Source organism: Desmodus rotundus, chromosome 9 (assembly GCF_022682495.2).
Source record: "Desmodus rotundus isolate HL8 chromosome 9, HLdesRot8A.1, whole genome shotgun sequence".
Lineage (NCBI taxonomy): Eukaryota > Metazoa > Chordata > Mammalia > Chiroptera > Phyllostomidae > Desmodus > Desmodus rotundus.
The window spans coordinates 65,110,268-65,182,356 of record NC_071395.1 but is presented as its reverse complement, the minus strand read 5'-3'; the positions used below and the strand labels follow the sequence as shown (position 1 = coordinate 65,182,356).

At 40.9% G+C, this 72,089-nt stretch overlaps 1 protein-coding gene across 1 annotated transcript; it reads right to left on the bottom strand.

The window, feature by feature from the left end:
- Positions 1–17,256: 17,256 nt before the first annotated feature.
- On the bottom strand, positions 17,257–56,861 carry TEKT3 (tektin 3). Its single transcript, XM_024565169.3, has 8 exons — positions 56,757–56,861; positions 48,081–48,688; positions 45,661–45,744; positions 37,992–38,062; positions 34,303–34,446; positions 29,237–29,459; positions 25,574–25,728; positions 17,257–17,595 (listed from the first exon to the last, which is right to left on the bottom strand). Exons 2-8 carry the CDS (start codon positions 48,657–48,659, stop codon positions 17,379–17,381), a joined length of 1,473 nt encoding a protein of 490 aa, XP_024420937.1. The 5' UTR covers positions 48,660–48,688; positions 56,757–56,861; the 3' UTR covers positions 17,257–17,378.
- Between the last annotated feature and the right edge of the window lie 15,228 nt (positions 56,862–72,089).

Genomic DNA, 72,089 nt, shown 5'->3' with positions numbered 1-72,089 from the left:
GCAGATGGCTGCTCATGGAACTCCTTGGCCACCATAATTATGTGAGACAAATCTTATTATATGTATTCAGTCATACATACTGTATACATATATTGGTTCTGTTTCTCTAGAGGATCCTGACCAACTCATCACGTCAAAGGAAGAGAATTTTGGAGAGTCTCATGCTGGCTGTTAAATACTGAAGCCTAAAGTGACTCACATTTCTTCTACTTGTAACTCATTATATAGAACTAGTCAAGTGGAAGCACTCATCTACAAGCAGCCAGGGAGGTGGAATGCTGAAAATAATTTGATGTACGACACTGATGACTATCACAGTTGTTTCCTAGTGACAATGGTTAAAGAAAGGGCAATACTGTCCTCAATTCTTTTCCTGGGTATAGATTTGCCCCACATGTGCACCAAACCATTATGTGGCTATCACATTTCCACATTTTGCCATCTGGGGTTTATTGCCTCAAACTTTTTAATATTTTACTAATAGCTCTATCTCAGCCTAATTCATGCTAAAGTTCTTTCCTATGAAAACTAGTCATTTGTCTGTCTTTAAAATGCATCTTGCATGGGTAGACTGGAAAACAAATCAAATAGCTATTTCATGTATATCTCAGAAGCATGCCCCAGTGGGTAACTATTCTCCAGTTTTCCCACAAACCAGGGACAAAATTCCTATGATTAATCATGTTATAACTTTGAGACTCTTAAATGGAAAAAATCAAACTATTCTCTCCTATATGTCTAACCATGCCTTCAGTAAATGGTTTCCTTTCCAAGTAATAAGACTGATAATCTTTTTGTCTTTAACAATTGCAGCATTCAAAGCCTTTATACATTTTGAATAAATTTATAATCTTTAATTTTTGAATTGAGCTCTCTTTAAAAACAAGTCCAAATTTCTAACCATAGTCGGTGGGTATAGACTAAACAAGTTTCTCAGCAACATGCCACCTTTGCACAATTCTAGTTGGGATGGTGGGTTTGGCTCCCTCAGTATCGACTCAAACCTTCTGAAGGTCTGACCTGCAGCAGTGGCTAAATCTTCTGAAAAACTACACTTCCCAGACTGTCTTGCAGCTCAGATCTGGATGTGATTTGGGTTCCACTAATCATATTTTAATTGTGTGAGGCCTGATTTTGGGACTCAGTTATCTGGGACGAGAAGAAGGATGTGGTGTGTGGGTTTTGCATCTGCAGGTGACAGAGGTCATGTTGCTGGAGTTGGTCCCTGTGTTTACTGCTTCCTGATATACCAAAAACAACTTTCTGACCCCAAAAGAAATGGCAGAGTTCTGAATCTGGTGACTTTAGTGGTGGCTGTCCACTCAGTGGGAAGTTTCCTCTTCCTGATGAAAGGCATTTTCCTCAGTGGCTTAGTTTAGCAGTGTGGTTTGGGAGTTACTCAGGAAAGTCAGCCAAGAGTCTGTTTCTTCAGCTTTAGCAGTGACCATAGAAACCATTTAATACCCTATGTCCTTTTAGTCTTCATGGACTGACTGATAGAGATGGTCATTATTTCACCACTGGTGGATCTTTTGGTTCATTCCCGAGGCTTTGAGCTTTCCTGATGCAGATCCCGGCCAGCAGGATCCTGTTGTGGCTGTAATAGACAAATACACACGGACTACAGAAATCCTGTGGAGAAAAAGGGATGGCATGGCCATTCTCTAGCTGAGAGAGGGCGAGAGGGCTAGAGAGAGCCCAAGAGAGCGCCGACCCCTGCCTGGACAGGCTTTTATTGCTTTTCTAGGCACATTACATTGAGGATGGTCCTCATTTACTATGCACAGGTTCAGTGTAAGTGATTACCTTTTACAGACAACCAAGGACAGAATACTACTAATTACTTCAAAGAGAAGGATGTTACAGGTCAAGGGGGAAAGTGGTTGAACTGGTTACACTCCATTCTTGGGTGGTTTAGCACAGACTTTAGGAAGTTAAAGATACTCAGTAAACATTTTCTGCCTCAATCCAGGATGAGGGAGTTTTAGCAAAAGCAAGTCTCATAGCAGCCTCGGTACAATGCAGGCCTGATTCCCCACGGGACAACCTGTCTGTGGGTGTGGGTCCTGCCTGCCGAACCTCACTCCCCACTGGCTTTTCCAAGTGGGGGCTGGGCTACATTTCCCATGCATTGAACAGTTCCCTATACTTTCCCCTTCCTGAGAGATAAACATCCTCCCTCTCTTCTTGAAGGTGGAACAATAATCACATCTCGAAACATCTATCCATTATGAAGGTAATTACTCATCTTGAATATCAACCAACCAGAACTCAAATGACTCTTGAAATTCTCACTACATAGTTCTGTGTCTGTAGATTTGGGGTTTTCATTGACTCCTCATCTTTATATTTCTTAATTAGGGTCCTTTGCACATTTCCTAACACCACCACTCCACAATGCTTACTATTCATTTTATTAAGATGTTTGTGTGTATCCTGAGTTCCATGTGAGCAAAGAAACAGGTTGTGAGCTAAGGGTCTTAAAATCCACATGATGAGATGAAGAGACAGTAAACCAATGTAAAAAAAGGAGCAGGAGGAAACTAGTTCTAAATTCTCTTTTCTCTTTAGAGGAAGTTAGCTATTTTTGTAGCTATAACTCCAGCTCAGAAGACAACCTAAAATGCACACATACGGGAAAGAACCTATTCTGGTTAACTAGGGCTAAAATGCTCTTGCAGGTGGTCACTAAACAAAATGCTTCTCACTTGAAAATTAATGCTTTTTAGGAGAAATGTGCTGTCACAGGCCCAAGTACGTGGGGTCCATCAGTGTCAATGGTTACTGCCAGCAGGATGCTAGCGGAGGCTGAGTAAAGAACAATTGTTTGATTTCTGGAGTGGAGTACCATCTCTCAAAAGGTTGGAATTTTTTTCTTCTGACAAAACAGATACACTCAGACATTATCCTTAAATTACACAAGCAAAGATGGAAGCAAAAAAGTTTAGAGCTAGGACTTTGCAACACTATAATGAAATTATTGTGTTGATGAGGTTGATTATTCAAAATATCACAGCTTTATACATATCTGTTGACAAAAATAAGACATTGGTCTTAAAATAATTTTCCTTAAAAAAGAAAACACAACCTTTGCGAGTGTCTAATTCATTCTAAATGGCTTACAAAGAGGCAATAAAAGTTTGGAGCAAACCTGAATTCAGTTTCTGGCTCTTGAGACTTAATAGTGGTTTGACTCTGGATTATTTTACTTTTTTAAACCTCAATTCCCTCATTTTTAATGGAAAGAATGATATGCAAGCACCCTAGAGAATAGCTGTGATGATGAATCAATGTGTTGGAAGTCCCTCTGCTCAGCGAAAGGTAGCTGTCATTATCACTGCAGGCATCAATCTCAGGGTGTGGTCAATGGACTGGAATCTGGGTCCCGCTCAGGCTTTAATTTTATGCAGATATTCTGAAATTAGAAGCTTATCAAATGCTTCTGCCCTCAAATCTAAGTCCAACAATGCAAACATTTTACACATTTTGTTGTTGATGCTGAGAATGGAAACCACTATATAATGCAGTGGTTAAGAGCTCAGATACTAGTGTCAGATGGGGACTGAACACTAAGCCCACTACAATCTGTCTGAGTAACCTCAGACTAGTTGCTTAGCCAGTGTGGGATTATTTAACCACTCTGAGCCTCTGTTTCCCCATTTGCAGAGTGGTTATAATGGCTATTTTATGAGCTTGTCACATTATACGAAGGAAACAGAGTAATAAGCACTCAACAAATATATTAGATTGCCTTCCTCTTTGGGTATTTGATATCTGACATGCTAGTGAAAACTTGTTTTGGTTGCCTATTACTTCATTAAAAAATTATCCCAAAATGTAGTTCTTCAGGTCAACGATTTGTTATTTTGTATGATTCTGTGGTCTGATCAGACAGCTCTGCTTCTCATGGTGTCAGCTGAGGCCCTGGGAGGGTGGGACAGCTCCAAACAGGACCTTTCACACAGCTGTGGCTGCTGCACACCGGTGGCTATTGGCAGAGGACTTGGCTCTTTGCCACATAAGCCTCTGCATGGGGCTGCTTGAGCCTCTTCTCAGCATGGTGATCTCAGTGTAGGCCAAGCTCTCACGTGGCACCTCGCCTTCAAGAGCAGAAAAGCAGAAGCTGCCAGACCTTCCAGGGTGGGAGTGGGAAGTGGATTTTGGAAGGACATGCATATTTGGAGGCATGGTTACTTCTCCTCGAGACCCTGAGAAACATCTATTACACATGCCTTAGGGAACTGGGATTATTGGTTGCCCATCCAGAAGTATCTTAGGTGTCAATGCTTTCTTCTTCCAGCCTGTGGTATGTGTGGTACTCTGGGCTCTTATCTGTGGCTCAGGATTATTTTTCTCTCCCGCTTCCTGGCCTCATCTTTCTTAAGGAGCCGCTGCTGTTGCTGCACACACTGAGAGGACCGATGGGGGTTAGGAGGTGAAACCCACCAGCTTGCTGCAAATAAATGAATATTCCCCAACACATATACAGATTTTTGTTATCAGTAAATACATAGGTTTCCATAAACAGCAGGGTCTCAGGCAAGCAGAACACCATTTGGGGGAAGTAGAATAAGTGTCCTCACATCTGAATGACCGCAAGGCTAAAATATGCAAGATGTGAACTTTGAAACTCAGTCCAATGATGTCACTTCACCTGACAGGAAGAAAAGCAAAGTAACTGTGAAATAAAAGTAATTTGTGTGGTTCCCTCTGCCTTACTCATACACAATAGGGTATCATTTAGAACAGTAGTGAAAGGCTTCCTGTCCCCAGGATGCTCCCTCATCACTCTACCAGAATGCCACCAGAGTTGCTTTTTGGGTCATGATGTGCTCTTTAGAAATTCCTTGCTAAACAGAATAATCTGGCAGCAGAAAGGATTTCCTATTAGCGCCCAACAAAACAGCAAACAGCAAGGACTCCTTGAAGTTGAAAGATAAAGACCTGAGCTGAAGGAGAATTCAGAAATGTGTAGAGCAGTGGTGACCATTTGTGCTGCCACTTCTCCTTCCTGCGCCTGCTGCACACAGAACTATCCTGTGGGACCTCTAGACTCTTACCTGTCTGGGCTCGCACGTGGCCTCGGAATCCTTCTCAACTCAACACTCCAAACGAGCACTGCCACAGTCAAGGGCTGGTCCTCAAGGTGGCAGAGATTTTGCATCCCTGGTGAAGAGATTAAGGCCCTCTGGTTTCTTTTCCCCATGAATATATGTATACTAATATAGGATTCAGGAAACACCATCCGGGCAGCCTGCATAGAAAACTGGCCTTGGCCATCACACCAGTGGTGATTCCCATGCTGCCGGGAATGGTCGAAGGGCCAGAGGTAGAAGAGTGGACACCAGCTGGGTAGATTTGGACACCACAATGAGCAGCAACTTCACTTCCTCCTTTGGGCTTCAGGTCGGCCCTGTGGAAACCATCCCTGTTTTCAGAGCAAAACAAAAATTATAACCTAAAGCCAGACCCCACCTCAGCTATTTACAGTATGAACTCAGGATTCAAAGTGCCAGGTGAGATGTTTATGACAACACTCTACAGAAACATAAATGGAAATTACTAAAATTATAGGTGACTCAGCTATTTAGGGGCAGTTACACACACTTCTAAATCTGAATGATGCTTTGGTAGGTGGCAGCCTTGGAGATTCCAGCAGCCCTTCCTAAAGCCACACAATTTAAAGATAGTTTGGGGTGAATATATACAGCCCGATCACATGTTGGTATTTGCGGTCCTGTGAGTCTGAGACGGGACCACACTCTGTGAGTCTTGGCTGCTCATGGACTTCAATGTTGGAATATTTGCCCTTACCAAGTAGCTACAACATTTTAAACTAGAAACCAAATGTTTACTTGTGGAATTTAGCCTTGCCCACAGTTGACCAAAATAACAAGAGGACTAGCCTTTGTCTATGTTTGAACTGCGTCTTCCTCCCATTACATTCTAGTGATGCTGGGAACATATGTTTAAGTAAAAGGACTCCACCAGCATATATTCCTCAAAAAAGATAACACGATTATAATTCATGGAAAAAGTTCACAAGATTTTCCCTGAAATGTATAACAAAGAGACATGTGGCATTTATGTTTATTCTCACTATTGTCCAAAAATGTGAACCATCAACATGCAATTGGTGTAAATGCTGAGTGTTTCAGTGGCACTTACATATCCTTGTTTCCATTAGAAGCAAAGGGAGAGTGACAAACCTACAATTTTATTTCTAAAATAATATACTGAGACCGCAAAAAGAACCCTAGGAGAAGCTTACCATGTTCACGTCAATTCTACTAGCATTTTGAGAAGTTTTATGAATTTGACTAACCAAGGCCTGAGAAAACTTTTAAGAACCAGAGAGAGAGGGAGAAATTGGGTTTGGGATGAATGGGCAGAAGGCAGAGAGCAAGGAGAACACAGGCATGTTGAGAGATGCTCGTGGCAGGGAGGGGGCATGCAGAAAGTGAGAAATATGAGGAGAAAATGAAACCAACCCTTTCCCTCTGGTATCCTCATCTGCCCATTTCAGAGCTTCTAGACTGAAGGCTTCAAAGCTAACATGCTATCTGCATCATATGGAATTGAATTCCAGTGGGTTAAATGTAAGTTAAGAAATCATTAAAGGAACTAGAAGAAATCATAAGTAAATAATCTTGGGAAGAGAAAAAGTTTTCCTGGTGTAACTCCAAGGGCATGAATTATAAAATAAATGCTTATATATATAGAAGATGGTGGCGAGATAGATGGGAGCAGAGTACACTTTCCCCTGCGCATGGTGAAACCCTTAGCTGAGCTTCGGAGGAACAGCGAGAACAGCCAATGGTATTCTAGCATATATGAAGAATGGAGACCAAACATTGTAGAGGACATTGAAAAATCAGACAGTAAGGAGAGTGCTTAAGGACAATAAGGTCCCTGGGACCAGCACAGGGACCAGAGCAGCTGAAGCCCCAAGCCCAGCACCCGCTGGTGACTGCAGGGTCTGCTGCAAGATTCTTGGGAGAGAGCCAGGCTGGGCTGTGTGAGAGGCCAAGTGCTTGTTTGGACCAGGGGGCTTGAATAGGAGGAATTTCTCAAAAAGAAAAAGAGAAAAAAGAGGCACTCAGCAGCTGTTTGGAGAATTCTCCGAAGCAGCTGCCCGACTCCTTTGTCCCTACTCCCGCAACCCAATCAGTGGCCCGGCTGCCTATGGCACTTACACCTGAAGCACCAGGGACGGAACACCTCCCACCTAGCCCCTGTGCCCAGAGCCCTACAGGGCCAACTGGCTCTCTAGGAGGAAGGCAGAATGCCCAGCAGAGGGGAGCTGCAGGGCTAGGGGAGACCACAGTCCCTGGAAAGACTTGACTCAGTAGGAGCCCTGAAGGGGCACTGAGAGTCCCTAGCATCTAGGACAGCAAAGAGCAAGAAGGTGGTGTGTGAGTTGCCCCTAATTGGTGCACCTCAAGGAAAGCACAACTGGTGGACTAAAGGCCTAGGTGGGGAGCAGAAGGGCACTGAGAAACTGTACAACAGTGAAGAGTGCGGCTCAGGAAGGGAGAAAAGTGAAACTAATCCCTTCCCGGCCTGATTCAACCAGAAAGACCAGCAGAACTGGCTTGACGAATGCAAAGCCAGCAGAAGGCTTTTTTTTTTTTTAATACCTTCTTCCTTTCTGTCTTTCTTTCTTTTTTTTTTTTTTTAAATTCCTTCTTCCTCCCCTTTTTTTCCTTCTTTTGCCACAGGTGAAACAATAAAACCTGAAGCTGTAAAAAGACCAGAGTTAGACCCAAAGAGGGGTTATCCTAACAACAGAGACGGTGAGACAAATTTCACTTTGCTCCTCCACAGAACTTGCCTGGTAGGAGCAGTGAACACCAGTACACTTACTGGAAGAGGAAACCCACCAACAAAGGAACCACCAACAGATAACAATGGAAGAAGGTGAAGGAGGGAGTAGAGGCCACACTAACATCAATCCAGGACCTATCTGGAAATACAACTAAATGGTGGAGAAATTACCCACAACAAACAACTGAACAAGAGTGAGAGAGAAGCCTCAAAACCTTGTACACACAGAAGAATCAGCTTCAACACAACCTGTCCACACCTGCACAACAGAATATAAGACTTGGTGGACAGTGACCCTCAGTTAACCAGCTGGAGGAAAGGACCCACCAAAGAAAGACCCAACAACAATCAAAACCCAAAGACTTCCAGAGAGCCAACATAAATGACAGCCTAAGATCACCAAGCTCGGGAGATTAAAGAGACTGCACCATTGAATCTCACAGGCATTCTACCATACAAGGTCACACCATAAACCCAGGGAGTCAGAAGAGATCAATTTAAGAAGCAGAGGCTAACAAGAAGAGTCTCACAAACAATGGGAAGACAAAGAGACAATCCCTAAATGAAAGGAAAGGAGGAAGCCTCAGAAAGAATGCTAAATGAAATAGAGGCAAGTCAACTATCAGATATTGCATTCAAAGCAATGGTTATCAGGAAGCTCAGTGAGCTCACAGAGAATTACCGAAAACTACAGGGAAACTACAATGAACTCACTGCAAACTATATTAACGTGAAAAAGGAAATAGAAATTATCAACAAGGGCCAAGAGGAAATGAAGAATACAATTTCAGAACTGAAGAACACAGTAGAAGGAATCAAAAGCAGACTCAATGAGGCAGAGGATTGGATCAGTGAGCTGGAGGACAAGGTAGAAAAAAACACCCAGAAAGAGCAAGAAAAGGAAAAGAGGCTCAGAAAGAATGAAGAGAGATTAAGGGAAATTCAGGACAACATGAAACGTAATAATATCTGTATAATAGGGATACCAGAAGGAGAAGAGGAAAAGCAAGGGATAGAAAACCTGTTTGAAAAAGTAATGATGGAAAATTTCCCTAATCTGATGAGAGAAAAAGTCACCCAAATCCAGGAATCACAGAGAGTCCCAATCAAGAGGAACCCAAAGAGGCCCACTTCAAGACACATCATAATTAAAATGGCAAAATTCCAAGACAAAGAGAGAATCTTAAAGGCACTAAAGGAGAAACAGGAAGTAACATACAAGGTGGCCCTGATAAGGTTAGCAGCTGACTTCTCAATGGAAATACTCCAAGCCAGAAGAGAATGGCAAGAAATATTCCAAGTAATGAGAACCAGAGGCCTGCAAACAAGGTTACTTTACCCAACAAGGCTCTCAATCAAGATAGAAGGCCAAATAAAGACCTTCCCAGACAAAAGAAGTCTAAAAGAATACATCTCCACCAAACCAGCTCTTCAAAAGATGCTAAAGGGACTGCTTTAAGGAAAGGAAGGAAGGGAGGGGGGGGCACACAAGTATGAAAAAATGGCAATGAATTAAGTACCTATCAATAATAACCTTAAACACAAATGGATTAAATCCACCAATCAAAAGGCATAGAATAGCTGAGTGGATAAGAAAGCATGACCCACACATATGCTGCCTACAAGAGACCCACTTCAGGACAAAAGACCTACACAGACTGAAAGTGAAGAGCTGGAAAAAAAACTTTCCAAGCAAACGGACAGGAAAAAAAAGCAGGGGTAGCAATACTCATATCAGACAAAAATAGACTGCAAAAGAAGGGCCATAAAGAGCGACCCAGAAGGTCACTTCATAATACTGAATGGAAGAATACATCAAGAAGACATAAACATTGTAAATATATATGCACCCAACATAGGAGCACCCAAACACATAAAGAAAATCTTGGAGGACTTCAAGAAAGACATTGACAGCAACACAATTATAGTAGGGGATTTTAACACCCCACTGTCAAAAATGGACAGATCTTCCAAACAAAATTTCAGCAAAGATATTGTGGCATTGGACAATGCTAGGGCATTGGATCTAGGGATCAAATGGACTTAACTCATATATAGAGAGCCTTTCATCCCAAATGTGCAAAATACACATTCTTTTCAAATACACATGGAACATTTTCATAGATAGACCACATGATAAACACAAAACAAGCCTCAACAAGTTCAAGAAAATTGAAATCATATCAAGCATTTTCTCTGACCACAAGGGACTGAAACTAGAAACCAACCTTAAGGAAAAAAACCCAAAACACTCAAACTCATAGAGATTGAATACCATGCTATTAAACAATGAATGGGTCAAGAATGAGATTAGGGAATAAATCAAAAAGTTACTGGAAACAAATGAAAATGAACTCACAACAAACCAAAACTTATGGGACACAGCTAAGGCAGTCCTGAGAGGGAAGTTCATAGTGATACAGGCCTACCTAAAAAAGATAGAAATATATCAAACAAACAACCTAACCCTATGCCTACAAGAACTCAAGGAATAACAACAAACACAGCCAAGTACAAGGAAGGAAATAACCAAGATCAGAGCAGAATTAAATGACATAGAGACTAAAAGCACAATTCTAAGGATCAATGAATCCAGGAGCTGGTTCTTTGAAAGATAAACAAAACTGACAAGCCTTTAAGCAGACTCATCAAGAAAAAAAGAGGACCCAAATAAACACAATCAGAAATGAAAGAGGAGAGACTACAACCGATACCACTGAAATACAAAGGGTTCTAAGAAATTACTACAAAAAAACTATATGTGAAAAATTTGAAAACCTAGGTGAAATGGACAAATTTCTAGAAAAATATAACCTCCCAAAGCTCAATGAAGAAGAAGCAGAAAGCCTGAACAGACCAATAACAGCAGACAAAATTGAAGCAGTAATCAAAAAGCTTCCAACACACAAAAGCCCTGGACCAGATGGTTTCACAGGAGAATTCTACAAAGCATTTAAGGAAGAGGTAACTGCTATCCTTCACAGACTCTTCCAAAAACTCCAAAATCATGGAAGACTCCCAAACTCCTTTTATGAACCCAGTGTCATCCTAATCCCAAAACCAGATAGAGACATAACAAAGAAAGAAAACTTCAGGCCAATATTGCTGATGAACATAGACTAAAATCCTCAACAAAATATTGGCAAACCACATCCAGCAATACATTAAAAAGATCATACACCATGACCAAGTGGGATTCATCCCAGGGATGCAAGTATGGTACAATATTCATGAATCAATAAACATAATACATCACATAAACAACAGCAAAGACAAAAATCACATGATCATATCAATAGATGTGGAAAAAGCATTTGATAAGTTACAGCACCCATTTATGATAAAAACACTCAGCAAAGTGGGAACAGAGGGAGCATTATCGTCAACAACAATAGAGGGAGTATTCCTCAACATAATAAAGGCCATATATGAGAGACCTACAGCCAACATCATACTCAATGGACAAAAACTTAGAGCTTTCCCACTAAGATCAGGAACAAGACCAGGTTATTTACTTTCACCACTTATATTCAACATAGTACTGGAAGTTTTAGCCGCAGCAATCAGACAAGAAAAGGAAATAAAAAGCATCCATATTGGAAAGGAGGAAACAAAACTGTCATTGTTTGCAGATGACAGGATAGTGTACATAGAAAATCCTATAGACTCCACCAAAAAACTGCTCGGCCTAATAAGTGAATTTGGCAAAACAGAGGGATACAAAGTCAATATCCAAAGATCAAAGGCACTCTTGTATACCAACAATGAAACATCAGAAGCAGGAATCGGGGGAAAAAATCCCATTTGATATAGCAACAAGAAAAATAAAATATCTAGGAATAAACCTAACCAAGGAGGTAAAAGACCTGTACTCAGAAAACTACACAACACTGAAGAAAGAAATCAAGGAAAACACACACAAAAAAATAGAAACACATACCATGTTCATGGATCAGAAGAATTAAAATCATCAAAATGTCCATACTACCCAAAGCGATTTATAGATTCAATGCAATACCTATTAAAGTACCAATGGCATATTTCACAAATATAGAACAAACACTTCAAAAATTTATATGGAACCATAAATGACCCCGAATAGCTGCTGCAATTTTGAGAAAGCAGAGCAAAGTAGGAAGGATCACAATACCTGATACCAAATAGTATTACAAGGCCACTATAATCAAAACAGCCTTCTACTGGCATAAAAACAGACAGATAAAAGAATGGAACAGAACAGAGAGCCCAGAAATAAACCCAAGTCTCTATGGTCAACTAATTTTCAACAAAGGAGGCAGCAGTATAAAATAGAGTAAAAATAGCCTCTTCAACAAATGGTGTTGGGAGAGCTGGACAGCTACAGGCAAAAAAATGAAACTCGATCACCAACTTACACCATACACAAAAATAAATTCAAGGTGGATAAAAGACTTAAATATAAGTCATGACACCATTAAAGTCTTAGAGAAGAATATAGGTAGGAAAATCTCAGATATTTCATGCAGCAGTATTTTCACTGATATGTCCCATAGAGCAAGGGACATAAAGGAAAGAATAAACAAGTGGGATCTCATCAAAATAAAAAGCTTCTGCATGGCTAAAGAAAACATTATTAAAATGAAAAGAGAACCAACGGTATGGGAAAACATTTGCCAATGATACTTCAGACAAGGGTCTGACCTTCAAAATATATAAAGAACTCACACAACTCCACTCCAGGAAGACAAGCAACCCAATTAAAAAAATGGGCAAAGGACTTGAACAGGCACTTCTCCAAGGAGGACATAGAGAGGGCCCAGAGACATATGAAAAGATGCTCAGCATCACTAGCCACCAGAGAGATGCAAATTAAAACCACAATGAGATACCACCTCACACCAGTCAGAATGGCCAACATAAACAAAGTGTTGTTGGAGAGATTGTAGAGAAAAGGGGACCCTAGTACACTATTGGTGGGTTGCAGACTGGTGGAACACAGTATGGAATTTCATCAGAAAACTAAAAATGGATCTGCCTTTTGACCTGGCAATTCCACTGCTAGGATTATATATATCCTAAGAACCCTGAAATACCAATCCAAAAGAACCTATGCACCCCAATGTTCATAGCAGCACAATTTACAATAGCCAAGTGCTGGAAGCAACCTAGGTGCCCATCAGTAAATGAATGGATCAAAAAACTATGGTACATTTACACAATGGAATTCTATGCGGCAGAAAGAAAGGAGCTCCTACCCTTTGCAACAGCATGGATGGAACTGGAAAGCATTATGCTAAGTGAAATAAGCCAGGCAGTGAAAGACAAATACCATATGATCTCACCTTTAACAGAAACCTAATCAACAAAACAAACAAACAAGCAAAATATAACCAAAGGCACTGAAATTGAGAACAGGCTGACAGTGACCAGAGGGGAGAGAGGACAGAATTTCAGGGGAAAAGGGTGAAGGGTTTGTAGGAACAATTATAAAGGATGCATGGACAATAACGGGGGAGGGGGTGGAAGTGGGAGGGAGGTGGGGAGGGCCGGGGGTTGGACTGGGGTGGGGGGAAAAGGCAGAAAACTGTTTGAAAAACAATAAAATTAAAATTAGAAGAAATACTTCTATATGTTATCCCCTACCTTAAAAACAATAAACAAATTGTAAAGGCAAGTGGTGTGTAAAGAATATGTTCAGTACATATGATGAAAATGTCACATGACTGCAATACAGAAAGCTCAAAATAAATTTTAAAAAAGATAAATACTAGGAGTAACAGGCAAATAACCAGGACAAGCAATTGGCAAAAGAAATTCAAGAACCTGGTGAACAATGTTCTACAACACTAGCTCCCAGCGAATGTGTTAAAGCACTAAGATCGTTTTTATACTTTGAAATGGTAAGGAGAGGTAATGGCAAAGGTTATCAGAAATGCAGGCAGACAAGCTGCCAGGAGTGCGGAGTAGCATGAACTTGGGGAGGACAATTTGACAACACATTGTAGAAACCTTTTCAAAATGTGTGTAACTTCTCATCCAATGATTCCATGTCTATGAACTTATCTTAAGAAAAATATTAAAGATGTTTGCAAATATTTAGCTAACAAGAAAAAATCACAGCTCCATTGTTTATCATAGAGCAAGACACATTCTAGAACCTCAATACAATGAAATATTAAAAACCCATTAAAATGAAGTTGTGAAAATATGTTTAGATACACAGAAAGAGTGCACATTAACAGGGACAAAAAGCACAATGTATTATGGCTGACAAATAAGTGCTTTATAAGTGCTGGCTATTTTATTAAGACAGATTTCATTTTTGAGAGGAAAATGTGTACATAAACACAAAAATAAAATCTGTGTATATCAAAATATTAAGTTAGTTTAGAAATCTGGAAGATATTTTCTTCTTTTGCTTGTCTGTATTTTTGAAATTTCTACCTAAATAAGTGATACTTACTCTTTTTAGACATAAAAAGGGAAGGTTTTTAAAAATCATGTGGTGGGTCCGGCCAAGATGGAGGTGTAGGTAGACACACTGGGCCTCCTTGCACAACCAAAAGAAGGATAACAACAATTTAAAAACAAAAAACAACCAGAACTGACAGAAAATCAAACTGTATGGAAGTCTGGCAACCAAGGAGATAAAGAAGAAACATTCATCCAGACCAGTAGGAGAGGCGGAGATGGGCAGCCAGGGTGGAGAGGACTCACAGCAAGGCAGGGGCTGGTGGACCCAGTGAGGTGGTGGATTGTGGAACGGGGCAGGCCAGGCTGCAGCTGGCAGACCCTGCGGCCCCACATTCACGCATAGATAAACTGGGAGGAATGGCAGGGGAGCAAAACAGACAGCATAACCCAGGGCTCCAGTGCACGGAAATAAAGCCTCAAACTTCTAATTGAAAACACCCATGTGGGTTGAGGCAGCAGCAGGAGAAACTCCCAGCCACACAGGAGAGTTTGTTGGAGAGACCCACAGGGGCCTAGAGCATGCAGAAGCCCACCTACTCGGGAAGCAGCACCAGAGGGGCCCAATTTGATTGTGGGTAGCAGAGGGAGTGACTGGAATCCAGCAGGAAGTGGAACAAGTGCCATTGCTCTCTCTTGTACAGCATCACAGTGCAGAAACCAGCATTACCCAGCCTTGGTGAACACCTAAGGCTCTGCCTCTTTACATAACAGGCACACCAAGACAAAAAAAATGGCCCAAATTAAAGAACAGATCAAAGCTCCAGAAAAAATACAACTAAGCAACAAAGAGATAGCCAACTTCTTAGATGCACAGTTCAAAACACTGGTAATCAGGAAGCTCACAGAATTGGTTGAATTTGGTCTCAAATTAGATGAAAAAATGAAGCCTATGCTAAGAGAAACAAAGGAAAATGTACAGGGAACCAATAGTGATGGGAAGGAAACTGGAGCTCAAATCAATGGTGTGGACCAGAAGGAAGAAAGAAACATCCAACCAGAAAAGAATGAAGACACAAGAATTCAAAAAAATGAGGAGAGGTTTAGGAACCTCCAGGACATCTTTAAATGTTCCAACATCCGAATTATAGGGGTACCAGAAGGAGAAGAGGCAGAACAAAAAATTAAAACTTATTTGAACAAATAATGAAGAAGAACTTCCCCAATCTGGCAAAGGAAAAAGACTTCCAGGAAGTCCAAGAAGCTCAGAGAGTCCCAAAGAAGCTGGACCCAAGGAGGAACACACCAAGGCACATCATAATTACATTATCCAAGATTGAAGAGAAGGAGAGAATCTTAGAAGCAGCAAGAGAAAAGGACACAGTTACCTACAAAGGGGTTCCCATACGACTGTCAGCTGATTTCTCAAAAGAGGCCTTACAGGCAAGAAGGGACTGGCAAGAAGTATTCCAAGTCATGAAAGGCAAGGACCTACACCCAAGATTACTGTATCCAGCAAAGCTATCATTTAGAATGAAAGGGCAGATAAAGTGCTTCTCAGATAAGGTCAAGTTCAAGGAGTTTATCATCACCAAGCCCTTATTATATGAAATGTTAAAGGGATTTATCTAAAAAAAAAGAAGATAAAAAATATGAACAGTAAAAATGACAGCAAACTCACAGTTATTAACAACCACACCTAAAACCAAAACAAAAGCAAACTAAGCAAACAACTAGAACAGGAACAGAACCACAGAAATGGAGATCACATGGAGGGTTATCAATAGGGGAGTGGGAGGGGGAGAGAGGAGGGAAAGGTACAGAGAATAAGTAGCTTAAATGGTAGGTAGAAAATAGACAGGGGGAGGGTAAGAATAGTATAGGAAATGTAGAATCCAAAGAACTTATACGTATGACCCATGGACATGAACTATAGGAGGGGAATGTGGGAGGGAGGAGGTGGGCAGATTGAGTATAGTGAAGGGGGGAAAAGGGAGAACTGTAATAGCATAATCAATAAATATATTTTCAAAAATCATGTGGTGGATTAACAATTAATGCAGTGGAACCCCATTTATAATATTTAAATAGGGAAAAGAATATTACAAATCAACAGTGTGATCCCAAATGTGTTATTAATTATGTACTTAGATATAAATATTATATTTTATACATATTTGTAAACAAATATAAATATTACCCCATTACCAATATATGTAAATAACTATTATATACATATACAGTCAGTTGTAGAAAAAAGAATGAATGTATACACAATAAAGTATTGAAAACATCAATGATTATTTTTGGGGTGTTGTGAGAGTGATTTTCAGGAGTTGTGTGTCCATATATTTTCTCTATTTTCCAAAATACATGTCATGCAAATTTTTTTTGTTTGTAAAAATGAAAAAGTTATTTTTAAAAAAAACCCCTGAGATACTGTACAGCTTCCTAGAATTTAAGCTATGTCTCATTTTCCCGCCCACCTGGGGTCAAGGCCACCATGTCTGGCTGGACCCTTCAGCACTCCCTCCACTTGTAAAAGTCACCATGCCCTATGTCTTTGTTACTTAGGTTTGCCTTTCTCCTTCCTTTGTTTCCAGTCATTTGCCCAGTTCAGACCTTCACTGCCCAGTCATAAGGCACCTCACCTACTGTATCTCCTCTTGTGTGTCCTACATCATGAATCAGTCCAACAGCTCCAAATGCATTCTGTGTTTCTCTGCCTTTGTTTTTGCTCAAGCTACCCCAATTACCACATACCCAGGGCCCTTTTTCCTCTCTCCAGACCTCCTTTGAGGCATATATCCAAGTCTTCCATTTGTGATTCCTGCTCCTACCACCCCAGAGAAAGTACATCTCTCCTCCCTAGCCCATTCATGTTACACCAAGAATAAAAAGGATAATACAAATAAGTATTTTTACCTACACTATGAAATTTATTATATTTCATTACATCCTGCTCTTAGCCCAGAAGCCTAGTAAATAGTAGAAAATTAAGGTCTGGATGCAAACCAAAGATTTTCCAAGACAGGAGGCTGGTATGTTTTGATCGATATAATCTTTTAATAAGTGGATATATCAGTACTCAGCCTAAATGCTGCGGCAGGGCTCTGTTTCCACCTTTTCTGGGGAGAAAGGGCATGCTCCTGGCAGGGTCCCTAACAGAAGCCCACCAGCCGGAGGGTGTTGGGGAAGCTCTTGCGCATTCCCATGCATTTTTCCTGGTCGATATACAGAGAGTTGGCTTTGACAGCCAGGTCGTGCTCCAGGGTGGCTTTGGTGTGAACCAGGGACTGCAGGGTGTCCTCAGCCTCCTTTAGACGCTGCTGCAGGGTCTGGATAGTGTCATCCACCTCATACACCTCGTTAACAAGACTGTGGGACCGAAGAGACACCAATCAGGTTAGTAGGGGTCACATTCCCAACAATGGTTACTAACTGAATTAAGGGCACGCCTCCTTGGGGGTACCTGGCCCACTTGTGTTTATGAGCCGCATATCCCAGAAGCTAGGAAGGACATAAGGAGCCTCTGTGGCCAGACTGAAGAACTAGTCCTGTTTCCTACCTCACCCTCCACCCCCCAAGCTTCCTGTGAGTGAAGGGCAGAAGCAGAAACCCAGCAGGCTGGACTCAGCAAACTGGATGCCTCTCAGTACGACCATCTCATTTCCATTTGCAATCCCCAGTGGGTAAGGGTGCCAGGTAATAAACAGGAGGCCCAGTTAAATTCGAATTTCAGATAAATGTGTAATTTTTTAGTATTTTTTAAATTCTGGTAAAATACACATAGCAAAAAATTTACCATCTGAACCACTTTTAAGTGTCAAGTGGCATTACCTGCATTCACACAGTGCAACCATCACCACCATCCACTCTCAGAACCCTCTCCATCTCACAAAGTGATGTCCCCATTGAATGCTAGCTCCCAATCCCCCCCCAGGCCCTGACACCCACCTTTCTACTCTCTGTCTCTATGGGTCCGACCACTCTTGGGGTCTCATATACGTGCCATCGGGCAGTATTTGGCTTTTTGTGACTGACTTATTTTACTCAGCACAATGTCTTCAAGGTTCGTCCATGCTGTAACATGTGTCAGAATTTCTATGTGTCAGTATTTTTCCTTAGCATAAGTAATTTTAGTTTCAATATTGCATGGCCTATGTAGGATATATATACTGAAAAAATACTCACTATTTATTTGAAATTCAAATTCAACTGGCTGTGCTGTGTTGTAATTTGCAAAACATGGCAATCCTGCCCACGGGGCCAGTACAGTGCCAGGCCCCATGGACTCTCACAGAGTGTTCACATGGCACCAAAGCAACCATTCCTCTACTCAAGACCCTTCCTGCTCTCCTTTCCTTGAGGACAAATTGTAATCCTACTTAAGGAGATGCCCCAATCGACAGCCGTTGTCAGGGCTGGGGCCGTGAAAGGGTAGAGAGGGTGGGAAAAGGACTGTCATTTTGTATTCTATGTAGATATGTACTATCTGAATTTATTTCAAAATCAGAACGTATTCCTATCTTGTGAAATTAAACAAAAACAAACTTTTAGGGAAAAAAAGCAAGCAAGGTGAAAAGTTTAACATAAAACTAAAAAGGAATAATTTCTTCCTAGTGTTATCTTGTAGTGAATAGAAGCATATGGCAGGAGAGAGAACATTAATGTCCAACGATAACGGATGCTATAGGCAGATGATGAAATACTGTGCAAGCAGGGGAGAACCAAGATGGCGGCGTAAGTAGACACACTGTGCCACCTCGCACAACCAGAACTGACAGAAAATCGAACTGCAAGGAAGTCCGACACCAAGTAGATAAAAAAGAGACATACATCCAGACCGGTAGGAGGGTCGGAAATGGGCACCGGGGCAGAGAGGACTCACGTGGCCATGGCGGGACCGAGACTGGTGGAGTGTGGGACAAAAGGGGCAGGCAGTCTGACCACTAGCAGACCCTGCGGCCCCACATTCGCTCACAGATAAACCAAGAGGGCCAGACTCAGAGTGGCGCAGAGCGGCGGGTAGCACCCCGCGGCCCCACATTCGCACATAGATAAACCAGGACAAACAGCGGGGAGCGAAGCAGACCTCGCAACCCCGGGCTCCAGCACCGGGAAATAAAGCCTCTGATTGAAAACACCTGTGGGGGTTGGGGCAGCAGCAGGAGAGACTCCCAGACTCACAGGAGAGGACGTTGGAGAGACCCACAGGGGCCTAGAGTGTGCACAAGCCCACCCACTCGGGAACCAGCACCAGGGGGGCCCAATTTGATTGTGGGTAGCAGAGGGAGTGACTGAAATCCGGTGGAGAGTGGATCAAGCGGCCATTGCTCCCTCTTGGCCCCTCCCCCACGTACAGCATCACAGCCCAGCGACCAGTGTAACACTCCCCCACCCCCCCACCCCCTGGAACACCTAAAGTTCCGCCCCTTTAAGTAACAGACGTGCCAAGAAAAAAAAAATGGCCCAAATGACAGAACACTTCAAAGCTCCAGAAAAAATACAACTAAGCGAGGAAGGAGATAGTCAATCTAACAGATGCACAGTTCAAAACACTGGTTATCAAGACGCTCACAAAATTGGTTGAATTTGGTCGAAAACCAGATGAAAAAATGAAGCCTATGCTAAGAGAAACAAAGGAAAATGTACAGGGAACCAATAGTGATGGGAAGGAAACTGGAACTCACATCAATGGTGTGGACCAGAAGGAAGAAATAAAGATCCAACCTGAAAAGAATGAAGACACAAGAATTCAAAAAAATGAGGAGAGGTTTAGGAACCTCCAGGACATCTTTAAATGTTCTAACATCCAAATTATAGGGGTGCCAGAAGGAGAAGAGGAAGAACAAAAAATTGAAAACTTATTTGAACAAATAATGAAGAAGAACTTCCCCAATCTGGCAAAGGAAAAAGACTTCCAGGAAGTCCAAGAAGCTCAGAGAGTCCCAAAGAAGCTGGACCCAAGGAGGAACACACCAAGGCACATCATAATTACATTATCCAAGATTGAAGAGAAGGAGAGAATCTTAGAAGCAGCAAGAGAAAAGGACACAGTTACCTACAAAGGGGTTCCCATAAGACTGTCAGCTGATTTCTCAAAAGAGACCTTACAGGCAAGAAGGGACTGGCAAGAAGTATTCCAAGTCATGAAAGGCAAGGACCTACACCCAAGATTACTGTATCCAGCAAAGCTATCATTTAGAATGAAAGGGCAGATAAAGTGCTTCCCAGATAAGGTTAAGTTCAAGGAGTTCATCATCACCAAGCCCTTATTATAGGAAATGTTGAAGGGATTTATCTAAGAAAAAGAAGATAAAAAATATGAAGAGTAAAAATGACAGCAAACTCACAGTTATTAACAACCACACCCAAAACAAAAACAAAAGCAAACTAAGCAAACAACTAGAACAGGAACAGAACCACAGAAATAGAGATCACATGGAGGGTTATCAATAGGGGATTGGGAGGGGGAGAGTGGGGGCAAAGGTACAGAGAATAAATAGCATAAATGATAGGTGGAAAATAGACAGGGGGAGGGTAAGAATAGTGTAGGAAATGTAGAAGCCAAAGAACTTATAAGTATGACCCATGGACATGAACTCTAGGGGGGGAATGTGGGAGGGAGGAGGTGGGCAGGATGGAGTATAGTGAAGGGGGGAAATGGAACAACTGTAATAGCATAATCAATAAATATATCAAAAAAAAAAAAGAAATACTGTGCAAGCGATACTTTAAAACAAACTTGCACTGGCCATGGGGAAAGAAACTTACAATATAATGTTGGTTGAAAGAGTCAGGATATTAAATCCTATATGCAGAAAAATCACAGTTTTGTTCATGTGCCTGGAGGAAAGTACAACTTGCTAACATTTGTTACCCCTTAATGCCATGAAGCATTGAGGATGGTTTTGATTTCTTAGTTCATTTTCTGATTTTTCTATCATGAACTGATACTACTCTTAATGGCAGGGAAAAAACAATAAATATATTTCTAGAAAGAAACATAATTTTGAGAGACTTAAACTCTCTTTGACCTTTAGAGAGGTTTCTGAAGTGACTCGACCTACCAGCACAGCAGCTGGGAGACATCACATAGCACTTGGACAATACAGCAGTGTAATGCTGAACAGTTTACAGACTCCCTAGGATGGCCCTGCCACACCCACCTTCTGGGCACACCCTTTCTGTTGGATATGCCGATGTGTGGCTGACCCACGCCTGGGTATGAAGCAGGTGGGCCACCAACACCCCAGGCCACCTATGTGTGCCATCTCCAGCAATGGTAACGTCATCCTCACTGATGCTGAAATCAAACCCTCTGATCAACTTGACCCCACGCTCATCGTCAAAGCCCCAGCCCTCAGTCATAAAGTCCTCTTATTCCTGCCTCCCAAAGAGCCTTACCATGCACCACTTGCCCTGTGCCTGAGTGTGCAGGTACCTCCTAGAATATGCTTGCTCTGTCCCTGACCTCAGAGCCTTCACCCTTCCCACCCACTCAGCCCAACACTTCACCAACCACCCATCTGCCTGCCATCTGCTAACTCATGCCACCCTCCAAGCCAAGAGGAGCAGACATTTCTCCCTCAACCCGGGACTAAGGAGCAGCCCCAAGACAATGTCATGTGTCCCAATAGTACCAGCCCTCCCACAGCCCTCGGGGTGCTTGTCATGCCTGTTTCCTACATTTGCCCTGCGGGTCATCATCTCCTGGAAAGCACCAGTACCCTGAGGCACCCTCGCCTGAGGCTGAATCCAGCAGCCCCTCCTGCAGTGGACAGGAGTGCCATGCACTTATATGAGGACCAGCTTCAATGTCCTAGGTTAGGGAGGTCATGGTGGGAGGTAGGGAGCTACCCTGAGGTCCAAGTCCATAGGGTTTTTCAAGAACAAGAACCAGACCCCAAGCCACAGAGACTGTGCCAGTCCGATCCTGGAGGCTCAGCTTCCAACCCACCTGCTGGCAGCCTGAGAAAGGGAGGGATGCTGCAAAGCCCCCAACCACCCCCCACTGCCCAAGCTCACAGAAGCACCTTCTTCTGTCTTAGAACCTGTGCCTGTTCTCTCACTTTCCATGGGGAAGGGAAAGGAAGGCAAACCTAGGCACCAAGTTTCTTTTGGTCTGGCATTGGTAAACACAAAGTCTGAGAACTCATACAAAGTATATTTTGTTGTCGTTTAGATCAAATTGGATTCAAAATAAGTCTTTTTTGATGATCCCAGGGTATAAAATACCACTAGAAAAGAAACAGATCTTCAGGGAGGCTGCTGCCCATGACCGGCAATGGCACCAACAACGAGGGCTGTTGACAGTCACACTGGGCCTGACCCTGCTCGACCACCACTCCCTGTGCCCCTTCCATGGCTTCACAAGGAACCTGAACCCACAGGTAGGAAAAGGAGTGGGAGGATATGTGAGTCTTCACTCCTTGCAGCCACATAATAGTCTAGTGGATGGTTTACCTGAGGGATCTTTTGAAAATATACAGATTAAAATATCAGTTTTCCTTAAAAAGGAATTCAAGATCCATAGAGCACAGGCAGCTGACATCCTCATTTCCCATTGCTGTGAGGACACAGCTAGTAGCTACTGCACTCCCCTTGACTTTCACCATTACAAGTACTTTTCCCTCATCTTTCAAGGCCACACTTCTCTTGGTTTTCTCGTTCTTGGCAGATCACAGAGAGCTGTTCTGCTGAAACCACTCATTTTGGGGGAATTACAGAACTGAAAAATACAGAACTGTATTTTGCATTCAAATACAAATAAAGCTACCATAGTTTTAAAAAATATATATCAAGATCATTTAAGTAACGCAGAGCCTGGTCTGGCCTGCCACCAAAGATGCCAAGAATGTTTAGAATTACTTTTGAAAGAACCCATTTAGAAAATTTTAAGTGAAAATAAAATCTTGAAATAAAAACAGCAATTTTTCTCAGTCCTCCCTCCCTTGAGTTTATGGACTTATTTTTTCTTAATCTAGCCGGCCAAAGGGCTGCTTTCAGAATGATCAGTTGAAGAGGAAAAATACTCCCCTCCCCCAATAATAATCGTAAATTCCGCTGTTGTTACTCTGGGACCATATTTTTGGCTACACTATTTTAACAAGAAATCTTTACAGAAACAGAAGTAGGTTTTGTCCTAAAGTCAATGAAGGAGCAGAGGAAATACACACACTACAAAGTCAATGGGAAGTAAAGGAAAAGCAACTTGTGTTTAGCTCTGAGGGAGAAAAAAAAAAAAAAAGAGTAAAAATCATTCAGCTTTGCAGAAGCCACTGTGAATGCCTCATTGTTGGATAATTCCAAAGTCAAATTAGACCACTACTCCAAACCCTTTTACAGAGCAACAATGGGTTTGTCTACAGCAGCCTGAGCCCCTATCTCTACTTGTAAAGATTCTGGAAAATTTTTCGGCAGTGTATGAAACTTCAGTTCAGCTTCCTCTAACCCTGTTTGCAGAAAGCCATTGTTGATCCAATCCTGACTGGCCAAAGGAGTGTGCATCCCTACTGGGCTCTTTTGAAGCACACAGACCCTCTGGACTGGCATCCGGGGGCCCCTGTGGAGGGCAGCTTATCCTCAATGATGGTCTCTGTGGGAGGGGTTCCGTGGAACTCACCATGAGAAATACAGAGCTGGCCAAACTCCTATGTGGCTATGGCCTAAGACAATAGCTCCTCTGGGAGAAGCATGCTTCTTAGCGCCTGACATAGACACCACCCATGCTGTATGTGTGGTGTGTTTTGCAGTAACAATCTCCTCTGTGACCCTCAGTTTCATCCTCTGTGAGAGAGATGAAGACACAGTACGTGCTTTGCGGACTCACCCCATATGGGCATCATGATCAGATGAGAACAGACACGTGATAGGGAATGGTGAAAACACCACATTGTGAGGATTGGGGAAGCAGAAGCCAAGGGTCAGGTTGGTGGGAGAGCACTCAGCAGGGAGCTGGGCAGGGACTCAGGTGTGGCTCTCCTCCTTACCACCAGGGGCCATGTGGCCCAAGTCACTCAAGCCACTCCTGCCTCAGTTTCCTTATTTGTAAATGAAGATAAACAATGAGGTGAGGTGCTCAGGACAGTGGCCAGCACAGAATGAGCTCAATAAGTGGTGGCAGCAGTCATCATTACCTCTGCTACTATCTTTATTATTATTTTCATCCTTGTTGGCCCCACAAAGATCACTCTTTCTTTCCCTTCAGGAAATCCACTTGTTTCTTTGGTGGGGCTCAAACTCACTTCACCCCCTCAGATAAAGTCTGCATGCTGAGGGAATTCTATCACATGGCCAGGTAGCAAGATGAGTGCCTCCCACCCCCCAGAACCAAGCCTGGTTTCCAGGGCTGCCCCTGTTCCTCCAGTGGCCTTGCCTCTGCAGAGCAGCGCTAATGACCCAGTAATGGCCATGATGAAGACCAAAGAGGAAAGGCAGGAGTGGGCCCTGGGAAATGAGAAAGGAACCCAGAATTGGGAGAGGGAAAGTGGGGGAACCTTGCCCAATTACTCAGAAGCCCATCCTAAAAGGACTCTTCACAGTGAAAGTAATAATAAAATACATGTGGTGTTGAGTAGAGACCAGGTGTCAGCTCCTCCTGCCATGTGTATTCGGGAGAGGTGCTTGATTAAGACCAGTTGTTCTCAATTTCTGCTGAGAACAGAACAAACTGAAGTGACCCTAAAAGGCCATTAAGGGCTTTAGGGGGGCATGAGGATGGTTTTAATAACAAGACAGATATATTAACTGCCATAAAAAGAGGCCAATGAGAGCAATGGATGAGAGTAGACAGACAGGGGTCAGTGGAACCATAACGCAAGTCTTTCCTGACAAGTTTCTGGCACTGAGAAGTAAACAACAGGCCAATACACTCCACTGCTTATAAGAAAGGTGTTCTGGAAACACCTTTCCCAGAAGCCTCCAGGGAAGGGCAGAGGAAACCAAAATCCACCTTGGCTCCCCAAATGAGTCTAATGTTTATCACTTGTTTCTGTGTAATGTTGATGTCATTTCTTTTAAAAAAAAATTATGGCAGACTATACATAACAAAAATTACCTTCTCAATTATTTTTAAGTGTATACTTCAGTGGCATTAGGTACATTTGCAATGTTGTATATCCACCACCATCATCCATCTCAAGAACTGTTTATCATCGCAAGCCAAAAAAACTCCAAGCCCATTAGGCACTAACTCCCCATTATCAATACTTATAAAGAAGGCCCCTACACGGGAGCACTACTATGTACTTCCTTATCACCGGTGTGTTGGCAGAAAGCTCTTTTCTGAAGAACACGGAGCCAGGCAGGCTGGTGGACTGTCCCCTCCTGCCCAGGGTGAGCCTCTCCTCACCGTAACTGGGCCATGTCCCTGCAGAGCTCTAGGTTTGGTCTCCTGGTCCGCTCATCCAGTCTGGTCTGAGCTACCTTCAGGAAGGCAGACTTGTCCCTGATGGCCTTCTTGATGGCTTCTATGGTCATTTCAGTCTGGAAAATTTCCTGTAATGTCTGCATGGAGAGAAGCAGATGCCTGAGGCTTTGGTGCTCTTCCACTTCCCACCTGCTCCCTTCCTCCTGCTTTCTCCGGTGGGGAGGTGGACTCACCGAGTATCCCCACGTCATCCCCATACCACCCCAGGGAGCCTCACCGCCTCACCACCCTGCAAGAGAGCAGACTGCATGCACTTTCCAACTCCCAATTCAGGTAAAATCAGCTGGGTTAGGAGGGATTTACATGACAGATTTGCTATAACCTCAGAGCTTTCCCCCCAGATCACCTGTTGTTAAATATTTACCAGCACACGGCTGTGTGTCTCTGGGAAACGTGAGGCCCTGAGGTTGGAGTGCACTCACCCCTTATCTTCTGCTCTCCCTCCTCACTAACCTCACAGAGAGGGTTTCCTGTCTGTGGAGGATTTGCCTTGAAGCAAATCCAGGTCAAGCTTTAGGGACTCTCACTTGCGAAGGAGGACCCCTGGCAACATGCAGTCCTGATTTTATGTTTTTCTTTAAGAGGCTACCCCAAACTGCATGAACCCAGGCCTCTCCCTGATTTCTCCTCTGGGAGGTGAGCCCCTCCTCTATGCTCTGAAAACCCTTCCTATTCCTGTGACCTTGACCTCTGCACTCCCATTTCTCTACCCCCCATTACTCGCCCTCTCCCCCTGCCCCCTTCCTTTGGCCTGGAGACACACCCAAGTGTCACCCAATTCCTTTAAAACTTTACGTCTTTACACCACTCGCTCACCCAATCCCACTTGGTGCTTCCAGTGGGTGCTCTCTCCTCACATTCATGGCCAAATAGGCTCAGCAGTGGCCTCGCTCACACCCTGCACCTCACGGTGGCCTTTGTAGTAGGTCTCTGGCCCCAGTTTTCCTCATGGGACTGCTCTCAAAGCTGATGATGAGGCCTCTCTGATGTCCCCCCTCTCTGAATTGCTCACCTCGCTGAATTTCTCTGGCCTAATTACTTGCCTTTCTAACTATTGCTCCTCACTTCCGGTGCAGGGTATTATCCCCAAACCACTCCTCTGCTCCATCCCCTCCCCCTGCAGAGATCTCACAATGGTACAGATTTGGCACTCGTGTAAGCCAGAATCTCTTACAACTGTCACACAAGCTTTGCCCCCTCTCCCATGCTCCAGATTGCCTCCAACTATCTGCTTTCAACAACCGTTACACTGTTCCTATCACCAGGCCATGCTCCAGAGCTCCCTGTCTCTCACCATTGGAAACAACTGCTTCTTCTGCTAAACAAGCAACATTTTATCTGTCACTCTAAGGGGTTCATTCTACACCTTGGAAGTCATCATTTTCTACATACATGTCTCATCTCACTCTAAGATCCCAGCTGGCAGGGTCAGTGTGTCATTCGTGTGTGTGTCCCCGAAGCACCTACCTTGACTGTAGCTTTTATAAGCTGAATTCTATCCTTTTCTCCACCCCACCCCAAATTCATATCTTTGAGTCCTAACCCTTAGTACCTCAGACTTTGACTGTATTTGGAGATATAACTAAGTTAAAATGAGGTTATTAGGCTAAGTTCTAATCCAATGTGACTGGTGTCCTTAGAAGAAGAGGAGAGTAGGACAAAGACACATGCAGAGGGAGGACAGGGAAAAGATGACAGTCTCCAAAGTCAAGAGAGAGGCCAGAAGAAACAACCCCTACCAACACCTTGATCTCGAACTTCTAGCCTCCAGACTGCAAGACAACGTGTTCCTGAGGTTTAAGCCCCTCAGTGTAGAAGTTTTGTTTGGCAGCGCTAGCAAACAAATGCAGGAGTAAACAAAATTCTGTGGAACAAAGTGACTCCACCACGTCAGTCTTCTAAAAGGCCTGTAAATGAATTTTCACTGCCCAAAGGATACCTTTCCATAACTATCCCCTACAGTCTGGCTCCAACCTACTGTCCAAGCTTCTCTCCCAGAACACACAATACTATGCCAGCCAAATGGGTCTCTTCACAGACCTGAACTCAACCCCTGATTAGCTCCCTCTAACACTCTGTTTGAGATGTTGTTCACCTGTAATGTTCACTTCCTCTTCCAAATCCCCAGAACACTTCCTGTATTTGCTATTTGGCAACCACAATTTGCAATTTTCCTATTGTTATGAATTATTGATGATCTTTCATATGTATGAGTTTTTTTTCTCTACAAATATAAGCTTCCTGGGAACAAAAACTATTCAGTTGGCCAAAAAGTCCATTTAGTTTTTTTCAGTAAAATAAGACACATTTTTCATTTTTACCAATAGCTTTATTGATTTGGATATTTTAAGTATGTTGCTATCTTCAGCTATTGGCTTCTAGTGGTCAGAGGCAGGGGTGCTTCTAAACATCTTCCAACGCATAAGACAGCCCCACAGCAAAGGATTATTTGGCCAAAATGTCAATAGTACCAAGAAACTTTGCAAACCACTTTTGACAGATTCGATCAGTCACAGCACCTTCTCCATACATTGCACACATCTTTTTTTTTTCTGCATTTCAGTTGTACTTTTACCTTTCTTTAAATAATAAAGCATAATATGCCAAACATGTTGCATATTTTCTTCCATCTTCAATACTAAAATGGCTGCACAAAAATTCACTAATTTTGATAAGTTTTTAAAAAATGCATGCTGATATGACAGTTGTCACAATACAGTCTAACAAAATTGTTTTGAATGAGATTAAAGACAATTAAGTGCTACTAGAGCCATTGTACTGAAAACACTAAATGAACTTTTTGGCCAACCCAATATATGTTATGCTTTGTGCTGCCCTTCACAGGAAGTACCACACTGTCAGACTCGATGAACATGTGCTGCCCAAAGAAGGTGCTGTGCGAGGAAAGGTAAATTGCTGCATCCTGAGGAAACACAGTGTCCTCTTTTGGGTAATATCATCTTTGAGTGACATGAATGTCTTGTAAGGTTCTTTGAAAAAGGAGTGATACACAGATGCAGCATAACCTACAGAAATAATAAGAGCTCCTAGACTGATACTAAGTAGAAGAAAAGCTCCTTGATTATCTTGAAACATTAATTCTGATTGAATCCTTCATTTTATTGTCATTGTAAAACTCTTATACTTAGAGCACTTAAAAAGTTCAATATCAGAAACACTTTGAGTTACCTAATAGTTTCCAGTATTTGGTTTTCTCTTCTAGGGCAAAAAAAGCGCCTGAAATAATTTAACAGCAAACATTCCTACCATGTATTCTAATAATAAATGTACTTCCTAGTTACATTTTAATAATATTTTTGTTTCTGTTAAAAATACTAGGAAGCTGTATTACATAGTGCATCCTTTGTGTTCCCAAAACCAATAGATTCCAATTTCAATTTGACACCTGGCTACCTTGCTAAAATAAATGGTGCACTTTGTACTGTTGTTAATTTCTCTTAGTGTGTATGGCCAGGAGGCCAAGTGCCTTCTGGCATCTCTCCAGGAGTGGTAACAGATCTGTGGTCCCAGAGCTCCTGCCCTATCCTTCCAGGTCAGCTAAGGGTACCCTGGGGCCTGACTTACCTTTGCTAAGTGAATCTGAATCTTATTTTTAGCATCTGCAGTCTCAGCAATGCGATTAGTGAAAGCCACGTTTACTTTGTTGAACTGATTCCACATCTCATTGGCAGTCACAACCAAGAGGTTTTGAATGTCATCTCTTAGTTTGGCTGAGGCTGCTCGTTCACTTTGAGATCGAAGAATGTTGTCATCTGTAAATTTGGCCCAGGACTCAGGCACTGAGACCCTGGAAAAAGGAAGCAGAACCACACAATGGTGACAATGATGAACTGGCCTAAACGGTCTGTAAGCAATCATTCATCTTGTTCAAGAGAACCGAATCACTGGTCTTGGTTTTGTTCCACAAAGCGTAAACATCAGAGCAAAGCTTATTTTAAATTTTTCTTCATTGCTCCTTATTTCACTGTTAATCAATTTTCTGTAAACCCAAAGCATAAACTAACTCCTCTGCCAACTTGAGGGGGAAGATGATTGATGAAGGGTAAGAGTGTGAAAGTTCATTATAAATGTGTCACACCAAATTAATAAACCTATAAAAATATTCCACTGTAGGAATAATCAAAGAAGTAATGAAAACAACAACCACTAATGACCGTTTTATTATAAAAGCAAAGAATGAAGAGAATAATGATTTGCTGGTGAGCATGTCTAGAGAAAGATTCTCTCATATCTAGCAGGTAGGAATGCTGAATTGGTCTGACCATGTTGGGGGGTAAAAGGTCAGCATACACCAAGATCCTTTCAAATGTGTGTAACCCAGAAATGCCACTTCTAGAAATATTTTTGAGAGATAATTGATACATAACATTGTATTGGTTTTAAGTATACAGTATATTAATTTGATGTACAACATAGGACCTAAAACAAACCCCGGAGTTATCTTCTGGGGGGCAGGCCGCTAGTAGTACAGGCTTCCCCCGCTAGCTGAGTGTTCTAGGAACCCATCTGTATCAGTGTACCAGCTGGCATCATTGTGAGAGGCTGCGTTTGGCTTCAGTAATTTTTTTGAAGACTCTTTCAACATGTTTGTCCATTTCTTCTTTCTTGTTTTAATTCTTATTTATTTATTTAATAGATGTTATTGATTATGCTATTACAGTTGTCCCATTTTTCCCTCTTTATTCCCTTCCACCATGCACACCCCATCCCACCCACATCTCCCCCCCCCGCCGCTTTAGTTCATGTCCATGGGTCATACATATAAGTTCTGTGACTTCTACATTTCCTATGCTATTCCAACCTCCACCTGTCTATTTTCTACCTACCATTTAAGAGGTAGAAAACCTCTACCTTTCCCCTTTTCTCCCCCTCCACCCGTCCTGCTGATAACCTTCCATGTGATCTCCATTTCTGTGATTCTGTTTCTGCTTTAGTGTTTGCTTAGTTTTTGTTTTTGTTTTTAGGTTTGGTTGTTGATAGTTGTGAGTTCGTTGCCACTTTACCTTTCATATTTTTTATCTTCTTTTTCTTAGCTAAGTCCCTTTAACATTTCATATAATAAGGGCTTAGTGATGATGAACTCCTCTAACTTGACCTTATTTGGGAAGCATTTTATCTGCCCTTCTATTCTAAATGATAGCTTTGCTGGATAGAGTCATCCTTGATGTAGATCCTTGCCTTTCATGACTTGGAATACTTCTTACTAGTCCCTTCTTGCCTGCAAGGTTTCTTTTGAGAAATCAGCTGACAGTCTTATGGGAACTCCTTTGGAGGTAACTGTCTCCCTTTTTCTTGCTGCTTTTAAGATTCTCTCCTTCTGTTTAATCTTGGGTAATGTAATTATGATGTGCCTTGGTGTGTTCCTCCTTGGGTCCAACTTGTTTGGGATTCTCTGAGCTTCCTGGACTTCTGGAAGTCTATTTCCTTTGCCGGATTAGGGAAGTTCTCCTTCATTATTTGTTCAAATAAGTTTTCAATTTCTTGCTCTTCCTCTTCTTCTGGCACCCCTATGATTTGGATGTTGGAGCATTTATAGTTGTCCTGGAGGTTCCTAAGCCTCTCCTCATATTTTTGAATTCTTGTTTCTTCATTCTTTTCTGGTTGCCTGTTTATTTCTTCCTTCTGGTCCAAACCATTGATTTGAGTCCTGGTTTCCTTCCCATCACTGTTGGTTCTCTGTACATTTTCCTTTATTTCACTTTTCATAGCCTTCATTTTTTCATCTAATTTGTGACTATATTCAACAAATTCTATGAGCATCCTGATTACCAGTGTTTTGAACTGTGCATTGTAGATGGGCTATCTCTTCATCACATAATTGTATTTTTTTTTACAGAGCTTTGATCTGTTCTCTCATTTGGGACATTTCTTTTGTCTCAGTGTGCCTGTTATGTAGTAAGGGGCAGAGTCTTAGGTATTCACCAGGGCAGGGCAATCCATGTTGCTGTGTTGTAGCACTGTATGTGAGGGAAGAGGTCAGAGAGGGAACAATGCCACTCGTTCAGCTCTCTGCCAGCTTTCCATCACTCCCAGCATTACCCACAAGCAAATTGGTCCCTTCTGGTGCTGAATCCCAGGTGAGTGGGTTTGTGTACATTCTAGGACCCTGTGTGTCTCTCCAGTGAACTCTTTCGTGACACTGGGAGTTTCTCCCATCACCTCAACTCCCACACATTCTTTCACTCAGGTTTTAAGGCTTTATTTCCCTGTGCTGGAACCCTGGGTTGTGCCATCTGTCTCACTCCCCAGTTGTTCCTCCTGCAAATGTGGGACTGCCTGCTCTGCCAGCCACCACCTTGCTGTGAGTCTTCTCCACCCAGCTGCCTGTCTCCACCCCTCCTACCAGTCTGGATGAATGTTTCTCCTTTAACTCCTTGGTTATCAGACTTCCATACAGTTCAATTTTCTGTCAGTTCTGGTTGTTTTTTGTTTTTAAATTTGTTGTTTTCCTTCTTCTGGTTGTGTGAGAAGTCAGTATGTCTACATATGCCTCCATCTTGGCCGGAAGTCTGTCCATTTCTTGATGGGTGATTTACGAGTGCACCTGCCCACACCATGCTGAATTATCAGCAGTTTTTGACCAAAAACGGTGTGACCCCCATGCCCCACCCTCCTTATTCACCTGATCTCACCCTGAGCTACTTCTTTTTGTTTACCTTGATGAAAAAAGTCCTCAAAGGGAAACGTTTTGCCAATGTGGAAGAGATGAAACAAAAAACGGCAGAAGCACTAAAAGGCATCAAAATCGATGAGTTCAAAAACTGTTTTGAGCAGTGGAAAAAACATCTTGATAGGTGTACCACCTCAAATGGAGAATACTTTGATGGTGACTGAAGTTTAAACATGTAAGAATGAATACACAACTTTTTATAAATAAATTCTGGGTTTTGGGAGGTCTCACCTTGAATGTGTATACTTCAGAGTGATTACCAAAATGAGTCTAGTTAACATCCATCACCACACATAATCACAAATTTTTTCCTTGTGATGGCAGTTTTAAGATCTACTCTCTTAGCAACTTTCAGATACACAATACAGTATCAACTATAGTCATTCTGTTGTGCATGATATCCTCAGCACTAAAAATACCAAAGGAACGCTTCACGAATTTCCGCATCATCCTCACATGGGGGCTGTGCTAACTGTCAGCCATTCCAATGTTAATGTGTATGCTGATGAAGCAAACACTACAGAGATTTGCTCTAAGGAAATGAGGATCTCAAAGATGTATATGTGAGGATAGTCATTCTCAGAAATATTTATGCCAATCCCTGAAACACTGGAAACAGCCTAAATGCCCAAAAGTAAAATTGAATAAGTCATGGTACATTTTAAAAAGGAATCCATATAACATGCAAACTGATGTCACAGAAGAATATTTCCACAATATTTTGGATATATCATGAAGTGAAAGATCAGAAATACTATGCAAATAGCATGTGTGAAATACCATTATTTAAACACATAAATCAATATCTACATGTGTGGAAAGGTACTTGAAGGACTAATAGTTAATTGTTAACATTGGTGTCTCTGAGTGGTAGGCTTATGGGTGACATTTCTTTACTTGCTGGTGCAATAGGATATTAAACAAGCCTCTTACTGTTGGCTAGAGGTTTTAGCTCAGGCTCTGATGACCCAAAATAACACCTACAGAGTCCATACCCTGTCATTCTATAAGAGCTGGCTAAGAATTCATGGTGGAAATAGAGGAGGCCCTTTATGGAGGGCTAAGTGGTCAAAGTGCATGGTTTGGTTCCATCCCAGTCTAACTTGTACCTAAAAGGAGAAGAGGAAGATACTTCCTGCTCACCTCAAGCCAGCTGAGAGGCATTGATTGCATGGGGACCCCTTATGACATGTAGCATCTGCACCTGATTCACACCTGCAGAATCTAAAAGTCAACACTAGTCTATCTGCTGCTCGACTACAGGAGCGCTAAGAGAGGGGGCTGCTTAAGGGGTGACCAGCTCCAGGGGAGAGAATCCATTTGAGGTTCACATTACAAGGGGAAGGGAGCATGAGTCTGGGAAAGAGCACGAGGGAGGTTTTGGGGAGGTAAAAATATTCTTTATCTTAACTGTGGTCACAGTTCCATAGGCATAGAAATTTGCCTAGATGTATCAAAATGCACACTCTTATTGAATGTATTTAGTGTGGGTGAAATTCCCCTCAATCAAGTTGATTATTTAAAAAGGAGTGACTATAAAAGACCATGAACCCAAGATTGCATGCAAGCACCTGGCAAAAACACCCCTGATGGGGCAGGTTTGACCATCAGTGGTAATAAAACCAGTAAGTACACCACTGAGTCCAGGGCATCAGACATAGGCAACACTTTTCTTTATGCTTGTCTTCATTTTCTAGGTTTTCTACATCAAGCAGCTGCTATTTTCATAGGTAGAAATGTGAATAACAGGCATTCTTTTCCAAAAGAATGCAGGATGCAAGTGTAAAGGCCTGACTGTGGAACATGCAAGCTTACTAAGACTAGTTCAAAGCGGTGTGTCTGTTACCTTTCCACATCTACCCATGTCTTCTGTTTTAACCTGTAAGCTGCATCATGTTGAAAGAAGGGAGAACAAGTTAAGTAACATCACAATCATACAAGTGGTGTGAACCTGACTTACGTCGCATCAACCCTCTCCACTCCACAAAAGTAGCTGATGCCATCCGATGTGTTTCGTAGATGGTGGCATTTGTCATCAATCCGGTAAGCCCTCTGTTTATCACCCAGGTCCTTCTCCAGCTCGTGCTGCGCTGCTCTGTTCGCTCTGTAGCACAGAGGGAGGAAATGGAGCTCCAAATGTAGGCAACAAGTTCATAAGAGAAGAGTAATTGCCCTTCTGTGTGGGACCAACCCATTACCACTCCCCGGACTCTCCTCCTTCACACAATGTCCAACTTTTCCACTGAAAGGAGCCTGCCCCAGAGATGTGCACACATGTGAGTGATGAGAGCCCTGCCCATAATGCCCTTTCCACATGGTGGTGAGAAGAGATGTAGGTAAACAGGACAGCAGCTCCCCTTCCTAAAACACCGATTGTTCTAGAGAGGACACTAGTTTAACATAATCTGTCCACATCTGTGCCTCCCTTTCCATCTTCCTTTCCAACTTCTACATCCTAACCCTTTTGTCCTCCATTCTTGGACAAGAAGTTATGAGGCATGTATAGCTCGCCCTTTCTCTGTCCATAGGTGGCCTCAGTTTGTGGTCATGCAAGGTCTGAGAAGTTGTCTAGGAGATAGAAACCAAGGGTCAAGATTAGCATCCAGAACAGGATTCGGAATGCTTGAAAAAAGTCGGGAATAGATGGGCACCAGGTCACTCCATTTGAGCTCTGACATACATAAGGTTTCCTGCCCTGCCAAGCAGGAAAGAGACCTGGCAGCTCCCTACCAAAGAGACAGGCCTGAGGCATGGGTATCGGGGACAGGTGAGCCATATCTTCACTCATGGAGGAGTTCATTCAACAAATAATAATTGAGTGCCTACTGCATGCCAGACACTGTTCTAGAAGCCTGGAAAGTGACAAAGTGAACATCTCTTTCCTGAAGGAGTGTGCATCTTACTGTGAGGACACAAGCAATGCTCATAAAGAATAAGCAAATCATGTGGTTAGTTTGCAAGACATGGCAAAAGACAAAGCAGGAAAAGGGGACCAGGAGTGTGAGTGATGATTTCAAATAGGACAGTTGAGTGGGACTCCTTGGGGAGGCCATATTGGAGCAAAGGCTTGCTGGGGGAGAACGGGATCACGCAGAGCCTTGATGGACATTGAGAGGCATCAGGTTTTCCTTCTGGTGAAGTGAGAGGTGACTGACTCACAATTCAGAGCATCATTCTGGTGCTGGGTTAAAACAGACTACAGGGAGCAGGGAGGCCCGTGAGCAGACAGGTGCAGTTATGCAGGTAAGAGATGGTGGGGGCTTGGACCAAGAGGTGGCAGTAAAGGAGATGAGAAGTGCTCAGATCCTGGATATGTTTTAAAGATGGACCCAAAAGAATCTCCTGGCAGAATGGACATCCATGAGAAAAAAAAAAAAAAAAGCTGAAGCTCAGTTAATTGGAATAGCAGAATTCTCTCAACTAAGGTGGGCTAGGCTGTGGGTGAGTTGGCTGGAGGACAGGACAGAAGTTCAGCTGACATACTGAGCTTGAGTGTCCATTAAATATCCAAGTAGAGGTACCAAGCAGATTGTTGGAATTTGGGAGAAAGTTCTAGGCTAGTAATAAAAATTTGGGAGTCATTAGCACATAGATAGTATTTGCAAAAGCAGACACCTGGATGATCTTAATCTTTTCTGTATTCCCAGAACCCAAAAATTGTCTTAGCATGGAAGAGCCACTCAATAAAGGCTGCACTGAACTAAATAGACTAAGTCTAGCTGCACCTTCCCTTTAACTGAGCCTGTGCCCTTGGGTAAGTCACTTGACCTGGCAGATCTCTTTAATATTATTATTTGTAAAGTGGGAATGAGGGTAGCAGCATACAGGTCATGTGCATTTTGTGAATTCTAAAACAGTATACATGTGCTAAGGATGAATGGTAACAATGCTTCTTCCCCTTGCTACACCTCTTTCTGCCTCTTACTTCAAGGTATTGGTTGAGACTCAAGGATTAGGAGGCTTTTCTCATTTGTTGTCTGGGACCAAGATGCCCCATAGGTTTCCTTTCCTGGCCCCTCTGACCCACCCTCAGAATCTCCTAAGGAAGTCCTGGAGGCGGCAGCACCCCACCAACCTACTTTATAGCCCAAGATGGGAACATCTTGGCTGCCATGTTAATGCCTAAGGAGATTCCATTTTCAGCTAAGATCCAAACTAAGTGCTTCACTGCTCCTTCCAAGACAAATGGAGTTGAAAAACCCTCCTGCCATGACCTTGGCTGGACCAAGCCCAGTGACCGCATTAGCGCTTCAGGCCCCCGCACATCCTGAGGAAGCCACCCCAGGAAATGAGGTGGGCATTTTGCCCACGGCATACTAAAGGAAAGCCAAGCTCTTTAAAGTCTCACCACCAGAGAGTCCAAACAAGAGCACACGCAGGAACAGGACTGTCTGCAAAGGCCTGCACTAGGGCCAGCCCTGAGACCATGTGCAATGGGGACTGAGAGGAAAATGTGACTGTTCTAGGGTCAAGCCATCTGGACCAAGAAGAGCAAAGGACACAGAGATGGGCAGCAGGTCTTAGATTATGAAAGAAGGTGGGGTCAGGAACTGGACCAGAAGAAAACAGAACAGAAACAATTCTTTGAATGACACTAAACTGCGTTTCTGAAATTCCCAGGGAGCAGAAACCAGATATTAATATTGGAACTATACTGCCCTGTATTTATAGCTTAAGTAAATTACAGTTAAACATACCATGATCAGTGAGTCATCCTCTCTTAATCTTTTACCTATTGTCACCAATTTCTGAATTAAAGAGTCTTTTGAATCAGAGTTCAAGAGATATCTCAGGCATCTGAACCTCACCCACTGATATAGCATCAATCTTGATGGGCAGGGGGGGCAAACTAAAGAAGAAGTTCCAACATCTTTAAAATGCTTATTACTTTGGGTATATTACACATAATCCTTGCTAACCTTAGTATAAGCAGAATCATTGTTTCCTTTGTGTTACACCAACACGACTTCTTCCCGTGGCCATAACCAAATGAGCATTAACCTTCTATTCATGTTAGGCAGCAGCCCCAGTCACACCTCTCCTAGTTGACAGCTATTATCACTACTCGAGACCTCGCTTGGATTATTATTCCCCCTCTCCAGTCCCCTGGATCTACTAGTGCTGAGAAAGGAGGAATGTGTATTCTTTCAGAGAATAAGGTGGGTGAGCAATTATGATGCAATAGATGTAGTGAATGTGGAGATGGTGTGAGCAGAGCAGGAATGTGCATTGACCAGGATGTGCTGGGAAGTCAGGGAAGGCTGAGTCCGTAAGGAGATGAGGAAAACAAACATAAAAGTGAAGCCCAATTTCTTACTCTTCCAACTCTTGGGCTGGACATACACAAGTCAATCTCTTATTGAAGAAATAAAAGCTTTTTGAGTTAAAAGAAACCTTAGCCATCCTCTAAGTTAGGGCAGAAATCCTTCCCATGGCATCTCAGATTATGTTTTTAAGTAAAAACCTAAAGCAAGCACTCAGTACTCATCTAACCTCCAAATAAACATGTGTGTATATGTATGTGTGTGTTCATGTGTCCATATGTAAAACACTCTTATATAAGAAGCTGAGAAGAATCTAAGTGGGAGGCAGGCATGCAAGCAGAGTTTCATGTAGAGTTTACATTGTACAGAGAGGTAAAGCGCTTACGCAAGCTGGGCGATGGCCTTATCCAAATGTAGCTTCATCCTTTGTTGACAACACAGAATAATATCAACTTCCTACTTGATTGAAAAAAAAAACACATTAATGTTTTCATTATTGAGCATGGCATTCAAAGTCAACAATGTAACAAAACATCGATGAAGGAAAACTTTCTGGGAAGACTGTGAAGGAAAACAAATAAACAACTTCACATCAACTTTTCTACATATATGCCCCCAAAATACTGCAATCTAAATAGCAGGTTGAGATTCATTCTTTATAGGACTATAGGGAAATTATATTATGGAACAAGTTGGGGCTGGGGTGAAATTTTAGTGTTTTTTAAAACATTTTATGTCAGGTTCTAAACAAACAAACAAACAAACAAACAAAATTCTGGTGATGTGCAAGACTGAGTATTAACTATTCTTCCATGACAAAGTAAATCAGGGAGGGAAAGGGGGCAACCAAATCCGGGCTTCTCTCTGGCAGTTCATGTAACCTCCAACACACCCAGCTCTCCAGGCCGAACTGAGGCTGTCTTCCCCTAGTCCTCTGTCCTGCCTGAGCCCTGCAGCCCAGCTCCCAGACTGGTACAAACACCTTCACTCACCCTGCTGCTCCAGTTGGCCACATATGGTGTTTTGATGTTGCCATGATGAACACACTACATATAACATGTGTTGTACCAGAGTTTTTAAAATAAACATTTACCTTCCTCTGAAAATTATGTCCACATTAGAAGATCTAGGAATTCAAAATAGTACCAAGAAGACATTTAAAAAGTGCACAAAATTGTTACCACTCTTTCAAATGGAAAGTGACCATACTGTACACAGTTATGTGATTTGCTTTTTAATTTTAAACTTGAACATTTTCCCATGACACTAAACAATGCTGTGATGAATAACTTCAACAAATATTTAGATATCGCCGAAGGGTCTGCCTTTTTTCAAGGTTTTGACAACTGCAGCCAAACTGCCCTTCAGACAAGTTGTACCATTTACAACAATAAATGAGTGTGCATTTCCTTGCCTTGCACACCAAGTAGCCATTGTGACTCCTCTCAATCTCTGCCAGTGTGACAGGACTCCCAAAAGCACACTTGCTAGAATTTATGGGTTAATATTATAAGTATTTGTTCCTCATTTGACTTTCTCCTTTTGTGAACCACCTGTTCATATGCTTGTCCAATTTTTCTGCTGTTTTTTAAATTAACTTACGTGTTCTTATATTTAAAAGTCAATCCTTTCCTATTACATGTGTCATATATGTTATATATATGTTTTATTACTTTTTACAGTTTAGCCCTTGCCTTTACATTTCCTGCATGGTGTGTTTGATATGTAGACATTTATGATTTCTATGAAGCTAAACTATCAAATAATTAAACAGCCCCTTTTGGTTTCTGCTTTTGTTAACTTGATTATAAAGTCCTTCATTCCAATACTAATTATTAATCAACTTTATGGTCTTATCTTTTATCATCTAATTTTTAACATAAAAATACTGAATATACCTAGAGTTATTTCAGTGATTACTGGCTGATGCTTTGACACTCTAACTTAATGAAGTAATGAAAAGCTAAATTCCCAACATACGTTATCAAGATTTCCCCTCTCTTTACAGGTAGCAAAGATTATTCACACGTCTCATAGTAGGTTGTGCATCAGTCTGCATTTTTAGTGTTGTTCAGTCTTCATCTTCATGACTTGTGTGTGTGTGTGTGTAGCTATTTCACTGATGTGTTGGCAAAAGATACATGAAGTAATACTTAAAAAAGACCATTTAAAAACCCTAAATCCTAGTGAGCTTTTATACCATGTGTATACAATGCACATAGGGGGCATTCCTAGGACTTTTGTGAAAAAAATACATTTAATGAAATTCTTGTGATAAAAAATACTTCAACAATAATTTTATTATCTGAATTTAAATAATGTCATATGGTGAATATCAGATGGTTGAGGGCAGAAAGGTCTAAATGCAAAAAACTGAAGACCTTTGAGATTGTCCCCAATGTTAATTTATTTTTTAATTTTCACCCAAAGGTTCATTTGGCTTCAAAGTCCAAGAAGTTACCTTGGTCTGGGAGTCCCATTGTTATAGTACCCTGATCAATTCCCCGAGAGGCCATTCTGCTAAGAATAACACTGGTTGTAACAGTCAACAGAATTCATGAGAAAATATTTCATTCCACCCACAGTTTTAAAAAGCAGGCTTTTAAAGCTATTTCTTTTTTACAGTTATTCAGTTATTTTAAAAATTGACACCCATTTGGTAAAAATAAAAGATATGCCAATATCACTACCTTGGGTAGGCTACAGGATACATTCCCTACCTGAACCACTTGGTGATGGCTAAGGGTCCCCTCAGTTGATGAACCATCACTCCAATTGCAGGCTCAGTTATTTTGAGGTAAAGCAGAGTCTGCTACTGACCTAGAAAATATTTACCTCCAAACCAGTGGTTTTTGTTGGTTTTTTAAAAATATAGTTTTATTGAGATATTGTTCACATACAACAGAATTCATGTGTTTTACTGTACAGTGTGATGGTTTTGAGTACATTCACAGAGTTGTGTAACCATCACAAGAACCAATTTTAAAACATCTTTACTCACCTAGGAAACAACATACCCCTCAGCTGTTACCCCAGTTTCCAATCCCCCAAGCCTCCTTCTCCTGGGCAACCACTAACCTACGTTCAATCTTTATAGATTTACCTGATCTGGATGTTTCCTATAAAAGGAGTTATACAATACATGGTCCTTTGTGACAGGCTTCCTTCCCTTAGCATAATTTATTCAAGGATCATTTGTGTAGTACAATGTAGCACTACTTCATTCCTTTTAATGGCTGAATAGCATTCTATTGTATGGAAAGACCACATTTCATTTATCATTCAATAGTTGATGGGCATTTGGGTTATTTCTAAATAGCTGTTATAAATAATGCTGGTATGAACACTCACGTACAAGTTTTTGAGGCCATATACTTTCTTTTCTCTTGGGTATATACAAAGGAGTGGAATTACTGAATCATGCAGTAACTCTGTTTAACCATTTTCCAAAGCAGCTATGTCATTTCACATTCCCACCAGCAATGTGTGAGGGTTCTAATTTCTCCACATTCTCACCAACACTTGTTATTATCTGTATTTTTTTGTATAGCCATCCTAGTGGGTGTGAAGTGGAATTTTATTGTGCTTTTATTTAAATTCCCCTGATGACTAATGTTGCTGACCATTTTTTCTTATGCTTATCCGCCATTTGTATACCCTCTTTGGAGAACTCTCTATTCAGATCCTTTGTCCACTTTTGAACCGGGTTACTTGTCCTTTTTTTTTTTTTTTTTTTTAGTTGTAAAAGTTCTTTATATTTTCTAGATACAAGCCCCTTATCAGATATGTGACTTGCAAAGATTTTATTTTATTCTGTGATTGTCTTTTCACTTTATTGATGACATTCTTTGAATCATCATTTTTATTTTGATGATGTCTAGTTTATTTTTTCTTATGTTGTTTGTGCTTTTGGTGTCAGATTTAAGGAACTATTGCCTATTCCAGAGTCACAAATATTTATGCCTATGTTTTCTTTTTAGTGTTTTACAGCTTTAGTTTCTATATTTAAGTACTTCATCCATTTTGACTCAATGATTTTTTAATGTGGTGTGAGGTAGCGGTCCAACTTCAGTCTTTTGCATGTAGATATCCAATTGTCCAAACCCCATTTGTTGAAGAAAATAGCCCTTTCCCACTTGAATAGTCTTGGCACCCTGGTTGAAGATTAATTGATCATAAATGTGCAGGTTTATTTATGGATTCTCATATGTTATTGCATTGATGTATATGGCTATGCTTAAGCCACTACTACACTGTCTCACATATTATAGCTTTGTAGTAAGTTTTGAATTCAAGAAGTCCAAGTCCTCCAATGTTCTCCTTTTTCAATATTATTTTGACTATTTTGCATCCCTTGAAGTTCCATGTGAATTTTAGGATGTGCTTGTCAATTTCTGCAAGCAAGTCAGCTGGGATTTTGACAGGAATTGTATTGAATCTAGGATCATTCTGGGAAGTAATGCCATCTTAACACTATTTGAGTCTTCCAACATATGAACATAGTATAATAATTTATTTATATATTCATTAATTTCTATCAATAATATTTTATAGTTTTAAAGAAGTGATCCTTAACTCTGGCTCATTAATTTAAATTATTAGGGGAACATTTTTAAATACCAATGCCTCAGATTTGAATCAGAATCTTTGGAAGAAGCATCTAACCACTAGTATTTTAAGAACCTTCACCAGGCGCAGGTTTGAGAGCTAGAATAATGGAAACACTAAAGTTGCCAAGTTTCCAAAAAAATCTTTTAGAAATACCATACTGTGTCTGTGGGCGAACTGATGAAGTTGAGCTATTAGAAGTGGCTTATAATGAATGTCATAGAGAACATCTCAAGGTCAGTGACAACATGGTATTTGGGGATTTTACGTTCACTAGCTATGAAGGAGGAAAGGATGATTTAGAACAATTATCCTTTAGAACAATCATCCTTTTAGAACAATGGTTGGGATAAAGAAATGAAAGAGAGAGGTGGGAAAGAAAGCAGAGGAACAATATGCAGAAGCTGAAGCTGACTGCATACAGAGGTGGATAAGGTGATGGTCAGCAACACCTGCCCTGGTAACCAGAGAGCCTTGATACCATCAGTAGGAAGGAGAAGGCAGGAGCATCAGGATAAAAGAAAGTTCTCGAAAAAAGAGCAGCGATCCCTAAAACCGAGAACATGCTTTTTTCCAAGGAGCCGCAGTTGTGTGGATGCGGGTAGACTTTTTACACAGGGACAAGTTCTTCCAGCATTTTTACCGCACCTTCCAAGACAGTTGGGCGCATCGGTCCTTTCAGCAGAACCTGCCTTAGGCACTTAACCTTTCATGGCTCAGGCACCCCAAGACAAAAAAAAAAAAAATGGCCCAAATGAAAGAACAGATCAAAGCTCCAGAAAAAATACAACTAAGTGATGAAGAGATAGCCAACCTATCAGATGCACAGTTCAAAATACTGGTAATCAGGATGCTCACAGAATCAGTTGAATTTGGTCGCAAATTAGATGAAAAAATGAAGGCTATGCTGAGTGAAATGAAGGAAAATGTACAGGGAACCAACAGTGACGGGAAGGAAACTAGGACTCAAATCACCGGTGTGGACCAGAAGGAAGAAAGAAACATTCAACCAGAAAAGAATGAAGAAACAAGAATTCAAAAAAGTGAGAAGAGGCTTAGGAACCTCCAGGACATCTTTAAACATTCCAACATCCTCATCATAGGGGTACCAGAAGGAGAAGAGGAAGAGCAACAAATTGAAAGTTATTTGAACAAATAATGAAGGAGAACTTTCCCAATCTGGCAAAGGAAATAGACTTCCATGAAGTCCAGGAAGCTCAGAGACTACCAAAGAAGTCGGACCCAAGGAGGAACACACTAAGGCACATCATAATTACATTAGCCCAGATTAAAGAGAAGGAGAGAATCTTAAAAGCAGCAAGAGAAAAGGAGACAGTTACCTACAAAGGAGTTCCCATAGAACTGTCAGCTGCTTTCTTAAAAGAAACTTTGCAGACAAGAAGGGGCAGGAAAGAAGTATTCCAAGTCATGAAAGGCAAGGGCCTACATCCAAGATTGCTCTATCCAGCAAAGTTATGATTTAGAATGAAAGGGCAGATAAAGTGCTTCCCAGATAAGGTTAAGTTCAAGGAGTTTATCATCACCAAGCCCTTATTATATGAAATGTTAAAGGGATTTATCTAAGAAAAAGAAGATAAAAAATATGAAGAGTAAAAATGACAGCAAACTCACAGTTATTAACAACCACACCTAAAACAAAAACAAAAGCAAACTAAGCAAACAACTGGAACAGGAAAGAATCACAGAAATGGAGATCACATGGAGGGTTATCGGCAGGGGAGTGGGAGGGGAAGAGAGGGGGGAAAGGTACAGAGAATAAGTAGCATAAATGGTAGGTAGAAAATAGACAGGGGGAGGTTAAGAATAGTATAGGAAATGTGGAAGCCAAAGAACTTATCTGTATGACCCATGGACATGAACTAAAGGGGGGGAATGTGGGTGGGAGGGGGTATGCAGGGCGGAGGGGAATAGAGGGGGGAAAATGGGACAACTAATAGCATAATCAATAAAATATATTATTAAAAAAAAAGAAAAGAAAGTTCACTTTTAGGTTTCATGAATGTGAACTAAAAGGTGAGTTACCAACATAAATATGTTTGACAAGTACTTAGGGATACAGAACTAATACTTAATAGAGGATATGGCTGAGAGAAAAAAAAAAAAGAGACAGAGAGAGAAGTCAGGAAGGGCCCCATGCATGTAGTGGCTAAAAGCATAAGGAATGGCAGAGATCTTGTGGGAGCAAGTCTAGAAGTAAAGGTCAGAGAACTTAGAACTAAATCATATTTAATTGGTGGAGGGTGGAAGAGAGCACAGTGAGAGAATCAGATAGTAGTGCAGATATAAGATTCTGGATGGCAATTTGGTTATATATCAAAAGCTTTCCAAATGCACGTACCCTTTGACACATTAATTACATTTTTTAAATGTATTCTAAGGAAATAATCTGAAATACATACACTTATCAATAATACTTTTGAACACTGCAATGTTATTAAAATAGTAAAAAAAAGAAAACACAAACAAACCCAAAAATGAAAACAAAAAGAAGACAGGGAAACCACCTAAGCATTTGAAAAGAGAGGATTGATTGTTTTTTTAAAAACAATAGTGGAACACTGTGTAACCATTAAATAATGTCTTAAAGCATATATAATGACATGGGGAAGTGACTCCCAATATAATATTTAAATGAATAAAGCACTATTAGCGTTGGGGGTGGGGTGAATAGGCAGAGGAAGAGGATTCTTGCTTAGGGCAGTGAAAATGCTCTGTATGATTCTGTAGTGGTGTACACACAACGTTGTACATTTGTCCAAACTCACAGGATCCACAGCACCAAGAGTGAACCCTAAGAATAAACTATGGACTTTGGGTCATTATCATGTGTCAATGTAGGTTCATCCACTGTAATAAACGTACCATTCTGGTCGGGGGGTGTTGACAATAGAGGGTGCTATGCATGTGGCTACGGGGGGGGGTGTGCCTTTCCCCTCAATTCTGCTGTGAACCTAAAACTGCTCTAAAAAAAGAAAGTCTTTTTAAAAATAGCACTGTCTTCCCACATGTATATATAAGAATAATCAGCATTGAGCATTTATCCAACAAAAAAAGTCCTAATCCAATTCAGATACACTGCATAATTCTAATCTTGAGGACATGTGTGTGTGTCTTTAAGTTGGGTGGTACCCATCTAAGTACGGTTAATAAAAAAGACTTAAAAGCCCCAAAGTTAATAGTGATTCCTGTCTAACTGAAATTCAAGTGATTTTGACCTTTCCTTATTCTTTTCTATATCTTTCAAATTCTCTAAATGAACATCTATTGATTTTATCACCAAAAAAGTTAGCATTTCTAAATGCTATAAACACTCAATACTGTAACTTCTTATTTATAAGTGGCTTTCTGTAACATCATTTCATTTCTGTACATTAAATTCCTCTTTGCCACTAAGTTTCTTGTGGAAGCATTGTCCCTATATTTACCGTCAGCAGTTCTGTTTCCACTTCGTCATGAACTAGGTCGATGCCCATCCTCTTCTCTCGATGAAATAGACATTCTCGAGCTACCTACAGACACACAAATAATGGAAACCACTATCGCAAACTGACTAAAGTCAGTGACCAGAATTACCTGTTTCTGAAACAAGTCAACCAGTACTCCCAATACCAACTTTTCAGGACATTTTCTTGGAAATATAGCCTGAAACCAACTGTGACAACTACATCAACCCCTGCTTGTAGTTAAAAGGTAAAGAGTTAGTTCTTCAAAGTATTATGAAAGCATTCCTAATTTGGAAAGCTGGCAAAATGCAGCAGATGGCATCTACTTGACCTTCACCAATTAGCATCTGAGAAAACTACTTGGTATTCATTTTTTCTACAGAAATACTTCAATAACCTGAAATATAGTCTTCAGAATATTATTCCTAAATATTTTCTACAGAGAAAGGTAAAGATAAGACAACTGATTATCTTTAAAGACATTAAAATATTTATTTAGCCAAAATCAAAGTGATTATTTTTGAAATACCAATTATAAAAATAAATTGCCTTATCCATTAAAGAGAAAAAATACAGAAAAATAAAAGATGATTTAGCCATAGTCCTATCACTGTTTTGTTTGTTTTAACAAAGCAGAGATTATATTGTCCTTATAATTTTACATACTTTTTAGGGCTAACATTGAATTATAGGCCCTATTCAAGAAGTATTCTTTGAGACAAAGTATATTAACAACTCCAGGGGAAAACAGCTTAGATTGCTGACAATAAATTAAGCATGAAAGAACATTGTATAATTTTTAAAATCCCATTTCAAATACTATTTCATGATATGGGATTGAATAATGCTAAATTTAAAAAATTGAAATATAATAGTATCCACATTATAATTCAGATATAATATCATTGAACAAAATCTTTGAGTAAATCTTTAATTTTTTTAATAGTACAATTTATATTTACTAAAAGGTGGTTAATGGGTTGGAAGGAACTCCAGTTAATTCAAAGTGTATTGCTTAATCACTTTCCAGGAAGTTCCTGCTCATCTATAGTCCTACCAGCAGTATATGAAAGTGTCCATTTTCTGCACTTTTGCCAATCCTGCATGTTATCAATTTTTATTCTTGTTAATTTGATAGGCCAAAGATGGTTGCTTCATTGATTTTTTGCATGTTTACTGAGTTTTAACACTTTTTTTCATATATGAGTTGATCATCTATATTTTCTTTTTTTTGAGAGGTATCTGTTTATGTGACTAACTTTAATTTTAATCAGGACCTTATGTTGATAGTAAATGTGCAAACACTCAAGAACATCTGGACAAAAATTACAGAAAAATACTCAAATTAGTACATCTCACTGAAAGCAGGCATCACTGAAAGGAGCGCTTTTCCAGATAATTTACAGTAAGGGGGGCCTTTGATGGGGTGGGATATAGAACAGACAAGAAATCCTCAAAATGAGCAGAGCACAGAGAAAGGGTGGGAAGGCTTCTAACCCTGAAAATCAATTCATGATGAGCTAGTGAATTTAAAACAATATCATTAGTGTCTATCGACGTCTCTTAAAATGCCTGGTGGTTGTACTTGTGTGTGCTTGTTTTTAGTGAGGCATAGGCACAAAAAGAAGTAACAGTGTGCAGGGGTCTCCAACAAACTCTTCAACCCACAGGACTTCTGCTCCTTGATCCTCTAAACTCTGGCACTAGAGATGTAATGACAAATTCTTATAGCAAATGCTCTTCACATGGGAAATAAGTCATACAAACATGAAGACAATGGTATGAGCTTTGCTCATACACACACACACACACACACACACACACGTCTTCTCTCCATGGTGGTGGGCAGAATGAGGTTGGAGGGCCCCTCACACATTCCGAGCTTGGTCAGAGGCCAGCAGTCAACCACAATGTGGCCTCCATGATCACACTGGCATCACCTCAGTCCCGTTTCTCTATCCCATCAAACCCATCCCACCTCCTAAGTAGGTCTCACTTGATCATTTCAATGAGCCCTAAAATGGAATCATAACATATGTATAGGAGGCATTTCACAACACAGACTAAAAAAATAGTTGGTTTTATTTTTCAAATAGTGTTTATACTAATCCAGGGACAGCAATAACCAAGCAGCCTATTTAAGAGATTTTCATCTTCCCATCTCTTCAATATATTGTGTCCTAAGGTGTCTCTTTAATTAGTCTCCTTTGCTTTGCATTCAGAATTCTTTCTACTTAAATGGTTGTTCTGGACAATGTGTAAAAATGGTAATCGTCTTACCATTCCTGATACCAGTTACAGGTGAAATAAAACACAATTCAACTAACAAATAAGCTCAGAAATTCAACCAGTGAATTATAACTATAAAATGCAGAGTCATTAACAGAAGGTCTTATACTTACCTGAAGAGGGGCTTCCGTCTCCATCAAAGCCCTCTCCAATTTCTTCTTAACATCAGTTAGTTCATTTGTCTCTCCAATCATTGCATCCAACTCATGAATGATTTCAGATTTCCAAAATCCTATGTCATTGACTCGTTCTCCCAAATTTTGGGTGGAGTCTGCCTGGGTTTTTCTCGTTTGTTGATATTTGTCTTGAATCAGGCGAGAGGTATCTACCCTTAGTCTCTCTGAATTATGTCGGGAAGTGTTCGATTCCTGGTAGTTAGTTAAATTGGACCTGTACCAATCATCAGGGGTATACCTTGTGAAGAGAGTGGTTCTGTTAGAAACAAAGGGGAGCATGGTGCTCTCGGATACCTTCTGAGAATTGGTGCAGTAAGGGCCCAAGCTCGGCAAGTCGGAGGCTGCTTTGTAGTATGTGTTTGGTCTCCAAGGAAGGCTCAAGCTGTGGGTCAAATTGTAGTGGGGGAAGCGGTCCCTATAGCTTGATGTCATGGTACTGATGGCTGGTAGAAAGTTGGTTGGTGTTGGTCTAGGGTGGGCATAAGTTGCCGTTAAAGTAGAACCCAAAGACTCCATGATGCTCAAGCACTACTTGTAAATCTCTCCTGTTTAAAAGGGAAAGAAGGTAAAAATAGATAGTCACATAACTAAATCTTTGGTGAAAATTTAAAATCAAAGGACACATGATGTGGGACTAATAGCAGTGCTCCCTAACACATATATTTCAAATTTTTTTCATCTGTGTCTCCTGGTGTATTAAAAATCACATTTTTAGATTGGCTATTTGAAATTTTAAAATATTTTTAACTTACAAGAAGTAATAATATCTTACAACAAATTTAAATTAAGAACCTGAACTACACATTTTAACATATAGGGGTTCAAATCTTGGCTCTGGTATTTACTAGCTACGTGACATTGCACAAATCACTTAATCTCTCTGTGCCTCAGTTTCCTCATCTCTGAATTGGGAATAATACTACTTACTTCTTTGAATTGTTATGAGCAGTATTAGCGTCAAGGGGTTGCTTGGCAGCTTCCCCCTTCACCAAGTCATCCTAAATAAACACGCAATGTGTGTTAAAATGGTGTGGTTGGTAGGCAAACAGTGCTCAAGGCAAGTACCTGGCTCTCCTGCCAGACAACTTGCCACCTGTAAGCACTTCCAATATAAACATTCTAGGGCAGCCTCAGGGGTATGAGGACTGAGTAAGACAAGTTTAAGTATGTGGAATGCTTAGCACAGTCCTGGGCACATTGCAAATGCTCAATAGTTGTTTGCTTTTAAAATTACTAATACAGAGGAGTATATACAGTAAAAGATAAATATCCATTTCCCTCCAAACACTGAACTCGGAAGTAGGCAATGAATAGTTCATTAATAGTTGTTTCTCTCCAGATGTTTCCTATTCATATGACAACATATTTATTATTTTGAAACCTACATAAATATATCATTTCTACATATGCAGAGATTTTTAATACAAAAAACAAATTAACCATTTTAAGTATTACTCTAGAATATGCATTTTAAAATATATATATATTAGAACATACAGATCCACTTAATCATTTTAACCAGTTGAAAGAATTTTATTGTCTGAAAATCTGGGTGATTATTAGTCCAGAAAAGCAAGGTTGCCATACACTGTGGCATACTTTTCAGCATCTAAACATTATTCGGTTTGGGAGTTAATGTCTATGGACCCACTTGCTGAAAAGGAAAAATAAAATTAGATCCAATTCCATAGCCTACTCAGAATAAAAATCATTCAATTATTTAAATAACTATGTATTGAAGCCTTTGTATCCAAACTACAAAATAATCTATTCATAAAATCGTGGTCAAATAAAACCCCTTTGGACCACACGTGATGAAATGGATGGCACTGCCAGTGGGGTTTCCCACGTGACCTGAGCTCCCTGACTTTTCTGTTCTTCCTTCCCTTCACCCCCAAGCACCCATCTAGGCCATGCTTAGAATGTGACGGTGAACAAGAAGCCTTACTAACCACTCGCCCTTCTTCACTTGAGTTTGAAACTTAAACACTGCCTTCTGAAAAATCAAACTCAAAGTAACTTGAGACCTTAGGGTCCTCATAGTAAACCTTAGCCAGCTTCTTCTGCAAAAAATAATCCAGTCAGTTTTCTTTCAGCAAGAAGCTTCACATGGTGTTGGACCAGTTTTACTTGGCTCTTCTTAATTGTTGACAGGAAAGGATCTAAAAGTTTCATTTCGATCCTTCAACCAAGGATTTCCAAGTGTAGAATTACCACGTATTTATCCAACACCCATTATGCTGAAATCTTGAGGGACCTCTGTTTCTCAAATACTGAACCATGGTCACCTACTCCACAGGGTGACCTGTGTTGACACAGAGGTTCAGAAGCCATAGGAGACATATGAGTTGAGAAAATCAACATAGTTTACAAAAGTATCCAGTGATATTTCTTTTAATTAGAGATGAGATATAATTCTGACTCTGGACTCTGAAGCATAAAGCTCAGTTGTTCAAAGGTCACAGGTGTACAGCTCCTGATGCACGGCAGTAAGGTTCACACAAGAGACAATGTTCCACAGACACACGGAAGTTGTAGGTTCAGTCAGCCTTCTCATGTGTCATTCAGGAAGACTGAATAAAAGACAACAGCATGGCAATGTCTTGTATTTTTGGTCATTACTGATCAAAAATATTGAGAGCGTCATGGCTTTAAGAAATACTCAAAAACTCAAAATAGACTCTGCCTCCAACCAGGATAGAGAAATAAAAACTAGACTTGGCCTCCTCAATCTAAAAAACTAGGCAAAATATATGAAATTGTTTTCAGATGTTGGGCAAAAACCATCACAGGACTCTGATCACTGAGAAAAGAGAAATAAATAAGGTGAGCCCTCAGATGGGAAAAACAGGTGAAAACTGAACAGAGCCTGTCGGCATTTGTGAGTTGAGGAGATCAGAATTTGGGGCACTGAAATAGCTTGAAGTTGTGCAGCAGGATTCTGGAATAAAACAAGCTATACAGAAAAAAAGCTCCATAAATCTATGCAGGGGTCTGCTTGAGTCTTTGTTGAGTAGTAGGCTGTCCATACATCAAGGGACATTCCACAGACCTTGGAAAAGAATGATGGCAGGATTGTTGGTGGGACAATTTCTAGGACTCATAGAGAGTGGAGACATTCTGAACTTGTCCATTCTCCATTTTGAACTTGTACTGGTTGGAGTGGAGAGTCATTGGTAATTAACTGGAGCAGTCCATGGAGAGCCCCAAGTGGCCATACATTAGAGATGGGTCCGAACTAGTTCTAGAATGCCAGTATTGAAAACTCACTCAAGCAAAGCTTAAAAAGAGACCTCAAGGAGACCAGATTACTCCACAAGTAATTAAACTGCCTGACAACATCGAGACACTCAAATATATAACATCACGATGCCCAGCATCTGATCAAAAACTTATAGACATGCCAAGAAGCAGACATTTCTCCATAATCAGGAGAAAAATCAATTAATAGAAATAAGCCTGTGAATAGCAATGATGTGATGGCAAACTAGGTACAAGCGTTTGAAGGAAAACAAGAATATAAAAAAGACATTGAAGACTATAAAAAGAGCCAAATGGAATTTACAGATAAAATATGTGACATATACTTGCATAATTTCACTGGATGGGATTAACAGCATATTAGATGTGGGAGAAGTAAAGCTTAGTGAGCTCCAATCTAACCAAGCCAAGACAGACTTCTTTTAACTAAGAAAATAAAGTAAAAAGAGCCTCAGTAATCTATGGTACAATATCAAATGGTTTAACATCATGTCCTTGGAGTGTCATAAAAAGAAGGGAGGAAAACAAAACTTTTTGAAGTGGCTTCATATTTTCCAAATTTAATTAAAACTACAAATTCCTAGGTCTAAGAAGCTCGACACATTTCAGGAGGATAAATACACACCCGTATATGCATGCACACACGCACTACTACCACAACTACTCATCATAATCAAAGTGCTAAAAACCCACAACAAAGATAAAACCTTTAAATCAGAGTTAAAAGACAGAGTAGCTAGAAAGGAACAAAGATAAGAACTAGTGCAGAATTCTTTTCAGAAACTATGCAAGCCAGAAGACAGTCAAAGAATATCTTTAAAAGATGGAAGTATAAGCCTAGATGAGAATGAAATAATTTTTTTTTCATAAAAACAAAAGCCAAGAGAATTCACCAGCAGCTGAACTGCTCTAAAAGAATTGTTAAAGGAAATTCTTCAGGCAAAAATGAAAATTGCACCAGATGGAAACTTGGATCTAAACAAAGAAATGAAGTGTCAGAAATGGTAAGTATGTGTTCTACTATAATTTTTTTAACTTTTAAATTTCTTTAAAAGATGGTTGTTTAAAGTGAAAATAATAAAAATTTATTGTGAAGTTTATTTTAAAAATAGAAGTAAATGATATGGTAATAATAGCATCAATGGTGATAGGGCCAAAGTGGAATGTATTATTATGAGGGTCTTACTTTATAACTAAAATGAAATAATGTAATTTAATACATACTGCATTAAGTTAAAAATGCATATCGTACACTTTAGAGCAGTAGTTCTCAAGATGTGATGCAGGAATTCACGGGCTTGTCTAAAACCTTCTCGGGTGACAAGGTGAAAATACTGAGATATAATTTGCCATTTTCACTCTCATTCTCTCTCAGACTTACAATAGAATTTTCCAGAAGTGACATGATATATCACAACAGACTGCGTGCAGAAACCAGCTACTAAGATAGAAATCAAAGGGCTTTGACAAAAACAATGTCGCTCTTCTCACTAATTTTTTTTGTTTCAGAAAACAGATTTTTAAATAAAAATGTTCTTTATATTACTATACAATGGGTTTTATGGTTCTTTTTTAAAAATTAATATTTTAATTTTAATGTAATAAACATCAAGAGATGTAATTTATTTAAATGAAAGATCTTTGAAGCCTTTTGAGTATAAAGGAGTTCTAAAACCAAAAAGTTTTTGAATCGTTGACCTTGAGCAAGCTCAAATAAATAAATAAATAAAACAAAGTTCAAGCTAATAAGCTAATAGTGGAGGGGGGAAATGGAAGACTTAAAAAACACATATGATCAATCCAATAGAAGAGACAAAAATAAGACAGAGAAAACAAATAGCAAGGTGATAGACACAAACCCAATCATACTGAAAATGACATTTACAATAAATGGCTTAACAATCAAATTAAAAGGCACAGATTCTTAAACTGAATTTTTAAAAAGCAATATTGAGCTGTATCGTGTATAGAGAAAAATAAAATTTTAAGTAGAAAACACAGACAAGTTAAAAACAAAAGTATGGGAAAAGATATGCTATGTAAACACTAATAAAAAGAATACTGAAGTGGTTACATTACTATCAAATGAAATAAATTCTAGAACAAGAAATATTATGAAAAAGAAAGACAGGAATAGGACAGGAATAGGATTAATCAAGGAGATAAAACAAAATGATCTTAAATGTCTATGTAACCATTAACAGAATTTTAAACACAGAAAGTGAAACTAGCAGAAGTAAAATAAAAAACAGACAAATTCAAAGTTACAGGTGGATGTTTCAACACTTATCTGTCAGTAATTGATAGAACAAATGGAAAAGTGGTTAATACATAGGATATTTGAACACTACAATTAACTGGACCTAAAACACCTCTACAGAACAACACCCCACCCAAAACATCAGATTACACAATATTTCCAACTGCACAAAGAATATTCACCAAGGTAGACTATATTCTGAAGCATAAAACAAGTCTAAATAAACTTAAAATTCTAAAGTCATGCAGACTATATTTTCTGATTATATCAGAATTAAATTACAAATCAATAATGGAAAGATATTTGGAAAATCCTCAAATGGCAGGAAATTAAACAGCACACTTCTAAATATCCTCTGGGCCAATGAAGAAATCACATGGGGAATTGGAAAATATTTTTAACTTAATTGAGAATGAAAACACAGAGACAAACAGAATTTCAAAATTGTGAAATGCAGCTAAAATAGTGTTGAGAGGCAAGTTTATAGCTGTAAATGCTTCTATTAGAAAATAACAATGAGCTAAAATCAATAATCTACTCTTTACTGGCTAGAAAACAAAGAAAGCAAAGTAAACCTAAAATAGAAGAAAGGAAATAATAAAGAGAGAAAAATCAATTAAAAGTAGAAAATGGACAAATAAGGGGCAAAAGCAATGAAATCCTAACAGTAAAATTGATAAACCTCTTGCTAGGTTGATCAAGATAAAAAGAGAAGACAAATTACTAATATCAGGAGTAAAAAAGAAACTATTACTACAGACCCAACAAACATTAGAAAGTTAATGAAGCAATATTACCAACAATGTTATGCCAAGAAATTTGACAACATAGATGAAACGGACACATTTCTTTCAAGACGTAAATAACCAACAGTGTCTAGAGAAGAGACAGATAACCTGAAAAGCTTCATAGTAGTTAAACTAATTGAATCTATAGGGGCTCATTGATGAACTCTACCAAACTTTTAAGGAAGAAATAACACCTCATTCTGGTGCTTCGCCTTTTCCAATGTTTAAATTATTCTCTAAATTCTAACTCTTACGAAGAGAGTATGTGTGACACATACTAAGATCATTAACTGTTATTATAAATATCTCATATTTGCAAGTAAACTGAACAAATTTTTTTGAAAAATAAGTGAAAATAGCTGTGGAAAAGTCCATCCCCTAAATCGTGCCATGGTTTTCTTTTATTATACTTTTAGTCATGACCAAAAAGCATTGTAAGAAATGAGGCATGTGCTTCAAAGTCAAATATAGTGTTTGACTGTGTTCATTTAATGTGGGGTCAATAGTCATTTACATACTGGGAAAATGTTATTATAGTCTCATAAGTATTAACATAATAAAAATATCACCAATCACACAGAGATTTTAAATATTAGAAAACTTCACTTACAATCCAAAAGGTAGCCTCAAGTTGGATAAACATATTTTATTAGAAAATTTAGGATCATAAACATTTTAAGGTATAAAAATCTATAGATCATTTTCTGCAGAAGACATGGCCATGAAGAGGGTTTGCATGACTTGTGCCACACCCTGCCTTAGATAAGTGACAAGCGTAGGCTTGAAATGACCACATACAATCCCCATCCCTTTGATCATATTTATTTAATACTCACAGCTTCAAACTGGAGCAGAAATAAAACATTGCTCCAATATATTAATAAACACTAGAATTAGAAGAAATTTTATCCAACTTCAGTGTTTAAGTAATTTATCTTTATGCATATACCTCGTATTAAATAAGGATATAGGAAAAAGTTGAATAATCTCTTTTTCCAAAAAAAGAGAGTTTGATAAGAAACTCTCTTCATTGATGGCATAAGTTTAAATTACCATTCATTAGGGAGCTATGTGGCAGTATCTAGTAAAGGTGAAACAGCACATTCCCTGTGATTCAGCAATTCAATGTTCTGATATCTACCTACCTAGAGAAACTTCAGTATTTATACAATCGAAACTTACAAGAATATGTTTCTAATAGTTTTAAAAGGAAACAGGCTGAAAAAGTCCATCGACAAGAGTGTGCATGCATAATTTGTGAAAAATTCATACAAAAATTTTCAGTTAAAATGACCTAGAGCATGTATAGCACATCACTATGTAAACTTTAAAAATAACACTATATATTGGGTTTTGCATAAATTCATAAGTATCAATAGTATAAAATATGCAGAGTATAAGTAAACACTAAGTTCTGGTACTCAGGTCCAGGAGGAGGAGAGAGGGGGCAGGATTCCCAAGGGTACGTAGGAGGCCTCTTCTGTGCTTGTAACGGTTTTGAGGTTGTTTTAAATGAGGCACCGGGTACATAGACGCTTGAACACTCTGTTGTGTGAAATATTTCACTTTAAGTCAGAAAAAAAGTAGAATTTTTAATCAGATACCTCAAAACACCTTGCTTATTAGTAAGGCTATTAGCTTGCTTTTTTCACAATGACCAAAAGAGTAATGTTACCCATTTAGAAAATGTTTATTTATCCAGAACACCGTAAGCATCTTACGAGGAGAAAACATCAAAAGGCGAGGGCGGAGGGGGGGGGGGGGTGCAGGAGGGGGTTGCTGGTCTAAAGTGCCAAAACACAAGTGAGAGCTTCACAGCCAGAGCTCAACAGAAACGGCCAAGGGCGGTGAGAATGCCCGCCTCGACGTGAGTCTCAGGGACGCGGTCTGAACCTGCCCCCCTTGGCTGCACTTGGAAGGCCTGGCTAACGAAGCAGGAAGAACAAGGAACAGCGTCTGGGGACACCAACACCACAGTGGAAAAGCACTGCACTGCTAATAGGTGTAAGAAATTTTACGCGTTAGCATATGATCCGGCATTCGGATGCCCCTTTTCCTGGTTTCGCGTTTAGAAAGAACTTTTTAATCCTTCAAAAGCCTCAGCGACGTAATTTCCAAAGGCCTCGATAGGGTTGTCTATGGGTTTTATTTGAGGTGGGGAGTGGGAATCGAGAAGTGAAGGTGAGAGTAGGAATTCCAGGGTTCCCACGACCTCCCCGGAGTTCTGAGGTCAGACGTTGGAGCCCTGATGGGGAAGGGGTCTCTGTAGGGTCTTCCCAGCGAGGAGCCAGCAAGACCACTCACCTGTCGGAGAGTGCGGGGCGGGGGGGCGGTAAGCGAGGAAAGTCGCGGACCCACCACCAAGCTCCCGCAGAGGCTCCGACCCGACCGGTCCAGCCCGGCCCCGCCTTGCTGTGATGTCAAAGCCCCGGAGCCAGTCAATGGCCGCCCCTGTCGGTTCGCCGGGCGCTGATTGGCCGGTGGTTGGAAGGGCTGGTGACGGAAGCTGGAGGAATAGGTCACCAAGGAAGCTATCGTGCTTAGTAACCACGGCTCCTAGGGAGACCTACCTGATTCTCGAGGTGACAGGGGTGAAGGACAACCCTAGCGAGAGGCCAAGGAGATTCCTCCCCCGACTTCTCTCTGGCACCTGATTCGGAGCTTTTCTAGCTGCGCAAAGCTTGGTGGCCCACCCTAAGGTGCAGGGTGCTGACAAGACCCCACATCTACTGTTGTCTTCTGTCTGGCAGATCTCCCGTGATGGGATTATCTGGTGATCTTTCCCTCCTTCCTCACCCTAAGGAAAGGATTTGGGCCTTCCCTCTCTCTTTAGCAAATATTTCTGTGAACACTAGCCCTTACTAGTTTGACCTGGCGCTAGGCCACATGTCTTACATCATCACTATTCATCCATGCAACCTCTTCACAACCGCGGACTAGTTTACATGTTACCCGAGGAAACTCGAGCTTGGAGAAGCCCATTGACTTAGGCAAGGTCACCCAAACACTAAGTGGCAGAGCGAGTACTAACACTCAGATTTGTCAAACATCCAGACAGGCTCCCAGGCAGCGGTCTAAATGAGTGAACAACAGAACTCCAGAGTTACTATCAATGCTAAAGAAAATAAAGCCCTCACTTAATCACTCTTGGTGTGACTGGGAACTCCTGCGTGACAGTCCACGGAAGGGGGTGCTGGGGACTCACTGCCAGTCTGAGGCAGTCTGGCCATCCCCTAACAGGCTCTAGTGAGGTAGCTGGAGGTTGAGAGCTTCATTTAGCTGTGCCAACGCAGAAACTCAGCTCTGTGTGTTTCTAGATTTATTGGAGGCTAACTCAGGCTAACTGAACTCAGGGAAAGCTGAAGAAGAGGAGCTGCCAGGCCACTGCAGAGGGTTGACATGAAGCAACACGGCACCTCTGACAGTGGAGACAAACCCAGACTCTTTTCCACAAGTAGGAGAAATAATCAGAAGCTACTCAGACTCTTGGCCATAGCACTGTACACGACAGGCCCCAGGCCCTTCTCCCACACCCTGCGCCGGGGCACTGCTGGCCTTGTCTTTGTTCTCCTCTGTTCCTCACCAGCAACTCTTTCTATTTCTGACCAAAAATCATTGTACCCTGAGTTACCTTTTTTTAAATTACTTTTTCTCATGCGTAGAGAAAAGTTACCTTTTGTATTAATCTTTAGAATTCTAGGTAGACCTTGCTGGTGCCTATAGGCCTTGGACACAGTAAGTGCTGCCAGCCAAAGGCTGGCCGCAGTTCTAATACGGGGTGAATTTCCTGCAAATTCCTTGAAGATGACGCACAATTTTTGTGCTTTTGCACACAGCAAAATGCCCAATATCAAATTCATTCCATTTGTGATTTAAAAATAAACAGGTGAAATTACAGCAGAATTTAGTCTTTTCAGAGATACATTGAGTCAGTGAAATTTTTAAATGTCATGATTAAGATTTTAGGTTGAATCAATCAACTCTGGTTTCCACAGAAAGAATCGAATGATTTTTTAAAATAATCTAGATACCCTCTCCACAAAGATGTTCCATGATTATCAAGTCTTTGTCTGAATTAAGAAATTATCTCACCCTTCAGCTTTCTTTTATAATGGAGACCTGCTACAATGCATATTTGCCTCTGTTTATAAAAGAATCCATGCATTTGTCTATTCAACCTCACACTTTTCTCAGTGGCTCCATTAGTTCTGGGATGTTTCTGCTCATCACTGTATCCACAATATGTGGCCTAGTAACCTGCCACAAAAAGAGGTGCTCAATCAACATTTGTTAAAAGAATGAGTGTGTGATGATTAGCAATAGGAGATCATCAAGAGTATGGAAGTGAAGAAGCAATAAAGCAGCTTTTGCTTGTTCTACAATGTTGCCTACGGAACACACTGCTTGAGGCTACCTTTACTCTCTTTCTTATCTGCCCATTTTCATCCCCCCTACCCTACATCCCCAAACCTCCTATTCAGTCTTCCCAGGGTTTCCCACCACTCTTCATCAAGATGCTATCAGCCCTTCCCAGCTACACTTCCTCACAGAAAACAAGTGTGGCCCTATCCATCTTTGCCCCTTGACTCCCACCCTGCATTTTTATCCTCATGGCTGACTCATGCCCACAGACTTCTTCCTCCATGCCACCTCCCAGACTACAAGTTGTGCTACCAGTTTAGCATATGCTGTGCAAGTCAGTGATATTTGGTCTAAGCTTTGATGTACTCAGCTTTGTACATCTCCCTAACACACAAAGGACTTCTCTCCTAAAACTCCCATTTCATCCCTAGATGCAGAAGACTCCTGGTGAATGGAAAACGTGACCTCCAACTTTATGAAGCCAAGTCATCACCCATGGCTGCGTTTCCCCCTCCATACCTTGCTACCCCACAGCTCTTCTCTGACTCAGGTCCTCATCCTTAGAAGAAGATTTTCTCATTAATGCTCACTCACCCCAGTGTATCCTGCAACCTAGATATCTGAAATATATCTTTCACTCTCCAACAACTTCTCTTCCTCCCAAGGAGCTTCCCTTCCACCTTCTAACATACCTCACCCATTGCAATCATTGCTGTTACTGAATGAAGGCACCGGGTTTTCCTGTTTCTTCAAGTAACTAACCTACAGCTCCGTTCCTTTTCCTGTCAAATCCCTATATAAGTGATCTACACCCATGGCCTCTACGTGGATTCCTCCCTAATCTCATGACTACACCCGTGCCCAAGGAGTCAAGTTCCATGTCTAATTGTTGGCTCCCCTGTCTATATTGCTGACCCAGTGCTCCAGCATGATGTGACACATTCTGCACAGGACAGGCAGTCGCCACCATCCTTCACTATGACTCTCCCAGATTATACACTCCTCGGGCTGGAGGCACATCTAATCTATCCACATGATGCCCCATAATGTTTAGCATGATCTCCTTATGGGAAGCAGGGAGATCCCTGAAGCCCTGTTGTCCCTCTGCTTCCCCATTCCCAGCTGCGAAAAACATCACAGGGTAGAAACCTTTCGTTTGTGAATTTGTGTATTGTAAGTGACTGCTACAATGTTCCAGACACTGGAAAGAAGGAAACAAGTAACACACAGTCCTTGCCCTAAAGGGGTTACCAATTTAGGAAAGGTAGAAAAGTGGGTGTACCCATGAGTGAGTGGGTGCATGGTGGACATTGTTCAGGGCATAGTGCCAACTCTACTTTGCTATAGGGAAACTGGGGATTGATGGGAAAGGGCATTCCAGGTGACAGCAGAAGCAAAAGCCCAAAGACAGGGCAACTGGGAGGGCAGACTGGCCCTTTCACTGCTGTCTGACCTGGCCATGCCCATCTGTGCCTCCCTTCGTGATGTGGTCCATGCCATTCTCCACACTTCCTGTGCTCTTTCCCTGCCTCACCACCTGCCCCAATGTTGGCCCCCTCCTCTTTCCAGAAGCTCTCTGACTACCCAATTCTCCCCTGCTTTATTTTTCATCTATCAGTTATACTGAATGGCCCAAGTTTGGCTTTAGGTTCTTGGGTACAGTCTTGGCTCTCCAGCTTCATGATACATTCCTTGACAGCAGAGAGCAGGTCTTAGTCTTCTCAGGAGTGTTCCATTGCAGCGAGCACAGTGTGGAGCCTGCCCTCCTACCAGGATCCCCCTTTTCCATAAACAAACCCAGCAGAGCTCAAACAGAAACTTTGGAGTCCTCATTAATGCCCCTTTTCCTTTATCCACACTTCCAACCCATCACCAACTCCTGCCAATTCTATCTCCAAAAAGATAATATAGATATGTCCATTTCTCTCTCTCTCCCCAATGTCATTATCCTAGTTGAAGCCACCACACCTCTTGCCTGAATTATAGGAATAACCCTCTAGCTGGGGTTCTAGTTTCTAATCCTGCTCCACTATAGCAGCCAAAGTGATCTTTTTAAAATGTGAGATAATGTCACAGCTTCATATTGCATTTATCATAAAACACTTACTCCTGAATATGGCCAGTATCCTGGATGACTGCATCCTTCCTACTGTCCCACACCTTCCCCCCTGACTGCCCCCACCGCCCCTCATCCCCCAGCCTCAGACCATACCTCTCTCTTCCTCACTCACATGTGCGAGCCACACCAGCCTTTCTTTTGGTTTTTTAATGCTCCATGCCATTTTCCACCTCAGGGCCTTTGCATATGCTTTCCCCTCTTCCTGGTCCACTTTTCCCCTAAAATGTCCCTGCCTGAGGAACAGTCACCCAGACTGTTAGGTCACCCTGCTGTACTCCCCAGCTCCTTTCCTTCATGGCATTTATCACATTTTCTAGTTATTACTTATTTGTATGATTATTTCATTAATATCTGAGTTCCCTTTAGAATATAATTGGCAGGAAGGAAACAACCAGGTCTCTTTTCCTCACCATTGAATACTCAGCAGTTAGTCTGGTAGCTGGCACTGAAAAGAATGTATCCATGCCTCTAACAACTTCAATGGGGGGAAAACATCTCCCCCACAACCAAGCTCTCAGTTTTGCTGAAGGATTGAAAGTCGGACTTTTTGCAATTCCAAACTGTGATGTGAACGGTGAGAGAAACCCCTGGCACTCATGTGTCTGCTCCAATGTTTACAGAACCCAGTTCTGACAGTAGCTCCAGAGACCCTTATTCCTGCCCTGGCTACATGTGTGGTCTTCTACCATGTGCTGCAACACAAACAAAAATGGGAGCCATGGCCTCGGTGGCAGAACAAGAAGATCCACCAAACTTCTGCAGACTAGAGAGGCTATCTGCATACACTCAAAAGCAAACAGTTCAGAGATAACCTGACTACACAATTATCTTGCTTATAAATATTTGCTGGTTCTTCAGAGTTTAAAGACAAAGTCTAAACCCCTTAAGTTGGCATCCAAGGCCCTCTGTGTCCAACCTGGCTTTCAACCCTCTCCTCACTCCATGATCTCAAACGTGGGGAACACACAGCCTCTGCCCCAGCCTCCCAGCCTCCAAGTGGGCCCCAAGAACATCTAGTCATTCTTCTGCATCCATGATTTTCTCAGCCCTCCCCTCCACCCAAAGTTCTCCTCCCATCTTTGTCCATACAAATGCTGCACATTCTTTCATGTCAAGGACAAACACTGCCTCCAAAACTTTATTTATTTTGCTCATCACAACTCATTTCTCCTTCCTTGTGTTAGTTTGTATTACATGTATTGCATGATCTGTTTGATGCTATATTTATTTACTAATGTTTTAACATTACTCCATGGACTGAAACTCCTTGTAAGTGCACACACATGCCCCCCCCATTTCATGGCAATAATACAAATCATAGTTGATATTTAATGAACCCTCACTGTGTGCTATAGACCATATGTTATGCTAGGATACATACATCACCTAATTTATTGTTCCAAATAGCAGTATGGGACAGATTATTATTATTTCTAGATGAGGTGAAATAGGTTTGGAGAGAGGGGAGGTTGCCTGCCCAAAGCCACACAGATGGCAAGGGGAAAAGCCACGTTTGAAAGCCATGTCTGTCTGGTTGTAATTCCCATGCTTTTCACCTCTACATCATAAACAAATAAAAATGAAATAAGTCATAAGTCAGAAACACACTACCAACCATGAAGAAGTAGCTGAGAGTGACAACGCCTTGCCAGGCACCACCCTTGCACCCTGAACTCCTTCAACTCATCACCACTCCAGTGACAAAGGCACTTCTGCCCCATTACACATCAGTGTGTGCTGACAGTCTGTCGAGTTATTTTGCCTGAGTCTGATGACAGCTAATTAAGCTGGCACTGGGTGAGAGGTCCCCTGTCAGGAGCTTCACAGTCAACTTTCATGGGAATAATACCTAATAATACCTTTGGTAAGGCAATCTACATAATTTAGACATCCTCTAGAAGGGAGGGTGAGTGGCCCACAGAGCAGGGTGCAATGGCTGGTCCAAGAGAGCTTAACACAACCTCCTCAAGGTCCTAGGGTTGGCATCCTTAAAGAAGATGATTGTTTTCAGCACAGAGTCCAACAGCACCACAATAACAAGGGCTTAGGTGGCCGAAAGCAGCTCACAGTTACTTTATGAAATTCTTTCAAGGTCTGCCAGATGATAGTAGGATGAATGGCAGCGCAGGAGATGAGTGGGAAGCTTGTCAAATGAGTGTGGGTGGGAAAGGAAGCAGGTAGCCGGGCTGCAGCAGGCTTCCCCCATGTCGTTGGAGCAGCCCTTGGAGGCTGATGGAGTCAAGGACATCCTGTCCTCAGCCCTTCAGTGTAGGAAAAAGATTCTCACTGCTCTAGGGGCCTATTTCCCCCAGTGTGTTCCCTGGACTAGTAAAGAGGTTAATCAATCAATCAATCATCATTTTATAATCAAACAAATAGGTGAATTTCTGGCACAAAGTTAAATGGGCTTTAACACAAGAGTTCTTAGAGTCTTTAATGTGCCAGTTTGTTTTTTCCCACAGGATTCAACCCCAGTTTTTAAAACTCAGCACCTTTATTGACATCTCCATGGAACGCAGTTTGGAAAACCCTGGTTTGGAATAAAATGTGTCCTAAAAATATGTGTCAGTGAGAGAAAGAAAAATTTATATCCATAACCAGCTAATCCCATACATTCTCCAAAGTCACATAGAAACCAATGATTTATTTGTGTGGTCAAAAAAGATTCTAACTCAGTAGTAATTTGATGATGGTTCCCCTTCTAAGTAGCCTGTGTAGGAATGTGGAGGGATAGGGGAGGATTGTGTATTAGAGGGTGGATCAAGGAAAACTAAAGGAAGAAGAAGAAAAGGAGAGAGAAAGGGACTGTAAGTGGGAATGATTAGGAATGAAAGTAGAAAATATTGTCTTTATAACCAACCAGCTGTCTATCATCTGCTTGTTTCTTCTAAATTCTTTTAATTCCATCATTCCTTTTTTATGGCTATTTATTCAAGGAAACTGGAAAATTTGCATTGTCAAAGGTTAAAGAAGTACTAGATATTTTTGCAGCCTGGATTTTGGAATAATGATAAAGAATACATTTCAAGAATGCATTCTTTATCATTATTCTTGGAAATTACTTAGAAACAGATTTGAAGCATTTTTTTCCAATTTGCACCATCCATATCAATGATATTATTTTCATTGAGTGCTGTGTTAGAAATTAATACTTTTGGAAAAAGCAGTGTTTCCAAAAGTACAGAATGTAACACTAATATTTGCAGAAAAGTGCCTCATGGAGGACTAATTGGGAAACTTAACTGAGTGTGTGAAGCATTCATTGAGAATGTTATCATTTACAGCAGTAAGGCAATAGCTGTCACTGTTATGTTTCACTTGTGTTACTAAGCTATTCATTGGGGTGTCTATCACTGTAAGCTTTTTAAATTGCTTTTATGGCATAAAATTACAGGGCACACCTTGCACAAACTCTCATCACTTCAAAGAGTACCTCCAGAGAGCCAAAGTACAGAGACTCAGTAAAGTGTAGCTATTGTCTTCCAGCTCCCTTGTTTGACAGGTGAGAAACAGTGATTCTAGAGGCTGAAAGACATGCCCAAGTTTGCATTTTTGCTTGTGGCCTCCTGATCACGTGGAAAAGGATGACCTTCCACAGTGCACTCACTCTCGCTCCCTCTCTCTCTCCCACCCCTCTCTCTCATCTATCAGAACCATTATCTCATTGTCAGAGGTTTCCAGATATTGTTTCCCCCATCAGACTATGAGCCCTATGAGGACAGGGACAATATTCTGCCAGCCTTTGTCACAGGCACCATTTCTGAAGTACTGGCTCTGTGCCAGCTTCATGTACATCATCTATGACTTCCACAGTAATCCCACAGGGTTGACAATATGATCTCCCCCTTTACAGGTACTGACAGGTTGAATAACTTGACCAAGGTACATTAGCCAGGAGGTTAGAGACCTGGAGTCCAACCTAGGTCTGTCCAGCCCCAAAGCCACAGTCTTTCCCCTCCATCAATAGCTCTTCATCCTGCCTGTACATTCTCCTTTTTATCTTACCTCCTACCATCAAGCTTGGTATACAATGGACTCCTAGTGCGTGTTTGTTCAAATGAATGAATGAATGAATGTGCTTGAAGAAAGAGGGGCCAGCTTCCCTCTCTGGCACTTACTGGTGATGTGATATTGCATAAGTCCCCAAATCATCCCAGGTGAGTTGGGTCTCTGCATAAAATATGGATAATGATGCTTCATTGGACTGTAGGGGAGAGAATTAATTAGATGTTTAGTTGAAGTCCTTCCTAGAAAAATAGATTGAAATTTAGATATTCACTTGTGAGTGGTTCTAGAAATGCTAAGCGTTCTTAGCCCATATAAATAGAATGCCTACTACTTCTACAGGGGTTGGCAGTGGGACTGCTTCTTTTTCTCCCCAAAAGAAATAAAACTCAAGGGAAAAACTCCAGAACAGAGTTATCAGGTGAAGAGCATTATGGAGTAATTAATTAGCCACCATCCCAGCAGCTGAGATTGGTTAAGTCTCCTCTGAAGTTTAGTCATAAAGTTCCTGCTATTTATTGACAGTTCAATGTCATCAATTAATCACCACAAAAAACAAAATGACTCATATTAAGTGCTGTAAAAAGAACCGACACTCTAAAGGACAAGACAAACAAGGGCACAAATAAAATACTTATAGGGGGAAAATTGGTTTAATGTTTATAACAGTCATAAAATGGTAAATGTTGGGCTGTTGATAGTATCAAGTTATGGATTATACTTCATACTATGTATAAAAAATGGGATATGTCAAAGCTACGTAAAAGATCTGGCATTTTAGGATCTGAGGCCATTTTGTGATATTCTTGCTAAGATTCTGCAGACTCTGCATTATTAAGGGAATATGAATGGTACAAGCAGAGAAAGTCTTGCAGGGGTGTCCAACCTGTGGCCCGGAATGGCTATGAATGTGGCCCAAAACAAAATCATAAATTTACTTAAAACCTTTCCTTTGCTCATCAATTTTCGCTAGTGTTTGTGTATTTAATGTGTGGCCCAAGACAACTCTTCTTCTTCCAATGTGGCCCAGAGATGCCAAAACATTGGACACCCCTGGATAGTATGAGAAAATTCATATAGCTCTTGAAAGTGATGCAAGTTTGTGGAAGTAAAAATAGATCTGAATATAGACAGATGTGCTCTATTTTTATGAACTACTTAAAATGACAGTGATTTAATAAGACAGTGAATTTATTTTTGTTGACATGACAGTTTCTCTCTTCTTTATAAACTGGAAATAGCCAGAGTCCACATAGTGGGTGGGGGGATATACTGTCTTTGAACTCACCCCACCTAGGCAGTTCCATGTCCCCTCTGCTTGATGAGACCCTAGCAGTACAGGAGCCATCCATCACGGCCTTGCCTTCCCCAAGGAATAGCCTTCAGGATTTAAAAATGCAGATTCTATTATGCCTCAAGGTACTCTAACATCTCATTTACCAAAATCCCCAGAGCCTGCTTACATACACACACACAGAGCTATGCATTCATTCTCTGTATACACATATACATACATATATGTATAAACATACATACACACATATATGCACATCCATCCACATATATCCATATGTGCGAATATAAATGTACATCTATATATTCTCTACTTCCCTGGAAATTATTTATATCTAAAGTGAGAGTCATAAACTTCATATTGTATAATTTCATCTTAACACATTCATCATAACCTTTGGACTGTCATCCAGGCCAGAGAAAGAGAAAACACAGTGAGTAATGTTATGACTTGTAGGCAATTTCGTGCCATCTCACCACTCTCAAGACAAAAGGTATCACTCATGGCTGTCCACAAACACAGTGGCCTTTCACTTTCTTCCACCTCATCATTCAAAGTCACCAGTGTTCCCAGGACGTTTAGTGTGCCATCGCCGTGAATTCAAAAAGAGACATCTATTGCTTATCCCACGAAGGGATGCAGTTCTACAGGGGTTCAACTGGCACAGTGGCCATTCCTTAAGACTTTGATGAGCATCTGCACACAGTGTGTCAGAGCACCGGCACCCAAGCTTTGCATAGACTGCCAGGCTTTGTGTAGCAGCCAGGTGGAAAGTGGCCTCCAGCCTCCTGCCTTGGGCAGTTCCTCTGTATAACCCCAACTGCGGACTGCACACTGTCCTCCTCTCCATGTGCGAGATGTGGAAAGAGCTGGGAAGTGCTGCTGTGGACTCATGTCTGCTAGCATTTGTACAGACTGCAGCCATTGCCAGCAGCAGCTTCCCAGGCCCCACGGCGGTACTGGCCACAGGTTGGAGCTACTGTTCCCACCAGAGGAGCAGTGGGAGACACTGTTCTACTGAAGCTGGCCCCTGACAGGTTGGAAAGGACCCGGGCTCAGCAAGGAGGCCCACCTGGGCTAGTGGCCTTGGTTTTACCTCCTACCGATTTAAGCCAAAGACCAAGTCATTCACCTCTCTGAGGCTCAGTTTTCTCATTTGTAAAGTTGGGAAAATACATAACAATTTCACAAGTCGTTATATAAATTCAGTAAGAACACAGTGAAATAATAGCTCACTTCCGTCCATACTGTACATAATATTACTGTTCCTATGGAACAAAAGAGGGAAGATTTGTGAACCTGCACAGCCACACAGGACAGCTGTTTTCTCCTGCCCCCCACCTCGCTGCCCCTCCTCCCCTAGTGGGAAGAGAAGCATTGCATTATCTTGCAGCAGAGCCACTGCAAGACAGAACTTAATTATATGTGGCTACAAGCTAGCCACAACACTGGATGAGCTCATCAGTTCTTACAGAAAATGACCAAGGGCTTCTTGAAAGGTGACAACTATTTTTAAATGCCTAGACATTTTTTTTTAAATGTTTTCTTCTCTTTCCTCTCAGTGTAAGACAGATTGACCCCAGGCCTAATTTAAATCAGGTTTATTGTGAGTCCTATAGCCGATCTTTTTTAAATTTTTTATTTTTTACAGACACGGGAAAAAAGAGGGAGAGAAACTTCAACCAATTGCCCCTATATAGGCCCAGACTGGGGACCAAACCCACAACCCAAGCATGTGCCCTGACCAGGAATCAAACCCACAACCTTTTGGTGTACAGGACAACACTCCAGCCAGCTGAGCCACCCTGGTCAGGGTTGTAACTGATCTTTCTTTCCCTGCTTCTATATCCCTGGAGTTCATATGCACATCCAAGTACACAGCTTGGAAATAATAATGGAAACATATTACTTGATTTGTATTTATACTAAAATTTTTACTTAATATATATCACCTAACACATACAGGAAGTTTAAATAATTAATGTGGTGCTGCACTCCTTTGTTGGAGTATCTAAGACAGCCAGAGAGACTCTGCAGAGGGCCCAGCTCGGTGAGCCCACTGTGATTCTGACCTGTGCTTGGGAAACAGAGCAGTGAGAACAATGGGAACTTCATCTCTGCCAGGTCTGGGCATCGTCCAGCATGCAGCACAAACCCTTCTTCAGCCCAGTGGATACTGAGGAATGTTGGACTAGCCTGCTGGAAGTACTGGAACACTTTCCAAGGAGTATGTGGACACTCAGTGGTTTTCCAGTCTTCAATTTTAGTATGTATTCATTTCTACAGCTGACTTGTGTTAATGTAAGAAATGCCCAAACCTGTAATAATTTTTATGAGTATATTTGAACCAAACCTAAGACAATTGCTGGGAAGCAAATCTCAACAGATTGACAAAATGCTCCAGAAAATGGCAGTTTTACCATTTATCTTATACATTAGAACCAAAAGTCAAGACGTAAGGGGGTTACGTGAAATCCATTGGTGATAGATTAGGGAGGCAGGAGAAGGCAAAGGAAATCTCTGGGACTGGATGAAAAGTAAAATGATAGACACATACTTCTTTTACATTTGTGGGTATAGAATGGTTACCAGTCAACAATTAACATGACAATCATAACAATGAGAGGATTTGGGGGTCACTGCTCTGATGATTGCTTTAAGGGGTGGCCAGGAGGAAATTACTTTGATATTATTCCAAAGGTATGTTATTAGGTCTGTTATGCAAAAAGACAACAGAAAGGCTCAGTTAAGCTGAAGAATGACCTTTGTTAGGGAACAATACCGCTCTAGGACATGACAACCCACCATGAACTACTTTTAGTTGGAAAGTTTTCATTTCAGACCATCCTATGTGGTTACTTTAGGTCTCTGAGTTTGCAAGCAGGCCTCCCTGAGCTTGTCAGGTTTCAGATGTGGCCCCTTTCTGGCCACACCTGTGGGAGGGGAACAGGGTCAAAGTGTCCTCCTCTTCTCTTCCACAAAGATTCTTCTTACGTTCAGTAGTGGGTTGCCCTCAGGGGAAAAACACTCGGGGCTGACAAACAAAGGGGAAATTCAAAGACCTGGAAACTGGGGCAGAAAGTATATCATGCTAAAAATTAGACAATTACTTCTTTGGCCAATCAATTGGTTTCCAGTTTGTTACCTGCAAAACTGAACAGCGATCTGAACAGTTGCTTATTCATCAAATAATTTCTTATAATAAACAATCTTGTCATTTTGGGCATATAACTCAGAAGGAGTTATACTTTAAATTAAGTAACATTGATTCAAGGATTTGCTGTCCTGTCTAATCTGCGTGAACAAGGTTTTTCAACACCAACATCTGTAAAAATGAGGCATTGGCACAAAACAGACACTAAAACTCAGCTCAGCTTATCAGTGATATGTGTATTAATAGTAAAATAAGTAAATAATGTCCCATCTATCTCATGGAGAAGTGCATTTCTAATAAATTTTTTTGCTTTGGAAGTTTAATAATAAAATAAATTTATGTTATTTAGATTTCTAGTATACCAATGATTAAAAGTTTAAAATTTTTGCCCTGGCTGGTGTAGCTCAGCAGATTGAGCGGGGGCCTGCAAACCAAAGGCTCTCTGGTTTGGTTCCCAGTCAGGGCAAATGCCTGGTTTTCCGACAAGGTCCCCAGTAGGGGGCGTGTGAGAGGCAACCACACACATTGATGTTTGTCTTCCTTTCTTTTTCTTTCCCTTCCCCTCCCTCTAAAAATAAATAAATAAAATCTTTTAAAAAGAAAATAAAATTTTTACACTCATAGCCTTATTAATGGGTTATAAAGAATTAAAAAATTTAAATATCTTATTTATATACATATTTTTTCAACAGAGATATGATTAAGTGATCAATGGGAGATTTTCAAGCCTAAATACGTATTATATCAAAATGAAAATCTGTGGGGAAGTGGAATGGGAAAATGAGTTTAAAAAACTTCTGACAGTTAAGAAAATCTTGTTCATTTATTTTTAAATGGATGGTGGTGGGTATTATGCATTATGATAGTTAAATGGATAAATTTTAAAACTAATGTAACAGATTTACTTTTAAATATCAAGATTTATAGTACATGGAGCATTAGTTCTTTGCAACTACTTAAATTTATAATAATTTTTAACTCATCACTTTTAAAAGTTCAAGAGACTACAAATTTTTTCAAAAAGTGTTTAAGGTTTCATGAGACCTGATTTTTGAACACTGCAGCTCTAGTGCACCCAGATGGTGGTGATTTGGCAGCTCCCATCTCTGACTTCCCAGAAACTTCTGTCCACTTGGCAGTTTCCCACTCAGGGCTGCTGACCCAGTCCTGCTACACAGGGATAGCCCTGGAATGATTGATTCAGGAAGAAGACATTTGCTAGTATTATATTTTTTGGTCAATATCTTTCTACAAAAGATAGAAATAATAGGAAAGATGTGGAACTTTTTTCTGGGCATAATCTTGAGATAAAAGAGGTAACCAAAATGTTATCCAATGCTCATAAAATAAAAGCAGTCCCCGGGGAACATAACTACAGCTGAGATGGAAGCAAAGATTGATGGGGTGGCAGGGTGACCCTTACTTGTGCTGGAGCAGGAATTAAAGTGAAGGATCAGGGAAAGAATGTGGAGGGGATATGACAGGACAGATCTTAATCCTCAAGCCAATGTGTCCCTTCCCCACTCATTCTCAAAGTCCACAGCACCTGCAAAAGAATCACCATCTACCCAGTGTCACTGAGTCAACCTCCTTATCTGTAAGGACAAATATATGACTATTGTTGTAATATCCTTCTCTGACCTGATGAGGAGACAAAAGGAGAGGCCTGGGATGAAACTTGGCAGGGTATGCCACGGAGTTAGACAACTCTGCCAAAAAAGGAGTATTGGAGTTAATGCAACTGACTGGTAGCAGATCCATCCCAATGTTGAGAAAGGAGCAGGGAGTAGCAGGCAGGAATCATGGAGCCAGACTCATGAGGACAGGGAACAGCCTTCATTTTCCAAAGTAGGTCACCAAAAGCAGAAGCTGAACACTCTGGAGGAAAACTTCATCAGCTGCACAGTGTTGCTAAGGCTTGGCCCCATTCACTTTCAACTGGGAAAAAGAAGCAGTAGAATTGTAGACTGATGGCTGAGGTCATGTGCAGTGTCACAAGTAGACCACATTGCAAAATCTTTGCTTTTCTTATGTAGGCACATTCACATTCCTTATGTACCTTATGAAAAATTTTTGTTTTAACATGACTGCCTTCATGATTAGAGAGCTTTGTTCACAGGTAACTCAGTAATCAAAGCAAGAAAGGCCACCCTATCTAATCCGTGGCCACACTCTTGCTGCCCCAAGTGCTGCCCATAGACTAGCAACAGCAGTATCCCTGGGAGCCTGTAAGAAATGCAAAGCCTGAGGTTCTGCCTTTATGACAGATCTATAGAATCAGGAGTTTAATAACACATCCAGGTGAGCTATATGCACACTAAAGTTTGAGAAGCACTTGTCAACTTAGTGCTAGTACTCTGCATGTAGCTCATTAGGTGAAGGATGGATACTGATGCAATTTGCACTGACCAGTCTTTTTTGAAAATCTTAACTGAGAAACAACAATGACAAGAGAATTTAGATCACATTTTTGGTTGTCATCCTTCCTGGGGTGTCTTGTAGTGATGTACTTATTTGGACAAATATTCTGTTTCAAGTATCTGGAGCAGCTTGGAGTTTTGGTAAATCATAAATGCCTGTAAGTGTATGTGTGCACAAACATATAATGAAAAAATGCATGTGCACACCACAGAAAAACTACAAACCAATATCTTTCATTAATATGCAGGTAAAAATCTCAACAAAATACTAGCAAATCAAATC

Coding starts and splice junctions, on each gene's coding strand:
- TEKT3 (XM_024565169.3), bottom strand. CDS start 48,659: ATGGAGTCTTTGGGTTCTACTTTAACGGCAACTTATGCCCACCCTAGA. Junction 34,447..37,991: donor AAGGCCATCGCCCAGCTTGC/GTAAGCGCTTTA, acceptor TCTGTGCTACAG/AGCGAACAGAGCAGCGCAGC. Junction 29,460..34,302: donor GTGGAGAGGGTTGATGCGAC/GTAAGTCAGGTT, acceptor TCCTTTTTCCAG/GGTCTCAGTGCCTGAGTCCT.